At 43.9% G+C, this 72,089-nt stretch overlaps 1 protein-coding gene across 1 annotated transcript; it reads left to right on the forward strand.

Annotated features, from left to right (window-relative positions):
- Positions 1 to 4,113: 4,113 nt before the first annotated feature.
- Positions 4,114 to 35,888, forward strand: LOC126108814 (ankyrin repeat domain-containing protein 65-like). The gene is made up of 3 exons (XM_049914178.1): positions 4,114 to 4,145; positions 29,662 to 29,865; positions 35,426 to 35,888. The coding sequence occupies exons 2-3, from the start codon at positions 29,681 to 29,683 to the stop codon at positions 35,808 to 35,810; spliced, it is 570 nt and encodes a 189-aa protein (XP_049770135.1). The 5' UTR covers positions 4,114 to 4,145; positions 29,662 to 29,680; the 3' UTR covers positions 35,811 to 35,888.
- Positions 35,889 to 72,089: the final 36,201 nt, after the last annotated feature.

Here is a 72,089-nt window from a genome sequence, read left to right on the forward strand (position 1 = left end):
AATTAATGGAGATCCAAAGAAGAGCAGCACGTTCCGTTACGCAAGCATCACGGAGACGCTCAGGCAGGTGTGCTGGCAGACGCTGCAAGAGACGCACTCCACAGCACTGTGTGGTTTACTGTCGAAGTCCCTATAATGTACTAACAGGCATCTCGCAAAAGACTGTGAAGGCAGAATTGGAGAGAGTCGAACACGCATGGAGGCCTACTCACAGCCAGCGGAGTACGTGTGGAGTGCACATGGGGGTTTTTTAGGTTAGAGAATCCCCTCCCTAGGCCCGACAAGACGCCTCCTGAGACGCGGCAAGGTAGGAGTAGGCAAAATGCAACAGGGAATAACAATATTAATGTGCTAATAGTAAACTGCAGGAGCGTCTATAGAAAGGTCCCAGAACTGCTCTCATTAATAAACGGTCACAATGCCCATATAGTACTAGGGACAGAAAGTTGGCTGAAACCAGTCGTAAACAGTAATGAAATCCTAAACTCAGATTGGAATGTATACCGTAGAGACAGGCTGAACAATGAAGGGGGAGGCGTGTTTATAGCGATAAGAAGTGCAATAGTATCGAAGGAAATTGACGGAGATCCGAAATGTGAAATAATTTGGGTGAAGGCTACGGTTAAAGCAGGCTCAGACATGGTAATTGGATGTCTCCATAGGCCCCCTGGCTCAGCAGCTGTTGTGGCTGAGCACCTGAAGGATAATTTGGAAAATATTTTGAGTAGATTTCCCCACCATGTTATAGTTCTGGGTGGAGATTTTAATTTGCCAGATATAGACTGGGAGACTCAAACGTTCATAACGGGTGGCAGGGACAAAGAATCCTGTGAAATTTTTTTAAGTGCTTTATCTGAAAACTACCTTGAGCAGTTAAACAGAGAACCGACTCGTGGGGATAACATATTAGATCTTCTGGTGACAAACAGACCCGAACTATTTGAAAAAGTTAACGCAGAACAGGGAATCAGCGGTCATAAAGCGGTTACGGCATCGATGATTTCAGCCGTAAATAGGAATATTAAAAAGGGTAGGAAGATTTTTCTGTTTAGAAAAAGTGACAAAAAGCAGATTTCAGAGTACCTGTTGGCTCAACACAAAAGTTTTGTCTCAAGTACAGATAGTGTTGAGGATCAGTGGACAAAGTTCAAAACCGTCGTACATTATGCGTTAGATGAGTATGTGCCAAGCAAGATCGTAAGAGATGGAAAAGAGCCACCGTGGTACAACAACCGAGTTAGAAAACTGCTGCGGAAGCAAAGGGAACTTCACAGCAAACATAAACATAGCCAAAGCCTTGCAGACAAACAAAAATTACGCGAAGCGAAATGTAGTGTGAGGAGGGCTATGCGAGAGGCGTTCAATGAATTCGAAAGTAAAGTTCTATGTACTGACTTGGCAGAAAATCCTAAGAAATTTTGGTCTTATGTCAAAGCGGTAGGTGGATCAAAACAAAATGTCCAGACACTCTGTGACCAAAATGGTACTGAAACAGAGGATGACAGACTAAAGGCCGAAATACTAAATGTCTTTTTCCAAAGTTGTTTCACAGAGGAAGACTGCACTGTAGTTCCTTCTCTAGATTGTCGCACAGATGACAAAATGGTAGATATCGAAATAGACGACAGAGGGATAGAGAAACAATTAAAATCGCTCAAAAGAGGAAAGGCCTCTGGACCTGATGGGATACCAGTTCAATTTTACACAGAGTACGCGAAGGAACTTGCCCCCCTTCTTGCAGCGGTGTACCGTAGGTCTCTAGAAGAGCGTAGCGTTCCAAAGGATTGGAAAAGGGCACAGGTCATCCCCGTTTTCAAGAAGGGACGTCGAACAGATGTGCAGAACTATAGACCAATATCTCTAACGTCGATCAGTTGCAGAATTTTGGAACACGTATTGTGTTCGAGTATAATGACTTTTCTGGAGACTAGAAATCTACTCTGTAGGAATCAGCATGGGTTTCGAAAAAGACGGTCATGTGAAACCCAGCTCGCGCTATTCGTCCACGAGACTCAGAGGGCCATAGACACGGATTCACAGGTAGATGCCGTGCTTCTTGACTTCCGCAAGGCGTTCGATACAGTTCCCCACAGTCGTTTAATGAACAAAGTAAGAGCATATGGACTATCAGACCAATTGTGTGATTGGATTGAGGAGTTCCTAGATAACAGGACGCAGCATGTTATTCTCAATGGAGAGAAGTCTTCCGAAGTAAGAGTGATATCAGGTGTGCCGCAGGGGAGTGTCATAGGACCGTTGCTATTCACAATATACATAAATGACCTGGTGGATGACATCGGAAGTTCACTGAGGCTTTTTGCAGATGATGCTGTGGTGTACCGAGACGTTGTAACAATGGAAAATTGTACCGAAATGCAGGAGGATCTGCAGCGAATTGACGCATGGTGCAGGGAACGGCAATTGAATCTCAATGTAGACAAGTGTAATGTGCTGCGAATATACAGAAAGATAGATCCTTTATCATTTAGCTACAAAATAGCAGGTCAGCAACTGGAAGCAGTTAATACCATAAATTATCTGGGAGTACGCATTAGGAGTGATTTAAAATGGAATGATCATATAATGTTGATCGTCGGTAAAGCAGATGCCAGACAGATTCATTGGAAGAATCCTAAGGAAATGCAATCCGAAAACAAAGGAAGTAGGTTACAGTACGCTTGTTCGCCCACTGCTTGAATACTGCTCAGCAGTGTGGGATCCGTACCAGATAGGGTTGATAGCAGAGATAGAGAAGATCCAACGGAGAGCAGCGCGCTTCGTTACAGGATCATTTAGTAATCGCGAAAGCGTTACGGAGATGATAGATAAACTCCAATGGAAGACTCTGCAGGAGAGACGCTCAGTAGCTCGGTACGGGCTTTTATTGAAGTTTCGAGAACATGCCTTCACCGAAGAGTCAAGCAGTATATTGCTCCCTCCTACGTGTATCTCGCGAAGAGGCCATGAGGATAAAATCAGAGAGATTAGAGCCCACACAGAGGCATACCGACAATCCTTCTTTCCACGAACAATACGAGACTGGAATAGAAGGGAGAACCGATAGAGGCACTGAAGGTACCCTCCGCCACACACCGTCAGGTGGCTTGCGGAGTATGGACGTAGACGTAGATGTAGACGTAGATTGCTCCCTTGAAGCATTCTCGAGTGGAACAGGAAGAGGGGTAGGGTCAGTGATTGACAATGTATCGTCCAGCAGGTACCATAAGGTTGCTGTGAGGCTGGGACGCTACCACCTGGCAGCTACTGCGGCGGCGTCTGGCTCACAGCTGAAGCACCGTGGAGGCACGTGCCGCACCTGCCGCCTGAGCTGGGTTCAGCTTGCTGGCCAGCCACAGTAGAGCGACTGCTGACGGCAGAGATGGCAGCTCCGTGAACTGAATGTGGCGCCCTGTACACCCCAAATCACCTACAAACTTTAATCGTGTATCCTCGTTATCACGCAGTAGATCAACAAGAACTGTCCTTAATCAGATTTCTTCCAGCTGTAGAAATTCCATCAGCAGGGAAAGTATTCAATCTTATGTCAAAAAAACTATAATAGATTTCGGGAGTCCGTTTCGTGGCATGATACTCACTGGAATGAGGCAGAACGGACTGACATTCATTTGTGATACAATAGCGGCCATTCTACATCTAGTCTCCGGCCGGAATGGCTGAGCGGTTCTAGACGCTACAGTCAGGAACTGCGCGACTCCTCCGGTCGCAGGTTCGAATCCTGCCTCGGGCATGGATGTGTGTGATGTCTTAGGTTGGTTAGGTTTAAGTAGTCCTAAGTTCTAGTGGACTGATGACCTCAGAAGTTAAGTCCCATACTGCTAAGAGCCATTTGAAACATTTTCTACATCGAGTGCCGAAAGGTTCTGTTTGATGTCGTTCAAACTGAAACAGAAACAAAATTTTCAATCTCGAGGGTGTCGAGTTTAATCCAGTTATCGAGTGTATTGCGACATATCACACCCTGTGGGAATGGAACGTGCATCTGGGAACCGAAGGGCGGATTGCGCAAGCGTGCTCACGCGGCAGATAAGCCGGCCGGCGTGACGTCACGCGGCAGGTGTATAAGAGCGGCTGCCGCCACGGGCGCTGCCTCGCCTCGCGTCGCTCCGCTCCGCTCCGCCTGCAGGGTGAGTAGCGGCGCTGCTGCCGCCTGCCAGCCGGTTGCGCGTCTGCAGAAATGTCCAAATGTGTGTCAGTTCTTACGGGACTTAACGGCTAAGGTCGTCAGTCCATAAGCTTACACTCTACTTCACCTAAATTATCCTAAGGACAAACACACACACACACGCCCGAGGGAGACTTCGAACATCCGCCGGGACCAGCCGCACAGTCCACGACTGCAGCGTCTTAGACCGCTCGGCTAATCCCGCGCGGCGGTGCGCCTGCCAGTGTGCGGACGTTTGCCACGGCGGACATTTGCCACGAGTTTACCTGCTCCGAAGGTTTTGGTCTCTTGTCTCCCTCTCCTCCTCCTCCCCATCGCTTACTGACCCTTTCCACTGGTTTACTTAACATAGAACCAAAATCTATCGGCAATTTCCGCCACATTTCTAGAGAGAGTTTCGTTGTGCAAACTATTAAATGCCTCTCGCATTGAAATGGACACCGAATTTCGAGCCTCAGAAAAACTTCGCCAATCTTGTAGATTTTCCGTTCGTCTAAATTATACTTGCCTTTTTCGGTGCTCCTGGAGCAGCATTCTGTCGTGTTTTGTGTACCATGAGGGATCAATTCCGTATCTTATTAATTTATTTGGTATGAATCTCTCGAGTGTTGTTGATACTATTTTTTTCAACTTCAGCCATATATGGTCTTCACTACATAGTTTGGAAGGACTGGAGACTGTCACTAAGAAGTCAACCGAATGTTTAGTTGCTTTTATAAATAGATATATCTCGCGTTTAGTTTTGGTGAATTTCTTTGTTACGGAATTGAGCCTCGCTACGACTGTGTGTTCACTAATTCCTGTATCCGTCGTGATGCTCAGGATTATTTGTGGCTAAGAGGACAAGTGTGTTTTCGTAACCATTTACAATTTGAATGGCCTCGTGAACTAATTGTTCAAAATAATTTTAAAAAAGCATTTAGAACATTTACGGAAGTTGTTTTATATCTACAATGTGGTCTGGAAATGTATTTTTGTGAACATACGGAAGGTAGATTGAAGTCACTGCCAACTATAATTGTATGAGTAACGTACCTGTTTGTGGTGAGACTCAAGTTTTCTTTCAACTCTTCAGCAACTGTTTCATCTGAGACCGGCGGTCAGTAAAAGGAGCCAGTTATTAATTTATTCCGGTTGTCCAATATAACCTCTGTCCATACTAAGTCACAGGAACTACCTGCTTCAATGTCACTTGTGAGCTGGAACGCACATTACATTATTTTTCCTTAAGTTGTGCTTCTTGTTTCTGTTGTAGTGGAGATCATTACCATTACAGCTTTTCCCGCGAAAACCTAGGATGCTTTCTCTGTGACCCTGTAAATACCAGAGCTAAAGAATGTAGAACAACAATGTACGTTACAAGCATAGCGTTCTGTATTACTTCATTTCCTTCAAAAATGGTTCAAATGGCTCTGAGCACTATGGGACTTAACATCTGAGGTCATCAGTCCCGTAGAACTTAGAACTACTTAAACCTAACCAACCTGAGGACGTCACACACATCCATGCCCGAGGCAGGATTCGAACCTGCGACCGTAGCGGTCTCGTGGTTCCAGACTGACGCGCCTAGAACCGCTCGGCCACACCGGCCGGCTCATTTCCCTATTTCTAACATTTTAAAAATGTACGTCGGCTTTAGATGACATGTCAATCATAGATGTTCTTATCTCTATTTAGTGAACGTATTTTCAGTCATGTTTTGAACTTTGTCCCCCTACACTTTATTATCTAATGTTTCACCGCAAGGGATATCGCGTTTTAGAGAGTAAATTAATATGGAGTATGTCGTTCTTCTTTTCCCACATTCACATACCCATTTCTTCTTTACTTATTGTCTTTTGGGCATGCAGTTGTAGTAATTAAAGTAGGCACAAATGCAGTGATAAAAAAGAAATGATTAGCATAAATTCGCATTCTCTTTACATCGTTCCTTTCTTGTTGCTCCCCTGCCGATGGACTGTTTCCATCGCGATCAGTAAGCGTGAAAGGAAGCTACCGTACAGACAGAGGGATCTATATTTATTCTTGGCAGAACTAATTACATACTGGCATAATCGTCGGTATTGCTTTCGTTTCCCAAAAGTTATAAATATTTCGATTTCGGAAAAGGAGGTCTGTATTTGGCCGAGATGTCGAAGAAGAAGGTCCCTTACGTGCTGGTCGTATCCAGTAAGATGTTGAGGCGGCGGTTTGAAAGCGGACAGAAGAAGTACGAGGAAGGGCGTCCCTTACCTGAGGGATCGCTACCTGGCGAAGGGGCGAGTGTGGCGAATGTCCGGCGTGGCAAATGCCCGGCGTGGCAAATGTCCGTCATTCGCGCCTGCCAGCGCCACGCTGGAGCCCTCTACACGGGAGAGTACGGCCAACCTGCCGGCCGCCGCCATTTTAGGCCTACTGCGCAAGGGCAGCCCTGTGGACGGAACTGTAAAATTCGCCTGAATACGACAGTGCGTCAAGTTAACAAATAACTATCGTTATTAATCGTTACATCCTTGATAACTCGGCGTCTACTGGGAAAATTAGTGAAAATTTGCTGCTCTCTCACTGACAAGGGAACCTCCCCATCGCACCCCCCTCAGATTTAGTTATAAGTTGGCACAGTGTATAGGCCTTGAAAAACTGAACACGCATCAATCGAGAAAACCGGAAGAAGTTTGTGGAACTATGAAAAAATAAGCAAAATATACAAACTGAGTAGTCCATGCGCAAGGTAGGCAACATCAAGGATAGTGTGAGCTCAGGAGCGCAGTGGTCCCGTGGTTAGCGTGAGCAGATGCGGAACGAGAGGTCCTTGGTTCAAGTCTTCCCTCGAGTGAAAACTTTAATTTTTTATTTTCAGACAATTATCAGAGTTCAGGCACTCACACATAATCAACTTCGCTCTCCAAAATTCCAGGACATGTTCATATTTGCTTGGACATATGCAGGATTTGACAGTCTACACACGGAAAAATTTGAAAACGTTAAAAACATATGTTTTGACAGAGCACAGGGAAAACTGTGCGACTGTGAAACTGTTGCATTCATTTGTTGCAGTTTATGTGACAAACTCTTATGTTTTCATCACTTTTTTGGAAGTGATTATCACATCCACATGAAAACCTAAATCGGGCAACGTAGAAGAATCTTTTTACCCATTCGCCAAGTGTGCAAGTTAGGTGGGTCGACAACATATTCCTGTCATGTGACGTACATGCCGTCACCAGTGTCGTATAGAATATATCAGATGTGTTTTCCTGTGGAGGAATCGGTTGACCTATGACCTTGCGATCAAATATTCTCGGTTCCCATTGGAGAGGCACGTCCTTTCGTCTACTGATCGCACGGTTTTGCGGTGCGGTCGCGAAACACAGAAACTAAACTTATTACAGTGAACAGAGACGTCAATGAACGAACGGACAGATCATAACTTTGCGAAAATAAAGAAAGTAAACTTTTCATTCGAGGGAAGACTTGAACTAAGAACCTCTCGTTCCGCTGCTCCTCACGCTAACCACAGGGCCACGGTGCTCCTGGGCTCGCATTATCCTTGATGTTGCCATCCTTGCCCATCAACTACTCAGTTTGTATATTTTGCTTATTTTTTTCATAGTTCCACAAAACTTCTTCCTGTTTTCTCGATTGATCTGTGTTCAGTTTTTCAAGGCCTATCCAATGTGCCAAATTATAACTAAATCTGAGGGGGGTGCGATGGGGAGGTTCCCCTGTCAGATATAAACGCTTATAAATATAGCTAGCAGTAATTTTTTTCTCACGCTGACCTTTGTGAAAAGTATTACATGCTCAAACGATAGAGTCCAGTCAACGTCTCTGAGGTACACACATGACTTACAGTACATATTAAATTACAAATGCATACTTCGATTTGCATATTTTTAATGCTTGTTTGTTACAAATGATGGTAGTTATTTGTAATTAAAAATAAAAAGAAACACAAAATTACAAATTCCCGGTGCATCAATTTAGCTAAAACATGTAAAAGACAATAAATTTCTTCTTCTTAAAATACCTTTGCTACATTTCTCATACCAATACTTCTACTACTGCACTTTTCTGTGGCTTCCTTCTGCATCTGGCAGTTATATTTCCTCAGAAGAACGTAAATTCGAGTCTTCAAAAATTCATGTACAACTCTGTCCACGACACTGTGAGAAGAAGGAATATACTGAATGAGTTCCTCGAATGACTTCTGTGCAACTGCCTCCAGTGCTTGGAGGGACAACTTAGCTTCCAGGAACAGTTTTTCATCCACACGAAAGACTTCATCTGTCATCTCAATAATGCCAAATATTTCTTGGGAAATGCATTCCAAGCTGTCTTGAGCTGTATAATTTTTTAGTTCAGTGAGTCTTCGTACTGCTTCACATCCAGATTTCTCCTTTGCTGAAAGTGATTCTCGGCACGCTTCGCAAAGCAAATACTTTTTCTGCACTTGCTTTGTTGTTCTGCCTGCTAAATAAAGTAGAGACTGTGCTTCCTCAGGTGGCATTTCTTCAACATCGCTTACGTCTGAATTCGCACTTGCAAGCAAGTCTGCATCGTCTGTGCCTTCTGCTTCGTCGTACGTCCGTCTGTGTTCCAAGTAGTCGACAAGAAATTCACCATCTTCTGTCTGATAACTTCCACGGCGACTGGGACGAAAATACTGTGACACAGCAATAAGCCGCAGTATCATCTTGAAACTGAGACAATCTGGAACAGGATTACTGGCTCGAACCATACTGAAAAGGTTTTCCAGAGAATCCTGTGATAGCCTGCACAACAGAACACACTGGAAACCTGCTTCGTTCAGAAGATAATCCTGGACATTAATAGCTGTGCATGTTGCTAGAATAACTCCAGATTGTACAGGTTTCCAGATACCCCTGTTTCCAATTTTCAAATTTTCAAACAGCGAGATGACACTCCTAAGGAACTGTACAACATCATTGTGTATGTCCTCAACGGTTCTACTCATGGCAGTTTTCCTGCTCCTTCAGGTCATTAATTTAAACCAACGGAAAATTGTGGCTATGAAAAACGCTGTTGACGTGGCAGAATCTTCAAGTACATGTTCCTCTATTGCATAATGTAACACTGCTTCAAGGCTGTGATTTAAAAGTGCGTAAGCAGCACCAACCTTAATTTTATCATAATGGCCTGGCCATTATCTTTTAAATCCCAAGCAATATTTAATTTCTTTTCCTTGTCAAATTTGTACAGTTTCTTGATAGGCTCAATCGAGACTACCGGTCCCGTCAAATTATTGTCTGCAATTGCTTGCCGTGGTAGGATAAAGTGGTCGGAATTAGTTAGGTGTTCCTTACATTCTTCAAGATATGAGCTACGTCAGGCATGAAGTACAGATTCCACTCTGGAGTAAATGGATGTTGGCAGAAATTCTTTGTTTCATTATGACGACCAGCAATAACACCACATTCACCCCACAGTGCCTGATTTTGTCTACCCATATCTGATACAATAACTTCTACCATCAGACCAATCGCTTCACACTTCACAATTAATTGCCACAGGAAAGACTTAAGTTCTTTACCTGAAATTGAGATCCTGGTGAAATGGTAACCAATTATTTGTTTCCGTCGCATACTTAGACCACCAAGCATAAATACCAAGGCGTGACAAGCATGTTTTTCATACGAACCATTAGCTGCTGGAAGTGTTGGATAGCCAATTACGAATTTCGGTGAAATGTCGTAATTTAGGCCTGGCGTGAGACTTACCTCATCCATCATTATTGCAACATGTCTTTCAAAAGGATTCGTGGTGCCTACCTTCACTTTCAGAGCGGATACGATATCCTCCAAAATACCTGGGCTGATTGCCAGAGACTCAGGTTTCCTTTATAGAGTTCGTTCGCTTGGTAATGGTTGTCCCAGTTCTCTTACCGGATTGTGTTCAACGCTTCCACAAGCTAATCGAATTTTCAAAGCCTTCTTAATAGTTTCTGGTGAGCACTTTGCCCCTCGCATAGTTTTTTTTCTGCAGTGCCGAGATCTGATCGTCGTTTAAAAAAGGTTTCACACATGCAGCCATTGTACCAATTTTACCATTCGCACTGTGTAGTTGCTTCTGCAATAAGTGGATTTTCCTTTTCAATCTTTCCAGTTCCGTTTCAGTGTCATTCTCAGGAGGCAATCCGACGTCAGAACTGTGAACATCCGGGAAAACTTCTTGAGGAAGTATGCAAACTTGCTCATTACCTGAAAAGAAATAGTATTAATAATAATAACAAAAAAATGTTTTGTCGAACTACAATGCGACAAATTTAAGTTTCATAAAAAGTTAGTAGTGAATAAGATAGATAAGTCTGTCTTTAGTTACATATATATATTTAAACAGTACCTGGCTCTGTCTGTGTAGTGTAAGTGCACTCTGGTTCCCTTTGCACACCCCTGTCCTTTGGTGGCTTTCGTCCCTTAATTTGAGGACGATAGCTAAATATAGTGGGTACTACATTAGATTTCAGTTTTTTAACACCATCCTTACGATTTGCTTCAAACTGATCCGATATGAATTGAAGCTGAAAATGACAATCCAAATTACACTGTTAAATAAAGTTCAAAACTAATACCTGTAAAGAAGTAAAGATGGCACTATGAATAACTAACAAAATAAACCTTTTCAAATTTCATATACATGAAGTACATCCGTATTTGAAGATTTGATTTTCAGGTTCTGCCTCTTATTCAATGGTGATCGTAGGCATTATTGTAAAAATGATGTGGATGTAGCTTTATTAATACTATCAATAACTTTGTTAATGCATTTAGAGCTATTTCTACATAAATATTACTACAAAAATGTATAAAGTGAAAAAATTTTTTTTTGGTTTTCAGGTGAAACTGAACCCAGGACTCACATATCATAAATGAAATGCTATACCGACTTTTTCTTATTAAATCTCTTTTTTCTTTTGTTCGTCTTCGTTCGGTGCATCTGTTCGGGGCGGACGTCCTAAAACACCCGTTTATGTTCGTCGTTGACCCATTAACTCAGTTTTTTCTTATTACAGAGGGGAGCTAACCCTCTGACCGAACACACTGAGTTACCATGCCGGCGGCTGAGGTGTACTTGCACTCTTCCATTGTGCTTTGTAATTCATATAATCATCTGCTGCAAAGATAAGTTTCCTTATCTCACACAATTTAGCTGTTTCTTATGGAAATGTATGTTTTCTTTCAATACGGTGTAGCCACAGTTTGCGTCTTTTCGCATTGCTTTCGCGCCATGTGGAATTCGGAAAAGCTTGCTACCTCGGACTGGTTTCGTATAACAATTTACAGCACAGGATTGCGGCATTTTCACTATAGAACAGTGGAAAATGCCACGTTAAGATCTTAATTTAATACACAAACAATATATATATTTCCAACACCTGTAAATATCGGCTAGTTAATTCAGATTTGCCACTTACGCTCACGTATTGCTTAGGCTCAAAATGGCTGCCTCCCTCCACTCGCCTCAGCCGACCAATAGCAGCCGCCGATTGTCGGCAATCCGCACATAAAAGGTTGGTGGCGCTCTCTCGCATACCCAAGGTGGCTTCCACCGACTCCCCATCCCAGATGAGGCCTTCCTCCCCTCCATCTACGCCTCCTACCAACTTTGAAAATCCCCATCCTCCCCCCACCCCCGCCCGCCGGGGTGGCCGAGCGGTTCTAGGCGCTTCAGTCCGGAACCCCTTACTGTTATGGTCGCAGGTTCGAATCCTACCTCAGGCATGGATGTGTGTGATGTCCTTAGGTTAGTTAGGTTTAAGTAGTTCTAAGTTCTAGGGGCTGATGATCTCAGATGTCCCATAGTGCTCAGAGCCCAACCCCCCCCCCCCACCCTGTGCTTTTTCCCAAAGGGCACACTCTCTCCCTTCCTCCCACCCTCCTCTCCCCCGGGCCTCCCCTCCCCCCTACCTTCTTTCCTCCCCCTCCCATCGCCTCTGCCACTGGCATCTACACCATCCCCTCTCCCTCCTCCCCACCTTTCCACCTTTCTGGCAGCTCCCCAGACCCGTACACGTATAGAGAACTTTCGCTGGCCGGAGATTGTCGCCTAGTGTTTATGTGTGCCGCCGTGTTCGTGTTCCAGTGTTTCATCGTTTGTGCTCCATAGTTTGTGTGTGTCATCTCTGTCTTCTCTGTGTGTGTCCACGTTTCTGAACATTTTTATTTTGGACACTGTGGCCGTGTACGGCTCCATGTGTTTTAATTTTGTATGCCTTCGTTTTTTATATCCACCATGTCTGTTCTGCAATTGTCTCCTTTTGTATCATTAGTCATATATGTGGCCGAAGAGCGGCGTAATATGCCGCTGCTGGCCTACCGTATCAGGTGTCAAAATAACAATAAAGGAAAAAAAAACCACTCTCATACAGGTCTCTACCCAACGCTCACGAGGGCGGCTCACCTGCCCGTCGACACCGACTCCCTCCACATGTATAGTCTGTGCGGGGCTCGGCCGCAAGTGAAAGTGACGTAAATGGGGGCTGCAGAATGGCAAGCGTTTAGCAAATGTTAGGTTTTATGGTGAAGGTCAGACGAGGAGTGAGTCATTTATGTCAGTAAAATTCCCAGAAAGCAATTGGCGCAGCAGAAAGAGGCCAGAGAGATAATCCGAAGGTCCTGTTGTCGAGTCTCTACGTCCAATCTTTTTAGTTTTGTTCATTTTGTATGTTGCTTACACTGCAAATAGACCGGGATAATACTCCAGACATTGTATTTATTAATACATTAATAAAACGCATGAAAACGAATGGGAAAGTAAAATTTGAAATTGCGAATATTAGTGCTAGCGAAAGGTAATGCATCTGAATTTTTATTTATCTGAAAACTATTAAAGCGCTTTAAGTAAATCAAAACTTTATTAACATTCTACATATCTACATACATGTCTACGTATCTGTTGGTCAACACGGCCGCCCTTGTGACGAATACATTTCTCCCAACAAGAGACCAGTTTCTCGATGCCGTCACTGTAGAATGTTTGAGTTTCTTGACGAACCCACAACCTCACCTCTCCACGCACTGCTTCACCACTACCAGAGTCCGCACCTTGTGGTCTAGTGGCTAGCGTTGCTGCCTCTGGATTACGGGGACCCGGGCTCGATTCCCGACCGGGTTGGGAATTTCCTCTGCCTGGGGACTTTGTATTCGTGTTGTCCTCGTCACTTCATAATCAACATCAGTCGTGACAGTGGCTGAGTAAAGGAATTGGACTGTGTGAAATGTTGGGACTTTGCAAGGGCGCTGATGACCGAGCAGTTGAGGGCCCAACACAACCCAACCTCAACACCAAACGCCGTTTCTTTAAATTTCGCCAACAGCTGAAAATCGGATGGCGCCAAGTCGGGACTGTACAGAGTAAACTCGTGGCGTCGGCTGGTCGCAAATGTCGCAGCGCCCGTGTGAGGCCTGGCGTCGCCACCCTGAAGGAGAGCTCGCTCCGCGTGTGGGCAGACTCTTCTGCAGTCAGACACTGAACCACAGCACACCGTCTCTCACGCACTAACATAGCTAGGTAGCACTGCGCCGTGTCACACGCTGCAAGTCAGAGCCCTCTACCGCTAGAGGCCTGTAACATTCAGTGAATATAAAGAATCCGCCTCGATTGCAAACAGAAACCGGATTCTATTTGCCTTCGAGGCGCATTCTTTATAATCATTAAATTATTCACGATTGCTGACGCGCTGCAGTGTTAAAAGTTCGAAAGTTGTCACGTTGCTCAGCGAGGTGGGAAAGTCGACCGAGGGACATCTTTGTCGTGTCATACCTCAGCCGATGTTGAAAACAGATGAAAAAATTCGGAGGTGTTGCTTTTCAGCACGGCCTCAAAAATTTTCTGGAATTGATTGTAAGGCATGCGCGAGAAATTTTTATATAAAATTACATACCTTTATCGTTTTACAGTTGATGATTTATACGGGCTGGGGTGATATTAATCAGTGATAGTCTCAGCGTCTTACAAATGCTGCAAACACAGAACTTTTTCAATTGCATAATTGTTTTAAGGATTCCCGAGAAAAACAAGCTTGATTTAGATACTGTGCCTTACACACATTGTCGAAATAAGTCTGGACTGTAGAATGACTCACACTGTAGAACAGTCGAAAAGTGACACCAAATCGATAAGACAGCTCACAATCACTCTGTCAGTTTACCCACTTGCAAACATTCCAGTGTTCCAGATACATGTGTGGGTTGTCTTGGTGTAATCACAATCCTAGATCGAAGCATTAACTGTGCAAGTGTAGAAAAAAAAGAAAATGTCGAACATAAACAAACCCCTCAGGTAACATGACTTTGACTCTGTGAAGGAAGTCACACGAGATGGACAGCAAAGTTATAAACTGGTACAATACCTGCTAGTCATCTCTCAGAACTACTTTCGTTTGTGTGTAATGTCTATGTGACACAATTATCTTAATTGGAAATTAGTACAACATGGCATTAAACGCCAACGTCCTGTGCTAATAGAGCTAATGGTACCTCCAGTAAACTAAACCACACGTTCTAACGTCCAGTCGATCAACTGGGTCCTTCGTTACAGCAGTAGTGTTGCTGAACAGGCATAGCCCGTCACTGGAAACTATGAGATATTGAGTCAGAAAATTATCATTGGTCGCAAGTTTGCGAGTTCCTTATGAGTGTCTTGAAGAACATGTGATCTGGCACTGAGACAGAAACAGTTTCCTATGTTTATAATTTTTTTGCTGTTATGTTAATTACCCATATGGAGAACAAGAAAGCAGCGTCCATTTAATATATATATATATATATATATATATATATATATATGTGTGTGTGTGTGTGTGTGTAATGTGCAGTCCAGAGATTGTTTGACAGTGGATCTCCAGTCTCCATGTCTCTCTCATTCCAACCGCTGTGTTCCTCTGGTTCTTTCCCCATTGACAGATTCGCCAGTTATGGTTTCCAGGAGCCCTTTATGTCTCAACAGATAAGAGAACTAACATTCCTCCTGAGATTCTGTTTTGTCTGCAGCTATAGGAGGTGGTTACCAGGTCGACGATTTAAACCTAAGGCACAAAGACAAGCAGTTGCGTGGGTAAAATTCACACACTTGTCTTTCCAGTGATCGTGTAGTCAAGTTGGCAGAGCTACCGACGTAAGGTATTTATCGTCATCCCCTGTCAAGTTGACATTTGTTCATCTACCTGAACAAATCAGCAGATTGACAGCCTCATAGCTTCTTGTACCCTGATGATGTGGTGCCTTTGTGAGGCTTCGACGGCAGTCTTCCTGCATTTGTCGCACCTCCTCTGTCTAGTTTTCCGCGTCCGTCGACGTTTAAACAGTCACGGATGAACACTTTCGGCTGTGTTAAGGGCGTGGCCGCTTCTGGCGACCCCTGTTTGCGTACGTGGCGGCTGCTGTTCTCCAGTCTGGAGGTACTCGGCTGTCGCTGGAGCAGTGTGATGGCAGCGTGGTGTGTGTGTGTGTGTGTGTGTGTGTGTGTGTGTGTGTGTGTGTGTCTCTGTGTGTGTGTGTGTGTGTGTGCTCCATGTAACCACCACCAACCCCACACTTTTTTATAAATCCAGACTGAGTTTCTTAAAATGTGGCTTGGCCTTTTTGAGGAAATGAAGTTAATATTTCCGCTGGACAACTACCTTAAATGTTCATTACTTTCTCTCTTTTTAAGTCATTCTTCTATTGATGGAAATTCAAATGTCTGTTTTAAGATTTGTGGACAGTTTCCCTCGTTCACTTGTACAACACATAAGAGTATCGAGCCAAACTTTCACATTCATTGCTCCCACAGAAGATCAGCAAAAACATTGTCGGTACCTGGCTCATGTTAATTCTCGACTTCTACAAAACTATTTCGAATTGCTGTTTTAAAATCGATTCTTCAGCGACTGTTACTAATGAAACAACGTAAATCCAATAAGCAGATAGTGATATCCCATTTTATTCAAATGTCCAGTCTCGGGATCTAATGCACACAGTCTCCACAGTCAGTGTAAGGACAAACTGAGAAATTCTTCAGCGAAAATTAGACCTCGTTGTCCAGAAACTGTATCATCGAGTGGTTATCTACTATTATCAGTACCATCTGCAATGCGGAGGTTCAGTGACTTCTGCTACAAAATGATAGTATACGTGTTAGTTGAAAACAAATGGTTCAAATGGCTCTGAGCACTATGGGATGTAACATCTGAGGTCATCAGTCCCCTAGAACTTAAAACTACTTAAACCTAAAGACATCACACAAATCCATGCCCGAGGCAGGATTCGAACCTGCGACTGTAGCAGTCGCGCGGTTCCGGACTGTAGCGCCTAGAACCGCTCGGCCACCGCGGCCGGCTGTTAGTTGAAGGGAAAGTATATTCTCTGTGGCTGGCTCTGACATATCGTGCTGTGTGTGGTTGTCGGATGTCGTCCTGTTGGACTATTTGAGAAGTGTTGGGAATGAGTTGCAGGCTGAGTAGGCCTGGTTCCCAATGTTTCGCAGAAATACCCTCTAGGTTGTAATAGATGGTGGATTCCCTGTGTGAAACAACTCCTGCAAGGCTACATGCACAACTATGGGTTAAATGACGAATAATATAGATTCCTGCAATAAAATAATGTTGTTTTCTTGAAGAACAGAAGTGAAGAGAATATCTAGTTGAATAATGTACTGCTCACAGTTCTTCACAACCTTCTTGACATCTGGGTAGATGTCCACTTCGAACGATTGCCGGTTCAAGTAAAATCGCCGTGTAGAAATAATTATGGAAATGAAGCCTCCCCCCCTTCTGGAGCTTATCGCGCAAATAAAATGTGCTGAAAGAAAACCGTAACTATTTAAAAAGGTATTATTAAAGATATGCAGGTATTCACCAATGGCATCAGTCTAACACAGCAAAGATGTGACGATACTGCCACTGGCTGGTGATGGACCACTTTTTATGAACCGTCACTCGAGAAGTATCAGTAAGCAACCAATTGTAAGCAACCAATTTGTAGACATTTATCTGTCGAACTACACGTGTAGGAAAAGTTGTTCTTTAGGTTTTGGCATCAAGTGTCAGGAGAATAGGATACATTCACTGTGTGAATGCAGCATCACGCATTCCGCTGTGCACACAAAGCTGTACTGCCCAACCCGGCCTCAAACACAGTGATGTGTGTAGTTTGCAGCCGTCAGCTCTTATGGGTTGCTGTGAGCCTGTTCGCATAGAGCAGCGTTTAGAGTTGTTCAGTGCCTCTGTGGCTGATGCCAATGAGACACCTCTGAATAGTGTCACGCTGCATGAAGACGACGACCAAGTACGTCACTTCTGGCCGACACCTCGAGCAAGGAAGTGTACTGCACAACGGTTCGAGGAGGGCGGCAACATATTTACAGTTTTCGACAGCTGATGTTGATCTGCGGAATTTTCTTCGTGTAGTAAAGGAGAATATCAGAGTAATCGCTGTTCACACCTCAGTACTACAGCTTCGTTCTCTGTCACTTTCTTTCTTCATGCAAGCCATATGCCAGTAACCTCCCCAACATAATTCTTTGTTCTCTCCAAATCCAGGCAGTACATGGAAGATTTTGAATTTCTCTAAAGGAACATTATATGACAGAATAATGGTTCGCTGTCAGGTCTTGTATGGAAGATGATCAGAAAACCTGGTGAAGTAAGCATCGGTGCTCCAGTGTATGGCTGCTCACATCTCTTGCAGCCTGGGACCACCTCACAGGAACACAAACCAGTCCTCGTGGTGGTTCCAGTTCGTTCCATAAAACTGAGACTTCCCACCTCATTTCCTTCTCCTCTCTATTCAGCCGCTATATGAAGCTCACACAGTACTTGGATACATTCCCTTCTGTGCCATGCTTTACTGAGTCTTTGATGAATCGGTACCCCACGCCTCTCTGCCTGTTTCAGTTGCTCTATGGATTTCTGTAGCCACCCAGTGAACACCATAGACTTGCATTCCACTGTGGCACTACCTATGATATTATCTACCCCACCTATTACTGTTGCTATTCCACCTTTCATAGTCTGAACATGAAAGAGTTTCTGAGACCAACAATCCCTTTTTTCTGCACCATCTTACAGTTACATGTGTCCATACAAGTCTAGTAGCCATTAACACTGATAAACCGTCATTTATTTTTCAGATAGATTCTAGTACTTAGGTAATATTTTGTGTGGTATTTGACACACTGGTAACCTTGTGTTTGAGATGACGCTACTTGCATTCCCTCAACCAACTCCAATGAACTTATAGCCTGTACTGTAAACCATTCAGTGTGTTTATCTTTTGTTCAATAGACATCAACATGAAAATTCATGTTTGAAACATCGATCATGTTACAGTCATTAATTACGTTCTTGAAAAAAAAATTTAACACATCGCACCTAAATATATTTTTCTACATTACTCCAAACTGCTCCTGTACACTATGGGAAATGACAGGAGGTCTATAAAGTTTTTATTAACAGTAATCTTTTTAGTAACAGTAATCTTTGTGTACATTGTCTGATGATCGATGTGTCCTGTTAATTAAGTTAAAATGTCCTTCACAACCAGAAGAGTGCCGTGCCTGTCCAGTTGGTTTGTTGCACCACTAGCGAGATATGCTCGTCTCTGAACTAGAAGTTATGCGAGGAAAAGTTCTGTGCTGACTGGGATTCTAACAACGTACTTACTGTCACCGCTGATGACTACACATGAATTGACGTTCACTGTGAAATAGTTTTTCACCAGTAATTAGAAGTGCAATTTATAAACCGCAAATGATATGATAAAATCTTCTGTGCCTGATTGAGAGTCAAAACCGGTACGAATCGTTATTGTTGACAATGAATGTAGAAATGTAAAAAAATTATTATTGCCTTTCACCGATGATTTGCAGTGCAAATGCTACGACTTGAAGTCACCTGATGAAAATTTTTGCACCCACCCACTATTTAAAACCACACCTGCGTCTTTCATGGAAACGCTGAAGAATTTGTATAGCTGGGGAAACAACAAAAGGACGGAACTGTATAGTCCAGAAAGGGTCAAAAACAGCGGAAAGGGATACCTGAGTTGAACTCCCTGCTCATCACCAACACTCTCCAACATCTCAAGCTGAAATACGTACGCTGTGACGTTACATGGCGATTGGTCCACTAGTGAAATGCGTACTTCCGACTTGATTTTGTAATCGCTGAAATGAAATCACATAACAGTCAGCTACACTATTGACATTATGGAATGATGCAGAAATTTCTGCAGGAAGTGTTGGCCCCTAGCTGAGCAGCTGTGATTTTGTACGAGTCTATGGTTACACTAATACTGGATCATACAAAATAAACTCGGCGACAGGTATCAATCAAATTTCCAGAAAGTTCTCCGGATAGTGTTGTCGCATTTATTGCTGCAGTAGTGTGTCATTGTGTCAAGACCAGTTAATTATTTTGTACTGCTTAATTTTTGCGCTAGAGGTTTATATCTTTACTAAAAGAAGAGATGTATTTGGTTTATGAGGATGTCATTCATGTTGTTTGTTGTGGTCTTCAGTCCTGAGACTGGTTTGACGCAGCTCTCCATGCTACTCTATCCTGTGCAAGCTTCATCATCTCCCAGTATCTACTGCAGCCTACATCCTTCTGAATCTGCTTAGTGTATTCATCTCTTGGTCTCCCTCTACAATTTTTACCCTCCACGCTGCCCTCCAATACTAAATTGGTGATCCCTCGATGTCTCAGAACATGTCCTACCAACCGTTCCCTTCTTCTAGTCAAGTTGTGCCTCAAGCTCCTTTTCTCTCCAATTCTATTCAATACCTCCTCATCAGTTACATGATCTACCCATCTAATCTTCAGCATTCTTCTGTAGCACCACATTTCGGAAGCTTCTATTCTCTTCTTGTCTAAACTATTTATCGTCCACGTTTCACTTCCATACATGGCTACACTCCATACAAATACTTTCAGAAACGACTTCCTGACACTTAAATCTATACTCGATGTTAACAAATTTTTCTTCTTCAGAAACGCTTTCCTTGCCATTGCCAGTCTACATTTTATATCCTCTCAACTTCGACCATCATCAGTTATTTTGCTACCCAAATAGCAGAACTCCTTTACTACTTTAAGTGTCTCATTTCCTATTCTAATTCCCTCAGCATCACCCGACTTAACTCGACTACATTCCATTATCCTCGTTTTGCTTTTGTTCGTGTTCATCTCATACCCTCCTTTCAAGACACTGTCCATTCCGTTCAACTGCTCTTCCAAGTCCTTTGCTGTCATTCTTAGACAGTTATTTATAGACAGTCATTATTATGTTCAGACACTGGGCCCATTTTTATGCTGGAAGTATCGTTCTTTTACTGCAATTTCAAAAGTAATGTATTTTTTTACCATGAGGTGATATTAAGCTACAAAGCAGCTTTGTTTATCCAATAAAATAGTTTTTTGAGGAGGTCATTCGTTGTTATCCTGTTATTATTCACACCATTGATCTTGGCAAAGACGACGCATGTCTTCAGTAAATGCAGCACAGGGGATCCCCCTGGATAAATTCCGTGTGGAAAAATTTACCAAAGGCTGTAGGGGAGTGGAAGGAGGCCTAAAAAAAAGTGTCACTCAACTGCGTAAGGAAGTGCATACTTTTTCCTCGTGTTGCAGTCAACATTGATGCATATAGCCTGAAAGGGCATTATTAACTGAAACAAGTAGAGTCATGTATAAGGTCGTAGAGATTTTGTTTGATGTGTGTGATACAGGCTGCTATAAGTACATTTATCAGTCGTCATTCCTTATTTGAATTTATAAACTGTTTTTGCAGTGATGTTTTGAATGTTGTACATTTGAAGGTTACAAGGATGATTGTTTCAACATTCAAAAACGGTGCATTAAACATTTTGTGAGTGTATGTGGTTTTTGCAGTGATGTATTGAATGTTGTACATTTGAAGGTTACAAGGATGATGGTTTCAACATTCAAAAACGGTGCATTAAACATTTTGTGAGTGTATGTGGTAAGTGCAGCGAAGAATTCACATCAGAAAACAGTTTTCTCATTTCGAATAGTATTCCTCTGATGTGACAGTTTACCAGTACGGTCCAATCGATTACTGGCAAATGTATTGAAATACGACCGTTTAACCTTCGTGCAATACTTGAATTCAATAGGAAATGTTGAGGAAGAAAAAAGAGATTAACTTAGGGTCAAACGTCCCATCGACTGCAAGACCATTAGAGTCAAAGCAGAATCTACAGCTCCCAAATGCGGGGAAGGAAATCTACAGTTCCCTTTCAAAGGAAAGGTCTCAGCATTTGCGTTCATCGATTTAAGGAAATAAAGCAGAACGCAAATCAGGATGGTCAGATGGACATTTCAACCACTGGGCTTTAACTTCATAAAAGTAAATTTTGTGGCCCTGAGGAAAAATGTACAATCAAAGGTTAATCTGTGTCCTCAGAATGTAACATCATGCATATGGTGTGACGAAAGTGTTCTGTAGTAAGAAATCCTTCCAAGCAGTATGCCCTTAGTAATTAGCATCTTTCGTAATCGTGGCTGGCTGCAAAGATTTTGATCGAGTTATTTAAACTGCTAGTACGTGCACATCAAACCAAAAGAGAAAAGTAATTGTGATTTTATCGTCTGCGTATGTCTTGTCATCAAAGACGGTTGGTGTTCGTTTCGACTTGATCACTTACCAAAGTTTTCAAGGCATCATTTCAGGTTAAAAATGTTACTCCTAGCAACTGTCGAAACAGAATTCGACAATCAACGTCTCCTTGTTTGCAGTAAGCAACGATGCTGCGAGCAGGCTCACATTCCCGCCCCTCACAGAACTTTTCGTCGCGTTATTTCCAGTTCAGACATGTGCACATGTCGCTACAGGTCAACTGAGGAGATGCTTAACGTGTGTTTGTGGCTAGAAAACAATGATACGTACTTGATTCAAATCCCAGTAAAGGAACAAAATTACTTGCCTCACCGTTTCAGGTTGTCATCTCGCTAACAACGAAAAATTTGGATATATAACGTGTTATTGTGCCTAGTTAACAATCCTATTAAGTGCTGGGTTCAAATTGCCATCCAACCCAAAACTTAGTGAAACTTCAAGATTTCAGCGCTTAGATACGTGCACGCTAGCTTACCTGTGACTGAAACGATATCTAAGACCTTTGGTATTTAGTTAACAGAGACAACGGTTGTTCGATTTGAGTCCTGGATGTCAGTGTGAAGAAACGTTTTCGTCACGTAATTTCAAGGTGAAAGTTAGTTTCTAAAATGTCATTTATTGCAGTAAACTTGAGTTTTGCAGGTGCTAAAGACTGTCATCTAATAATAACACTTTTTCTGGTATTGACATTATTGAGATATTAGTCTGATTGTGGACTGACAGCCTTACAGATCAGTTTTCTCAAGTGGTCTCTTGCAGTAACCATTTTGAACAGTGAAACGCCCATACCAGAAAAGAGAGCAGAGGGACGGCAAGACAGTAACATTAAGTAGGTGCATACAAATCAGGTGGAGTGGAATTCAGGCTGTTTGGATAATTTGGAGGGTGATAGTACATGAGCTGACCTGTCCACTAATTCTGTATGTATCTTAATCCTGCACTTGATTTTGAACTACCTGTTGTATGGTGTTGTCATCAACTGCTGTAGGGAGCTCAGGCGTGCATCTGAATGTCATTAATTCAACGGCAATTCATCTGTATAAACTGGACCGCTATCGCAGCATTCGGCACCTGTCGTCTGCCAGTTGCCAGTGTGTGCACGGCCCCTCAGCAGGGCTGGCTGTAGTGAGCCACCCCCACATCCTCACATGGATACGCCAGCCAGCTCACACTCTGCTCTATGTGCAGCACACCAGCCGTCACCGCCACTACCGCCATTGCCACCACCGCCACTATCGCCACCACGGCCACCGCCACCACCACCACTGCCAACGCACCCCGCCAGACACCTGCTGCAGCTGCACTTCCCACATCTCCTCCACCTGGAGAAGCCACTGTCTCTCGTATGCAGTGAGTTCCCTCACTACACACACACGCACGCACACATTGGCACTACATTGTACAGAAGGTAGAAAAACAGAGAAAGGAAATGGAAAGGATCAGTCTACATTCAGTGAGGGTTAGCAAAATGAAATGGAAAGAAAATCATAACATATGGTCAGATGAATAATGGGCAGTATCCACAGAATGAGGAAGTTGTATTATGAAAGAAAGGTCAAATAAAATGGTTTGGTAGGGAAAGCAGTGATCTATTGTGAACATTTCAGTGATATATTCCCATCAGAACCAGTAAACCAATCCAACAATAACTCTGGCATGTAAGGCGACGTCACACACGGAAAATCCAGTCACAGAGAGGGATTATAAGAGCACTTGATGCATAACACTGTATTTAAAGAGACATAAACATCTAAAAATCATGGTGTATTGGAAACTGTAGCAGGGGACAAGTAAAGACAGATTTATTTATGAGAGAATTTAGGGTCGTTGGTAGAAACAAAGGAGGAGAAAGGATCCTAGACCCCTCTATTAAACTTGTGCTAACAACAAGAATTACTCCGATCAAGAATCAAAACAAAAGCAGTAGTTGGCAGAGGTGGTCTCTTAAGCCTAAGCTCCTCAGGGTTTGGACCAACATGATTGTACCATTTTATTTTGCTATAACAGGTAGTCAAAGTAACAACAGACATGCAAAGCAGAAACTGTCTACTGTAGATCATATTTCTGTCTGTCAACACACTTAGAGTGCTGAGATCCCATCGTTTATTTCTGGGAAGAGGGGGTGCAGGGTCGGACTCTTCACCACAGAGCAGCATTTTCATCCAAAGTCTCCAGTTATTTGTTGGATGTAGTACAATCTTGGTCTTTGTCTACAGTTTTTACTCTCTGCTGCTTCCACCAGTACCATGGCAGTTATTCCCTGATGTCTTCAGATATATCCCACTTTCCACAGTTCCTTTCTTATCAATTCACCTAATTCTCAACATCCTTTAATTGCATCCCAATTTGAATGCTCCAAGTCACTTCTCTTCCTGTTATCTCCCATAATCCATTATTCATTTTCATACAATACTGTGCTCCAAATGTACATTTTCAGATATTCTATCACAAAATTGAGGCCTATCTTTGGCTGCAGTAGCGTTGTTTTGCCTGGAATGATCTGTTTTCCTCTGTTACATTACTTCATATAACAATCTCGCTCTGTCCCTCAGTGTACATTGGCTTCCCAGGTAGCAGAATCACTCAAATTCATTTACTTTGTGGTCCCTAATTTTGATGTTAAGTTTGACACTGATGTTATTTCTGTTACTCCCCAATATTTCCGTCTTTCTTTAGTTTAAATCATAATGCTGTGCTGTTTATTACATTCAACCACTTGGGTACTTCTTTCTCACTTTCAGTGAACATGGTAATAACACCAGTGAATTTTATCAATGAAATACATTCACCCTCAATTTTAATTAAATTCCTGGAAGTTTATTCAATTCCGCAAACGATTCGTTGATGTTCAAACTGAACCCTTGGCGATACTTTTTCGGTCTTTGTTTTGCACCTTTTTAATGACAGTATTCCTTGCTTCAGTGTTTGCTGTTCCGTGTTGATTATTGTACATATAGCAATTTATATAATCTGCTTGTATTCTATATCTCACTCGTATTTTTCGAGATTTCACACATGTCGCATTACTTTACATTGTCAATCTTTTTAAAGGTGGCCTAATGCAATGAAGGCTGCGTGACTTTCTTTAAACTTTGCTTCCGTTTTGAAATGTATGATTAGATCTATCTCTCTGGGGCTTTTACCTTTGTTAAATCCAAACTTACTTTCTTGTACATATTAATCGTGTCAGCAATTAGGATTCATAAGCTATTAAGCTCATTGTGCGAAATCGTTCGTATTTAATGGTCCTTACTCGCATGTGGAGTATGTAGATGATATTTTTCTGTAAATTTGTTGCTATGTCTATAGTCCCATAGATTCTACAGATGAATTTGAATAGTTGAAACTTCCTGGCAGATTAAAACTGTGTGCCCGACCGAGACTCGAACTCGGCACCTTTGCCTTTCGCGGGAAAGTGCTCTACCATCTGAGCCACCGAAGCACGACTCACGCCCTGTACTCACAGCTTCACTTCTGCCAGTATCTCGTCTCCTACCTTCCAAACTTTACAGAAGCTCTCCTGCGAACCTTGCAGAACTAGCACCCCTGAAAGAAAGGATACTGCTGAGACATGGCTTAGCCACAGCCTGGGGGATGTTTCCAGAATGAGATTTCCACTCTGCAGCGGAGTGTGCGCTGATATGAAACTTCCTGGCAGATTAAAACTGTGTGCCCAACCGAGACTCGAACTCGGGACCTTTGCCTTTCGCGGGCAATTGCTCTACCATCTGAGCTACCGAAGGACGACTCACGCCCGGTACTCACAGCTTCACTTCTGCCATTCTGGAATTTGAATAGTTGTTTCATTGCAGCCTCCTGCAAGCATCATATAAACTGCAAGGGAATGTTATTTAACCATTCGCTTTGTTTTTGCACAAATCGTCCAGAGCTTTGTTAAACTCTATGTCTAATGACCAGTCCGCTATGTTTTCCAGCTCGACTTTCAGTTTTCCCTCCATCATGTCATTCAATAGTCCCCCACCTCATGGAGGTGCTCAGTGTACTTTTGTCAGCCATCCCTTTCTCTCCCCCCCCTTCCCCCTCCCCCCCTCTTTCTCTCTTTCTCCCCCCCCCTTGCACTTAGTAGCGGAATTCTTTTCTAACTCTTACACCCAAACCTGCAGATGTCAGACACTCAGATCAGTAACAAAAATTGCAGGTCGATAGCTTATCAACAAAAACTGCGATTTAGTTCGAGCTGTCTGCTGTTGTCCAGCAGAGAGCACATAAACCTTAATTAAAAGTAACACCAGGACTACAGAGCACTTCACAAGCCTAACAGTGAGTATGTAAAGTATGGTGCTTTCATGCGGAAGTTGATAGAGCCTAAGATTCCTGTATCAAAGATCATGGGTTCACAACCCAACGACCCTAAATTTTTACCGTATTATGTGTGAAAGTGCTATATGGGACGACGCGCTTTTTTTTTTTTGGGTCATCAGTCTTCTAACTGGTTTGATGCGGTCCATCACTAATTCCTCTCTTGTGCCAACAACCTCTTCATGACAGAGTAGCACTTGCAATCCATGTCCTCAATTGTTCGCTGTATGTATCCCAATCTCTGTCTTTCTCTGCAGTCCTTAGCCTCTGTAACTCCCTCTGCTACCATGGAAGTCATTCGCCGATTTCTTAGCAGATGTGCTATCATTCTGCCCCTTCACGTTGTCAGTGTTTTCCATATATTCCTTTTCTCTCGGATTCTACACAGAATGACTTCATTCCTTACCTTGTCAGTCCACATAATTTTCAACAATAGCCAGTAGCACCACAGCTCAAATGCTTAGATTCTCTATTCCAGTTTTCCCACAGTCCATGTTTCACTACCAAACAGTACTGTACTCCATATGTACATTCTTAGAAATTTCTTCCGCAAATTAAGGCCTATGTTTTATATCAGTAGAATTCTCTTGGTCAGGGCTAGTCTGCTTTTGATGTCCTCCTTCGTCCATCCGTCTTTGGTTATTTTGCTGCCCAGGTAGCAGAATTCTTTAACTTCATCTGCTTCATGACCATCAAATCTGATGCTAATTCAGTTTCACTCAGGATAGGAATGTCAGCAGCATTTCATATCCTTGGTATCCTTTCATCTTGAATTTTAATTCCACTCCTGATCCTTTCCTTTATTTCATTCCTTCTTCTTTGTACAGATTGAACAGTAGGGTGGAAGACTACATCCCCACCTTACACTCTTTTTAATCCAAGCACTTTGTTCTTGGTCGTTCACTCTTATTATTCCTTCTTGGCTCTTGTACATATTGTATACCACACATCTCCAGCTATAGCTTAGCCCTGTTTTTCTCAGAATTTCGAACACCTTGCACCACTTTACATTGTCAAACACTTTGTCCAAGTCATCAAATCCTATAAACGTGTCTTGATTTTTCTTTAGTCTTGCTTCCATTATCAACCACAATGTCAAAATTGCCTCTCTAGTGCCTCTACCTTTTCTAAAGCCAAACTAATTGTCGTCTAGCACATCCTCAATTTTCTTTTCCATTCTTCTGTATATTATTCTTGTCAGGAACTTGGATGCATGAGCTGCTGAGCTGATTCTGCGGTAATTCTCGCACTTGTCAGCTCTAACAGTCTTTGTATTGGGTTGATGGTATTTTTCCGAAGTCCTAAGACACATACATTCTATGCACCAACGTGAATAGTCGTTTTGTTGCCATTTCTCCCAATGATTTTAGAAATTATGATGGAATTTTATCTATATGATCTGCCTTATTGGATCTTAAGCCTTCCAAAGCTCTCTTATATTCTGATTCTAATACTGGACATGACATGTAAAATAGCTGTTTGGAGTTCACAGCAATGTTCTCTTGGTGGTCCGCTTTTGGTTCATTTCACTGAAAGCAGTAAAGCTGTAGAGTGCTTTAGTAGTTTCACAGCATATACAACCAGAACAGAAAAATAAAGATACAATTGCATTGCACATGTGGAAATAACAGCAATAACAATAATCAATAATACACAACATAACAAGATCAATTATAGGTACATGATGTTCAACTAACGGAGCAAAAGAAGCAGACTGTCAAAAGAACATTGATACAAACTCCGAAAAGTCTTTGTACATGTCAGGAAAATGTTGTCTCATGTAACAGCTTCGCGCCAACACAGTTGTCACCAGTGGTATTTGAACGTTATACCTTCTCATCCACACGATATCTAGGATGCAGTTACTCACTGATACGCTCCTCCCGTGATCAGCAGCTCTCGTGATACTTTTAACTGCCGTTTACACGTGCCCTGTTTTGGTTCATACTCCATCGACATAATGGCTTTTGGCACCGATCTGAGAGTCTGACATCTGGAAGGGTGGGTGTTGGTGTTGTCATCCCTGCATTTAATTTCACAGAAGGATCTTTAGGCTTTTCTATGTGCTGAATGGGTGCATCCTACGATCACTTTTTATTTATTTACCTGAAACTTATTGCAGTCATTCTACTTCATCGTCCGTCGAACTTAGAATTACATTCTTTAGCGACCTGTAATACTTTATTCCTGGCTTTCCCTGACTATTTTAGTACTTCTGTCTTTCATCAATCATTCTATGTATTTTTTCCGTTTGCTAAGATTTCTTCAGAGTTGCCTTCCTTGCTCCAACATTTGTCCGTTCAATTTTCGTGTTTGGCGTTGTCAGAGACATCAGCTGTTGTTCACCTGAAATTCCAGCTGAGACATTCATTATCGCGTTATCTACAGTCTCACAGAACTTGAAAAACCCATTACATTCGTCAGCTCTTCAGAATCCCATTTATCTGCACGTTGATTGCTCCTAACAGTTCTTTTCAGTTTGTTCACCACCATAACTAGGTGACCCTAGGTCTGCTCGTGCGTACCTCTTACAATTAATCGGATTCTCTATCTGGGAATGATATAATACAGTTGGAACCTTCCAATCCTTCCAGCTCTGTCTTATACACCAAATATACACCACCACCTTCCTCCTTAACCTTCTTGATAGCCAGAGACGCTGAGGCGCTGAAGTAATCATACAAATATCACAGAACAGAGAGTGTAGACTTGCAGTAATTCCGCCACACAGAGCAGGGGGTCTCTCACACAGGGAGCGGTGTGGACAGAGCCAGCTGCGAACTGATGAGCAAGTCCCACAGAGGACAGTTCAGTAATGACTGCACATGGTAAGCCAAATGTCTTGAAATTTTTTTCTGGAGCTGCTGTCCTACAGGCCATACATATTTCAAAAGTGGTTGTTAAATAACGAAAGTTAGAAGTAGCTCAAAGTGTTAATCACGATATTTTTCAAAGTTTGGAAGGGCCACTTGTCCTTAACATTTGACTGTCTGTTACCATTATAACAGCTATAAAGACAGACAGACGTACAAATGCCTCTGCCTGAAGCACATACTTTGGTCTGTACTGGTCTCAGATGCCACACTTCAGGACTTTAATGGTATGGTAAAACGACAATATCTAAAAGGGTGCACATGAAATGCGAGGCAGTTAAGTTATGTGGGTCACGTACAAAGAGGCACAATCCAGTTCAGATCATTCGGATACCTTTGAGAACGATAGTACCAGAGCTGGCCTGTACAGAGGCTCTGTAATTAAGTTTCGTGTAAGTGTCAGGCACTGTATGTACGTTTTGTTCATGCTTGATTTTGAACTACCTGTTGTGTGGTATGGTGAGCAACTGCTGTGGGGAACTCAGGTGGTGCAACTGAATGTGATTACCGCACTGGTAATTCATTTGTATTTACTGGACCACTACTCTTGTTGTCGGCGTGTGTTCCGCGTGTGTGTGCGAGTGTGTGTGTGCACTGCAGTGGGCCGTCCCCAGGACACCACGAGGACACGCCTGCTCACACTGTGCCTCTCTCTCTGTGTGTGCAGCCCACCAGCCGCTACACAGATGAGGCCCACCACCACCTCTACCACCACCGCCGCAGTCGCCACCGCCGCCACCACCTCCACCACGACCACCGCCACCGCCACCACCACCACTGCTGGCACAACCTGCCAGACTCCTGCTGCTGCTGCTGCTGCTGCACTGCCCACGACTCCTGCACCCGATGACGCCACTGTCTCTCGCTTGCGGTGAGTTCCCTCACTACACACGCACACACACATACACACACACACACACACACACACACACACACACACACACACACACACACACACACACACGAGTCTTATGTGGTAGATAAGATATAAATACAAAAAAGAAAAGTGTAAATGCTGAGTCTAGATATAATGACGGTCAGCAAAGCGAACTGGAATAAAATCAGAACAATGCAGTCACATGAATAACGGGGCTGTATCGACATGGTAGGAGGTTGTATCGTGAGAGAGGGAGTCATTAAGAATAGGTTGGTAGATAAAATAGTGAGTTACTGTCAACAGTTCAGTGATTTATTCTCATCCAACGAATGTCAGCAATAATTCAGGCACATACGCCAACGTCGTACACAGAAAATCTGGTGGCAGGGAGCGACTGTGACTGCACTGAATGTGTGACTCTCTTTTGTCAAAAGAGATAAACGTCCAGTACTCTTGGCATATTGGAATGGTCTAGCAGGGGTCAGATAAACACGTTCGTGAGACCATCTGGGGTGGTTGGCAGGACTGAGACAGGACAAAAAGAAAAACGATTATTAGCCATAAAATCTTCGCTAATAACAACAAATATGCTTGTCAAGGAGCAAAGAGAAGCAAATGTCGGCAGAGCGTCAGCTCGTCAGGGTGTGGACGACTTTGGTCGACCCGCCGCAGTATGGAGTAACAGCCAGTCCCAGTAACAACACACATGCGAAGCAGAAACTCTGCCTGCTGTTGACCATGTTTCTGTCTGTGTGAACAACAAGTTTAGAGTGCTGTTGGCACCCAGAGTCCACAATTACTTGTGCTGTGCACTCCTATCTCTGTCCTGCCCTACAGGTTTTACCCTCTACAGCTACCTCTAGCACCATGGCACTTGTTCTCTGATGACTTCACATGTAACCTATTACGCTGACCCTTGTACATGTCACGGTTTTCCACATATTGTTATCCTCACCTATTCTGGAGGGACGTTTCAGGGTTCCTCTGGTATGAGTTCACCTAATTTCAACATCCGCCAATAGCACCAATTTAGGATGCTTCGATTTCCTTCTCGTTTTTTCCAGTAATCCACGATTCATTTTCATACAGTACTTTGTACAAACATACATTCACAGGTTTCTTCCCCAGTTAAGGACTATCTTTTGTACCAGTAGCCTTGTTTTCCGAGGAATGTCCTGTTTTCGTGTGCTAGATAACTTTTTGTAACAACCTCGCCTTGTCCCTAAGTGTAAATACGCTTCGCACATAGCAGAATCCCTGCAATTTGTCAGCTTCGTGGTCCTTAATTCTGATGTAAACTTTGCCATCAATGTTATTTCCGCCACTCCCCAATACAAGTTTTACCCATACCACGTGAAACAGCAGCAAGATTTCCGTCAGCTACGAGTTATTTTCTAACTCGTGGTAATATTTTTAAGATAAAGTTTGACACGTTGACCATCTCAGGTGGAAACGGGGGGGATGAAACCTCATCGACTTTGGGAGAAAGTCAGAAACTATATCCGTGTGTTCCACACACGACATGTGGAAGAAGACACACACGACCCTCACGCCGCACTTACCAGACGAAATTACTCCCACTGTCTCGAATCCACCCACAGATGTACGACACGTCGCCAATGGCTTTTATCATTTTGAACAATTCTGATTCGAACTCAGTTATACTCAAACCAGAGTTGGCCGTCGAATATGGTAAAAGTCAAGAACATGTATCTGAAATTAATGAGAAGCAAAAGCGGAAACGTGACTGTACAAAAGTAGCTGCACTACAGCTGGAGGGTCATTTCGACAAACATCGGCACCCCTCACCTACCTACAAGTGTGAAAACTACTCGGTAGAGGGCACTGAACAGGAAAGTAGCAACCAAAGCGAAACTTGAGGCAGTCCACCTGGGTGGTCGGCAGCACGTGAGAGAATCACGACCTGACAGCAGGCGAGGTTCGTACGCGCTCAAGTGAAGGACATCTGGTGAGTTATCACATAATTGTTAGCCGCAATAACACGAACTCTACTCCCAATACCTTACCTTCCAATTTTTTTGAATCGTAGCGACGTGCCGTGTGAATAAAGGAATGCTGTAAACTGGCTAAGAGGACACACAACGTACCACCTGCCAGCAGAGGGAAACCAGACGGTCGGGCGCTGGGTGGGTCGCCGCACGCACGCCGGCCACAAGCGGACCACGGGGCGGCGTGTGCGTCGCTGAGGCGGAAAACTGCGAGAGGAACTTCGCAACATGTTTCAGTACATACAGTTACGTGGTAGAGAGTGCAAAGTGAATAGAAAAAGGCGTAAACGCAAGAACATCATAATGAATCGTCCTTAAGCTCTTTTGTGTTAAATGGTGTTTCTTACTGACTTATTTATTTTTAAGTAAACAGAAATCTAATTTAAAATACGTAGGTCAGAAGCACTTTATTTTGTGTTGAAGGAAACTCGGAGGAAAAGCTGGTCCTCACGACAGAACACATGCTACTTTTTAGTACACTTTATTTTACTTCATTCTGTATATTAAAACTCCTTTTAACCAGAAGCGACTGCACTGATTTCTGCTGTTCTGCGTTACATTCATCGTCACCCGCTGTATCAGGAATCGCAGCACGGAGCTTCCAGCGCGTGCAGTGCTCAGGGATGGCAGAAGACCAACTTTGCAAACGAGCCTCGGGAACCGAAGCATTGGGCGAGTTACAAGATGTTGAGAAATAAGTCGGAAAGCAGACCATCGTGAACACGGAACTTGGAAGGCGTCGCTCTCAGCTGAGTTACTTTGTGTGCAAACATGGTCCTTCAGACGAAGTGCTAAAAATAAAAAAAATTAGAAATAAAAAAATTATGCGCGAAAATAGCGCAGCGACTCTGTGACAGGTATGGGGGAGGCGTCGTGGCCAGACCTCGGGATGGTTAAAAAATTAAATTAAGGAAAAGGGGTTAAGGGCGCGAGTTTCTAGTCTGCATGTAGTGGATTCGAATACCGCAACTCGCATGAATTTTAATTCTTGGTAATAGTTGCTAGTTAAGAAAAAGTTGAAATGATTCTTGCTACATATGCTGACCTTTTCGTTTCACACAGCTGACAAACATAAGCAGCACCTATCCCACCTCTGGTAACCTGTAGCAGAGTCGGTATAGGCTCGGCCGCGACAGAGTGGGAGGTCGTGGCAGGTCGAAACTCTGTCACCAGCTACCTTCCTTACGTGATATATATATCTATCAATGAGCCAATCTCCGTGCAGGGCCACAGGGCACTTGACTCCTACTGTATTCGAGCCTGAGACGTGGAAAATATTGACGCTGGACTGGAATTCGAACTGAGATCTCCCTTTTTCGTCACGTTTGATCACTTTCACATGATGCATTTCCACCGCTTCATTGTCTCTTCTTGTCTGCAAAGTCATAAAGACATTCACAAGAGACACATCTCTGGGTTCGAACCCTGGCATGTCACTTTAAGTTGCAACATGAGCACAGCAAAATACATGTGAGAAATTATTCTGATTTTACCGATTCTCTGGGCTTTGTTAACAATAATGGTGGTACTGGTTTCGAGTCCCAAGTCAGACGGGCAGCTTTTCGTCCTGTCGTGTCAGTTTCAAACATGCACTCCTAGCTACTGGTGAAAGAGAATAGTACAGTCGAGGTATCTTTGTATGTAGTCAACAACGATGTGTCTAGGGTTCCATTCCTAGTTGGCAGAAAATTTTCATTGCTGTATTTAAAATTATGACATGTCCACATTTCGCTGCTCAACGTCTATGCGTGACTAGAAGTCAGTGTCGACAGGTGTTGGTTTCGAATGCCCATAACACAAAACACTTTCCTCTCCTGGTTTCAGTTTGTCATCTCATTGTTGGTTAAAAATGACGATCTCTGACGTTTCATTGTGCTTAGTTAACCACCCGATCAAGTGTTGCGTTCGAATCTCCGGGAAACACTAAACTTTATGGCAGATCATTTCAAGTTTCAACTTGCACTCTCTTTGTTACTTGTGACTGAAACCATACTTGAGATATTTCTTCTTTACTTGTTAGATTGCATTCCCGGATAGTAGTGCAGTAAGAAAACTTTCGTCGTGTCATTTAAAGGAGGATGCTGCTTTCTGAGCTTTCATTTATTACAATAAGTTTGAATATGCAAGCGTAATGGCTGTGTAATGTTCAATAACACGTTTCCTGGTATTTGCATTATCGAAGTGTCAGTTTGCATGTAAACCGATAATCACACAGAGCAGTTTTCTCTTGTGGCCTCATGCAGTGAACATTTTGTATAGGCAAAGACTGTACCGAAAACAGAGCAGAGGAACAATGTTATGAGGACTGATTACAAATCAGGTGAAACACAATTCAGATCGTTCCGTAAAGTTTCTGGCGTGCAGCCGCATAAATTCAGCCTTTTCTCATAATATTTCGGCCGAACACCGTCCTGCCATCTCCAGAGTTAGCCGAGGTGACTGACGCTGCTGCACTTGGTCCGTTCTTTTAAACCCGAGGACCAAACCACTGAATTTATGCGGCTGCACGCCAGAAACTTTGTGGAACAGTCCTTACGCCGCAAAAACATTAAGATGGACGACAACTGAGGTCGTTCAGATGATTTTGAGCACGATAGCACATGTTAAATACATGTGCATATGCTATGAGGCCATAAAATCTGACACACAGACAGGTTTTCATGTAGGTGGAGTTGCCAATTTGGTGTTTGTTATATCTGACATGTTTTGAATAAATTGTCTGTGTGTCAGTTTCGGTATTTGGTGAGACTGTGTCAAGAAAACTGCCGCTAAGTGCAGTGAAATTCTTTTGGCTGTATATTAGAAAAGTGTCTCTTTGAAAACCGGGAGATGGGACTCTTCTTGTGCGTGACGTCTGGCAGTGAAGCTGCAGACAGAGACCAGTATTAGCTGCAAGAAAGGAGTGCTGTGGTCTCGTAGTTAGCGTGAGCGGCTGCGGAACGAGAGGTCCTTGGTTCAAGTCTCCCTCGAGTGAAAAGTTTAGCTGGCCGAAGTGGCCGTGCGGTTAAAGGCGCTGCAGTCTGGAACCGCAAGACCGCTATGGTCACAGGTTCGAATCCTGCCTCGGGCATGGATGTTTGTGATGTCCTTAGGATAGTTAGGTTTAACTAGTTCTAAGTTCTAGGGGACTAATGACCTCAGCAGTGGAGTCCCATAGTGGTCAGAGCCATTTGAACCATTTAGCTGCAAGAAGCCTGTCCTGTAGTGGAGGTGAGCGACTGGTTAGGTGTAGCGTCCCGAGAGCAAAGGAGCTGACTTCCAGGAATGAGTGTGACAAAATGTGATAATGAAATTCCTTCAGAGTTTTTATGATCCTATTTGTAATGGACGATGAATGAAGATTTTCTTATGAGGGGGATAGAACAGATGTACTGTAATATGTACACACAATTGCGCACTGTTTTGTACTGTGGGAGGGGGAATACGGTAGGTTTGTTTCAGGACAGATTCTTATTCACAACAGTTTTTTCCTCGTGTGGCTGTTTTCCTCATTTTGTGTGCTGTGTGTTTGTAGCAGAGAGTGGCAGTTTGTGTGTTTTGTGCAGGAGCCTCTCTGCTAAGGAGAGGGGCAGGAGGCTGGTCCTGGCGGCTGAGCAGGGGGCAGTGGAGGAGCTGAGGGCGCTGATCGCCGCTGGGGCCGACGTGCGGGCGTGGGATGAGTGGGGCTGCACCGCCCTGCACTGGGCAGCGTGGAGAGGAGACGTCGAGGCGGCGAGGCTGCTGGTGGGGGCGGGGGCGGCGGTGGACGCCAGGGACAGTTTCATTGGGTGGACGCCGCTTCATCACGCGGCACACAACGGCCACGCAGAAGTGGCGGATGCGCTGCTTGACGCTGGGGCCGACAGAGTGGTCACAGATGCTCAGGGGCGGACAGCGCTGGACTTCGCCAGGCAGTTCAACCACAGGCGGCTGGTGGAGATGCTGTCATGAGGCAGAAAGTACAATGAACTCTGTGCAAAAAAAGAACTGAAACAATCTGTAGGAGAGCAATATTCATAATTTTTTAAATAAAGATCCAAAAAACTCAATCCTATTGTGACTCACTAACTTCAGCCCTCCTCGAGTAGCCTACACCATAACAAATACTCTAAGCAACGCTGTAGCAAAACTCAGACGACGCCAGATAACAGAAAAATAATTCAGGTAACAACGGACAATCCTTCTCTCACAAAAATGTCTCGAGTAAAACTTCCAGACTAAACATGGCAAAAGTCAACAGTTCATTGTGAACAAACACAACTGCTCCATAAAATCTGATCGCTGAAAAGCGTTTCACACCAGTCTGCAAGGTGCTACATCAGACTATTCTAATTTTAACATACCGAGATTAACGCTATATGAGTTCTATCACCAGAATTTTCGCTCCTGATATCAGACTCAATTTACTTCTCCATATTCAGCAAACATTCTACTCTACCGTACCTGTTGTGTTTAATAACAATGAGATATTAGTAGCAGTATTCACACTACATAATGCGACTATCATCTGGAACCACACTGTCAGTCTACATTTAACTAAACACAATCAGACCACAACATTACACGCATACAAAATGTGACGGAAATCCTCTCTATCTGTTATTGTTGTCACTACTTGACGTAAAAGATTGCAACGAGCAAAGTAATTGTAGTTGTATTCGAGACAGAACACCGAGGCCCGAGTTTCAGCACACGAAAGCAATTTCACAGTGACGCACACGAGTCTCCACACTCATCGGTCACAACGGCACAGCTGAGACGGTAACGCAAGTCGTGGAGCTACAGGTAATAAAATTACACTTACCTTCACTCATACATCGAGTAAATAAGTGTAGTGGAGAGTGCATGCCTATCAACTCAGTTGCTGTCACCCCACTTCATTCCCTGCGGCCGCAGCTGACGCAGCTCGCCGCTCCCTGCCAGTCCGTGACTCCTGCCACAACTGTCAGCGGCCTCTCTGCTTGTGAGGAGCCAGCAGGCAAACGGCAGAACAGTCCGTGAGGCCGTCACTCAAAACTTCACTCACAAAGAGTACTGACAAGGCGCAGAAGAAATGCTCAGACAGAACATTGCCTTCACGAATATTTTCAACAGTGAAATTTCTTCTCCGAGACCGTCGTTATTAACGTCTACACTATAGCAAGCTTCGTCGTTTCCCACAAGCTCTTCGACCGGAGAATCGTGTTCGCTTATGTAGTTCCACAGGAAACGGAATGTGTCCATGTTGTGTGCGGCTGCACACAGTACAGTGAAGTTCCCAACAGCTGTGTAATAACGTGTCAAACATTTAGTAGAAAACTGTTCCTCGAGCTATGGTTTAAATCGTCCCCTGCTGCTTCATGAACAAAGCGTTTTCTTCTGCCTTGCCGTTTCTCTCCGTCATCAATTATTACATTCAGTTCAGGTGATATTCCAATATTTTCTGCTACTTCGCAAGTTCCTGCGTAAATAGTATGCCAACATTTCTCAGCTGATTTAATTCTTCCACGATACTCTTATTAATACTACTTGAAACATACGTTTCTCCGGTTTGAAGTACAACTTTACGTATGTTTATTGCACGTAATAATTTCAAATACTTCCTGTGAGTCCTTGGCCGAGAGGTGGAAGCTTCGGCTAGTAAGCGGGAAGGGCGAGAGGTGCATCCGCCTCTCCGGAGTGCGGGGTGCACTTGCCGAGGAGCGTCGGGTGAAATCGACGATGACGGAGCCACTGATGGGGACCAGTGCGCTGGCAATGGCGTGCTGAACCCTACAGTTCGAAGAGTGCCTTTGGCCTTGGGGCAAGGCCGGTGGGCGAGCTGCCTCATGTCCCCCCCCCCCCCCCCATGCCAGAGGAGCCGGTCCGGGGCAAAAGACGGGCTCCCATCTTTTATCACTCGTTTACTCATCATGGCGGCAACTGAAACGAGTGATTCTTGTGCGTCCTAACGCGCTTCTATTGCGCCTGATCCCGCTCCCCAGGACGAGCTGGGACAGGCAGAAGGCGAATCTGTAACGCAGAGACACGCTAGAATTTCACTGCTCCTAGAGCAGAATGTCAAAAATGGAAAAATAAACCAAGCGGCTTTATCAATCATAAAAAATGAACTCACAGCATGGGCTATCGCCCATGCGAAACTTGAAGGCCAGGTGGAAGAATTAGAAAAAGAAAACAGTAGACTGAGGAACCAACCGGTCAAGACCTGTGCGGCGGTGGCTGCGCAAGCGCCAACCAAGCTGCACACAACTAAAGAAACCATAGATAAAGTTGCCAAAAGAACAGACACTGCGGTCTTTCTCAGGACACTGCCTGGGCAAGATACCAGTGTAAAGAAAATTCAAGAGCTGTTCACAAAAACAGTAAACCCAGCCAAAGATAAAATTAAGATAAAAAGAATTGAACCTAGCAGAAACTCGGTGATTGTGGAAGTAGCTTCAGAGGAAGACAAAGACAAATTATTAAACAACCAAAAACTAAACTCACTTGTTAAGTGTGAACCTCCGAAGAAACGAAATCCTTTAATAATTCTTTATGACGTGCCTACTATAATGACTGATGACGAACTGACAAACACAATAAAAGATCAAAATTTTGATGATCTAAGTGAGGAGGAATTTCGAAATGGTTTCAAATTGAGATTCAAGACGGGGCCTCGGGGGCGTGATGTGGTTCATCACGTTCCTGAGGTCACGGCACCAATGTGGAGGACGATCACAGCAATGGGCAGACTATATGTAGGATTCCATTCAATCAACGTTAAAGACTACATCGTGGTGCCTCGCTGCCACAATTGTGGTGACCTGGACCACATACTAAGGCTTTGTACCAGGGAGTCGGCTTGCACGAAGTGTGGCACAAATGGACACAACCGCAAAGACTGCAAAGCAGCAGCGATCTGCATCCCCTGCAAAAGCCGCGGGAAAAAGTCATGCGGAGCCACGGGACGTAATTGCCCAACATATAGAATGTTAGAACAACGATTTATCTCCAAAATCGATTATGGCTGATCACAGCCCACCAAACAGGATGCCAAAGCGCAAATCCCCGAGCAAGAGGAGGTGGGACGCTATGAGGGCAACCAGGTTTAAGAACTTCTTGATGGCGCTTTCGGGTGCCATTAAGACAGTAACAATAGATAAGGCCATCCAAACAGAGCCTTACATTATTGATATAAGTATACAAACAGATTTCCCCGTACTGAGCACAGATCCCGCCCCTCAACGCTGGGAAACGAAGGCAACAGTCCATCTGAAGTGACAAGAGCATCCTATGACTGCAAAAACCATGACAAAATTCAAAGAAAGCCAACCCATCCAAGACAATGCTATCACAGGCACAAGTCTGAAGTCCACAACGCAGAACACTCCAGTGGTCAGATTGCCACCTGCGGACCTGGTAAGGGTGTACCCCAACATCGAGTACACGATGCAACTGGCCAGGCTGGAAGAGCCGATTACCCTGTGGACAGAATTCAGCTGAAGTCAGTGAATCTCCCCACTGATTTCGGAGCCCTGCGAGACCTACTGAAAAAAGTTTTTGAGAGACGTGGTGAGAAGTTTGACCTTCAAGACATTTATGAACAGGCCGTACTGGCAAACGGACGAATTGCTTTTGACTGGAGTAAGACCTGGCCGGAGGACCGCTTACACACATACTTCCCATGACGACTGAGATAACAATTGGACAATTAAATACGCACAACAGCCGACTTGTTATGCAGGAGCTCCGCAAAGAGGTGGAGGAGAGGAGACTGGACGTGCTCTGCCTACAGGAGCCGTACTCCCAAGCTGGGAAAATAGCTTTTGCTGCCACAACTTGGCAGATTGTCAGCAGAGGTGAGGACCCTAGAGCAGCAATAGTAGTTACAAACAAACTCTTGAGGGTAACCACGCTCTCACAATTTACAACTCGTCACTGCAACGTCGTGGAACTTCAGTCCCCGATGGGAGTAATTATTCTCATAAATATGTATTTCCAATATGGAGACGAGATTGAACAACACCTAGAACATGTGGCAAGAGTTACCACGGCGTTACGGGGACGGAAGATAATCATAACAGCTGACATCAATGCAAAATCCCCTCTGTGGTACAGCGGCACCAGAGACACAAACGGTGATAAAGTGGAAGATTTTCTTATGGCTTCGCAGCTCGCGGTGGCCAACAGGCCGGGCAATCCTCCTACCTAGACAGAAGGAAGAGGACAACGCACGAATATAGATGAAACCTTAACATCACATAATGCACAAAACCTTATAAAAAGTTGGAAAGTCGTAAGCAATGCCACCACGAGTGACCCACTTTAGGTGACAGAGGTGACAGAGAGTGCCACTGGACCATGGGGTGGCAAGTACAATTTAACCACAACAAAGCGAATTGGGAACTACTAGCAAGGGAGTGCGACATTCCTGCCTTACCAGAAGGTGACGTACATCAAGACCTAGACATAGAAGAAAGAGCTGAGGAACTGGTGGGTGCAGTACATAGAGCGGTGAGGGCCGCTGTACCAACCTGGAGGAAGGCCGTGGCGGCCTCGCCGTCACCATGGTCGGCCGAATTAGAGGAATTACGTCAGTCTGTCAGAAGGCTAAGGAGGATCTACCAGCGCAGTGTCGTCTAACTGGAAAAGCAGTTGTGATACAGAGAGGCCAAGCAGAGATTCCAGAAGGAGTTACACGAAGTGAGAATGTGTAGCTGGGAAAGCTACATGCTGAACCAGTTGGCTCTAGATCCGTGGGGTCTCCCTTATAAATTAGTAAGGAAAAAAATCCGCTCTCCGCTGGAGCTATCAACAGTCAGGCGGGAGGATGGGATGACAGAATCTTGGCAGGAAACTGCTGATGTCCTTCTCCAGTCCCTGCTGCCTGACGACAATGCGGATGGAGAAACCGAAAGCCAGAAGCAACTGCGAGACGCATATCTAGTAGATTACAATAACAACACGGCAGTCTACCCATTCTCGGAAGAGGAGGTGGCTGCACATATAAGATCCCTAAAAAGAGGGAAAGCTCCAGGACTAGACGGCATTGTGGCTGAGGTGGTGCTGACCCTCCTATTCAACGAGTGTCTTAGACAAAGGAGGTTTCCCAAGAGGTGGAAAACCGCGAATGTGGTAACAATAAAAAAAGGACCAGAAAAAGATCCGGCTGAAGTTAAATCTTACAGGCCAATCTGCTATTGGACCTGTTTGGGAAGCTTCTGGAGAAACTGCTGGCTGACAGATTGACGGCTCACCGGGTGCTGTGTGGGATGAGCAGCAGACCGGGGCGGTCAGCATTTGATGCTATCGCTCTGGCGGCTGAGGTCTGAGGCTCAACCCCGCATAAGTACGTCGTCGGCATCATGGTGGATATCAGTGGCGCCTTTGACAACATGTGGTGGCCTTCGCTCTTCTCCTGTTTACGGGAGAAGGAGTGTCCAGGGCCGCTTTATGGGTGTCTGAGGAGGACAGGGAGGTTTGGCTATCATCTTCTAGTGGGAGAATTGGAAAAGTAATTACGAAGGGGTGTCCCCAAGGCTCTGTTCTGGGGCCCCTTTTCTGGGATATCCATATGGAACCATTACTAGACGGACTACAACAAAGTGAATAAGTGCTACAGGTGATAGCCTACGCAGATGACCTCGTCCTGCTGGTCGGCGGTCGTAGCCGAGAGGACATCGAGCCAAAAATCGAAAGGGCCATTGAAAAACTACACCAATGGTGCCTTAACATGAAGATGAAAATATCTCCCAGTAAATCCACATACTTACTGCTGAAAGGTCAGCTTATCAGGAATCCCACTGTCAGAATCGATGGTTCACCAGTTCTTCGGCGACGGGAGGCGCGATATCTGGGAGTCATAATTGACGAGAGATGGAACTTTGGAAAATACATAGATACCCCAGAGAGCCCTCCAATTACTGAATAATGTCATTTCCATTGGACATAAACGATTTCATCTCCCCCCTCATCTCATCAAACTCTATCACAATAGCATCTTGACCTCAGTAGTGGGTTACAGCTCGGGAGTCTGGGCGCATAGGCTCACGCGGGTCGTGCCCGCCATGATAGTGAGAAGAGTCCAAAGAAGCATGATTCTAAGATCAGCAGGGGCCTACAGGACATCACCAGGGGGAGCTCTGTTAGTCATAATGGGGCTCTGCACGTTAGATATCAAGATACGTGAGCAAGCAGCTTGGTATCGGGCAAAAAAAGGGAATGGGGAGAAAGTAATAGACATTATGGGTGTGAGAGTAGGGGATAAGAGGGAAATAAGAAACAGAGGTGAAGAACTGTGGCCGAGGGATTGGGAGGAAGATGAAACGGGGAGAAGAACATTCCAGTTCTTACCTGACGTTAAAGAACGTGGGGCCATGAAATATTTTGAACCTACACGAGGACTCATCCACTTTCTCACTGGTCATGGACCCTCCGACATACTTATGTCGGTTTGGGAAAAGGGCAACCCCCGAGTGTGACTGGCACGGCGGAAGGAACTCCTGATCATGTGGTTTTCGAGTGCCCTCTCTTCAACGACGTTGCGACAACACTCCGAGACAGACTTCCAAATAACGAGACATACAATCTCCTAAGACAAGAAGACACTTTCCATACTTTGAATGCTCTGGCAGATGAGGTATCGCGAAAAGTGTTAATAGAATACTTGAGGGACCAAGAATAGACACCAAATTGATAAACCAACCGATTAAGACCTGATCCCATTCCCATACCGCCTGTGCGTGGAATGGCCGACTTCCATCAGTTGGAAACCGCCACGTACGGGATTAGGGGGGGGGGGGGGTGGGGTCTATCACACCGATTGCGACTAACATAGAAGAACTGCAGCGAATACTAACCATGGCCGGCCCAGTGCCAGGGGCATGCTCCCCGGGGTAAGCTCGAGGAGCCTGGCCACCCTAAGTAGGTTTGTATTTTACTGGCACACCTGTGACGCTGCAGTTAGTAGTCATTTCTAGGTTAGAAGTAGATAAAACTAAACTGCCCATTGTTGTTGTAGGAATCTAATCATACTTTAGGAACTTAAACAGTAGCTCACTAACATAATTGTAATATTAAGCTGCAATAACTTAGTTTTATGTAACAATTAATGGCCCACTAATCATGTTAGGAGGTGGGCTAAGTATGTATGATTAATATTGTTGTGTTCATAAAGAATTTTTTAAAAAAGAAATACTTCTGAATGCTCCTTAGTTCAATGTGTTACTCTCGCAGTCCAGGTTATTAGCAAGTTCAACCGCCCATTGTAATCCTGGCAAATCCTCGGCAACTGGATGCATGGCACCTACCCATACAGACCCGCTCGAGCCGATATTTTCTTTTTAAAACTTTCCATAGCTGCCTCTTTCATTTTAAATGAGTTGCTTAGAAACAGCAGTTGTACTGAAAACAGAAACGTCATGGGGAAATATCGAAGTTAACTCGAGTGCTTCTTTTTGCCACGTCTTCCCCACATGTGGCACATGTAAGCTGACGTTTCGTTGCTCTGTGTGCAACTATGACTTCCATATCAGACACACTCTTACACACCGCCATGATATTAAACGCTCTTTAAGGAGGTAACAGAGAGCCATGTTATGCATCTCGCCGAAAGTTCGGGACGCGCCCGATGCCCTTCACCTGGTGTTGCCTGCTACTGCGGCTCACTGGAACGGTACAGCACGCTACAGCAGACAGGAAACAGCCCAGAACTCCGTCCTCTTTCTTCGCATCGTCAAACACGCCGGTATTCACTGCTCATATCGCTCAATAACCGGACGCCAAATAGTCTGAAACGTGTTCCTGTTTAAACTCGTGTATGTAAATGTCTGGTTGGTATCTGAGAAATTGGTAAAATTTTGATATGTAAATAGGTTAATCTCAGAGCAGGGCAGCAGAACTGTTTTAAAATTAAATTTTGAGCGGAAGTATGTGAAGCACACGCTACATGATGCGAAATCCAGGCTGACCAGCACATCAAACAATTCGCCTGCGAGAGAGCATGGTGTTTTTAATGAAACTTACAAGCGCTATGTGATTGCAAAACAAATGACTTGGGTTAAAATGTTGCCACTGAATGTTGTTAATGTTTATCTTTAGCCGTGCAAAAATCAATGAACCAGCAGTTTTATGGTAATTACAGAGCAAATGAACACAAAATTTTACGCATCCAACTTTGTGTTAAAACCATTTCAAAACACACTAGGTAACACCTATCGCAAATCATTTACCGATTTGAAACCTCTGAAGTGATGTACTTCCACAGATATATCCTGACAATTACTCTAGCTGACAGTGGGAATGAACTTTGATGATAATTAAATACACTCCTGGAAATGGAAAAAAGAACACATTGACACCGGTGTGTCAGACCCACCATACTTGCTCCGGACACTGCGAGAGGGCTGTACAAGCAATGATCACACGCACGGCACAGCGGACACACCAGGAACCGCGGTGTTGGCCGTCGAATGGCGCTAGCTGCGCAGCATTTGTGCACCGCCGCCGTCAGTGTCAGCCAGTTTGCCGTGGAATACGGAGCTCCATCGCAGTCTTTAACACTGGTAGCATGCCGCGACAGCGTGGACGTGAACCGTATGTGCAGTTGACGGACTTTGAGCGAGGGCGTATAGCGGGCATGCGGGAGGCCGGGTGGACGTACCGCCGAATTGCTCAACACGTGGGGCGTGAGGTCTCCACAGTACATCGATGTTGTCGCCAGTGGTCGGCGGAAGGTGCACGTGCCCGTCGACCTGGGACCGGACCGCAGCGACGCACGGATGCACGCCAAGACCGTAGGATCCTACGCAGTGCCGTAGGGGACCGCACCGCCACTTCCCAGCAAATTAGGGACACTGTTGCTCCTGGGGTATCGGCGAGGACCATTCGCAACCGTCTCCATGAAGCTGGGCTACGGTCCCGCACACCGTTAGGCCGTCTTCCGCTCACGCCCCAACATCGTGCAGCCAGCCTCCAGTGGTGTCGCGACAGGCGTGAATGGAGGGACGAATGGAGACGTGTCGTCTTCAGCGATGAGAGTCGCTTCTGCCTTGGTGCCAATGATGGTCGTATGCATGTTTGGCGCCGTGCAGGTGAGCGCCACAATCAGGACTGCATACGACCGAGGCACACAGGGCCAACACCCGGCATCATGGTGTGGGGAGCGATCTCCTACACTGGCCGTACACCACTGGTGATCGTCGAGGGGACACTGAATAGTGCACGGTACATCCAAACCGTCATCGAACCCATCGTTCTACCATTCCTAGACCGGCAAGGGAACTTGCTGTTCCAACAGGACAATGCACGTCCGCATGTATCCCGTGCCACCCAACGTGCTCTAGAAGGTGTAAGTCAACTACCCTGGCCAGCAAGATCTCCGGATCTGTCCCCCATTGAGCATGTTTGGGACTGGATGAAGCGTCGTCTCACGCGGTCTGCACGTCCAGCACGAACGCTGGTCCAACTGAGGCGCCAGGTGGAAATGGCATGGCAAGCCGTTCCACAGGACTACATCCAGCATCTCTACGATCGTCTCCATGGGAGAACAGCAGCCTGCATTGCTGCGAAAGGTGGATATACACTGTACTAGTGCCGACATTGTGCATGCTCTGTTGCCTGTGTCTATGTACCTGTGGTTCTGTCAGTGTGATCATGTGATGTATCTGACCCCAGGAATGTGTCAATAAAGTTTCCCCTTCCTGGGACAATGAATTCACGGTGTTCTTATTTCAATTTCCAGGAGTGTATGTTGGCCTACCTCTGCAAACGGAAAGGTCGTTTGTTCTGCAGCCTATTCACTATTAACATAATGACAGTACCGTCAGAAACCAAATTTCACTTGCCCTACCTGTGACCGATATGCAATGCATTCGGTATCATATCACGTTTCATATTTGTGTTTCTGCAGCACACAACTCGTGATGTGCAACGCAAGTAAGCAAACACATTCACAAAGTTAAAGAATGAAAAAAGAGAAACTGAAGTTAACGACTGACAAATGAGAAGAAAGATTCCAAGTATAAGTATGCTTCATTAAGCCACATCAACAATACACCCTTTCATAAATTTCTCACAACCACACATGTTAGCACACTCACTGGTGCGACACGTTTACATAATAAAATACTTAAAACGACTCACCATCTGCCAACCGGAGAATGTGTTTTGATTTTGCATGTTGAGTTGATAACTACAGTGCTGTGCTGTTATCCAAAATACGTGCTCCAGCATGCCATGATGATTGTTTCCATCGTTCCATATTTGAAATGTTTGCTGGTATGTTATTAGTTTTCGGGTAATTTCTGCGTTTCGTATTTTTACTGATACGTCTGTGGTTGACAGCCTCCAGCTGTTCCAGCACAATGTCTCCAGAACTGAGTCTGAATGCAGTGCTGGACAATCCACACCCTACATGAGAAAATCATTACGAAATATTATCAGCCCTGTATAATTTTACTTACAGCTGCTCAGTAAAGGCTGATATTAGGAAAAATATTTTGTTTTTCTCGCATCTCCAGTTATAGAACAGTTCTTACAGGTGGCGACAATCTCTAAAAGACTACAGAACAATCAGGTGAAGAAAGGTTCAACCGTAATTTCGAAAATGTAATTCAAATGACGCAACGGATATCTAATTGTACAAAAAATGTCTTAGAGGTGAAGTGGAAAAATTATTAACATAATCGGTGTTGAGCGAACTGCCATACAAGAAAATGAAAAAATCTACAAAGTAATGGAGCTAAATAACTACAAATATTCCAGAGTTTAGTTTTAGACCTCTTTCCTTTGGCAGATTCTTATAATACAGCGTTGTATGTATGTCTGTTTTCACCTCTGCAACTGAACGTAGCCCAGTCAACTGGTTGTTGTCCCATAACGAAACTGCGGAAGATCTTTTAATTTGGCCTACTAAATAATAATTTCGTTGTTGCTGCCTTGTAGCACACTGGCTTCACAACGAGAGATCCAGCCTCAAAATTTTCACTCTCTTCTCAGATTTTCGTTCGTTTCACGAAGACTATGCGTTTCTCGGAGTTGAAAACCCAGCACAAAATTACAGTAGCCATAGCTCTTCTAAAAAAACGCACCAATCAGGTCTGATTTTCTGACAGCGAGCGGTGACGGCGCTAGAGCGCGCTGAAGAACGGCGACTGCCGAAAATTGGGAACGCTCCTTCAACGGGCTTCGTCTGTTGTTCTCTGCTATTCCGGCACACTGCAACGGTACGGCACGCTTCAGCAGAGGGGAAACAGCCCAGAACTCCGTCTGCGTTCTTCCCATCACCAAACACAACGGCATTCACAGCATATATGTTGTGATAAAAGTAAAGTGATATCTTTTGAAACGTGTTCGTATTTATTTAAACTCGTCTTTTAAAGTGTGTCTGGTATCTGAGTAATTGTTGAAGTTTGATACCGAAATACGTAAATCTCAATACAGTGCAGCAGAACTGTATAAAAATGTATGTGAAGGACACGCTACAGCCCGCATCTCGTGGTCGTGCGGTAGCGTTCTCGCTTCCCACGCCTGGGTTCCCGGGTTCGATCCCCGGCGGGGTCAGGGATTTTCTCTGCCTCGTGATGGCTGGGTGTTGTGTGCTGTCCTTAGGTTAGTTAGGTTTAAGTAGTTCTAAGTTCTAGGGGACTGATGACCATAGCTGTTAAGTCCCGTAAGTCTCAGAGCCATTTTAACCATTTTTTACACGCTACACGATGCGAAATCCCCTGTAGCCAGTTCATCAAACAATTTGCCTACGAGAGAGCAGGCCGTTTTGAATGTAATTTATATACGCAACTTGTCTACAAAACTAATGACTCAGATTAAAATGTTGGCCCTGGATACTGTTAATCCTTATCTTTAGACATGGAAACAATGACTGTACCAGAACTGCTTTTGTATTTGTAGTGCAAATAACCATAGAATTTAACGCATCTGAGTTTGTGTCAAACTGCTTAAAAATTGACAAATAACACCTTTCTGAAACAATTTACCGATCAGAAACGTCTGAAATGATATGATATCTTCACAGATGCATTCTGGTGTGTGGCGGAGGATACTCTGAGTACCACAGGTGTTTCAGCCTTTTCCTGTTGCAGTCGCGAATGTGTTGTAGTCTCATCAAAAAGTTTGAAATCGACTGAAAAACTTTACGCCCACAAGAGTAAACAGCTTTCATAAGTTTCATCTCAAAGTATCAGTTCCACTTACGATTAGCAGAAGTACTGAGCGCATCCTTCACGTACTTCCATTCAAAATTTAATTTTTATACAGTTCTGTTGAACTGTATTGAGATTATGAAACTGCATTGTCCTCCTCCTTCCAAAAAGCTCCTTCACAACTGTAGTGGACAAGGTTCATTCTCACGCTAGGCTTACTGTAACTGAGGAACCAATCGAGAACGGAGCTGAAATTCCGCCGTTTCTGTTGACATGCTTCCCATGTATCAATGATTCGGAACGGAGGACTGTAGAATATTTGGTAAGTGAAATGCTGTGGCAGGTTAGTCCTCAGGGACGGTGCGAGAAATATCTTTGGACTACTCGCCTGTTACGAGCTCTGTCTGGTTTTTCGTCCTTTGGCGACAGACCGACGTTGGGCGGACATTGCTCCCAGAATCCGCTCAACTCGTCACGTGTTTATTACAACCGATCCAGCGCCGTCACGCATGCAGCACGCCATAATCTGGAGAACTTGGCCTTGAATTGTTCTCACTGTCTCAACATGGTATTAGTTAACTGCAGGAGCGTCTACGGAAAGTTCTTAGAACTAATCTCGCTTATAAGCAGTAACAACGTCCACACAGTAGCAGGGACAGAAAGCTGACTGAAACGCGAAGTCAGTAGCAACTAGAATCTAAATTCCGGTCGCAACGTAGGTCGTAAAGAGAGGTCGACCGCTGGTGTTTAAAGCAGTGAGAAGTAGGATTGCATTAGAGAGATCAGTGGAGATCCCAGCAGCAACAATGGTAGAAAAGTTTGAGGGAAACCTGGAGAATGTTTAGCGTGAAATTGCTGGCCATTTTAGGTGGAAACTTTATGCTGCCATCTATACAGGGAGACAGGTGGCTAAAACTGGTGGTAGGGCCAGAAAATTGTAATAAACTGATCCAAGTACTTTACGCAAAAACTACCCCAAGCCATTAATCTGAGAACCCACTGGTGAACATAACATCTCAGACCTGTCGGTAACAAAGAGACTCGAACTTTTCGAATCTCTTGGGGTAGAATTGGGAATCGGCAATGACAAGGCCGTTACAGCATCACTGAAGACGACTGTAAATAGGAATACAAAGAAAGGTGGGAAGGTCGTTCTGCCTAGCAAGAGCGACAAGAAACAGGCTTCAGACTACCTGAGCAGTCAGCACCAAAATTTCCTCTGCAGTACTAATAGCGTGGGTATCAATGGAAGAAGTTGAAGAGTATCGTACAGTACGCTGTAGGATCACAGCGATGAGTTTAAGGCACTGATTTCCATACAAGTGCGCCTCGGCGCACGCCGGAAAACGAGAGAACAGTACAGAAATGACAGAGATCCGAATGTCAACAATGGAACTCGAGGCAAAGAAAGAGTTCTTTGTGGGAAGCGATCCACACCTGTAACATGCTGCGTTACTCTCTACGTGACGAAAACCTGCGTAAACATTCGGTCTGGTGGTTTAGGCAAAAATGCTTACGGCACTTTTATCCACGTACAAGTAGCTTCAGGGGGCGCCATTTACGCCGCGGGGAAAGTCGTAGGTGGGGGCGCGACGCGGAATGTGGGTAGCGAATGCGGCCGAGGGCCGCGCATGCGCAGAAGCAGCGGGCAGGGCGGGAACTGGCGGTAGGGGCGATGCGAGCAGAGAGAGAGAGAGAGAGAGAGAGAAGACCGACCACACCGACAGGGAGGCCGAAACTAAATCGGGATTATCACTTAGCATATAAAATCTGCAACACTGTTTGGCGATTCGAGCTCCAGTTCTACTCAACAGTTTAAAATTGAGCCGTGATTGCAGACACCAGCGTCCGGCTGGCAGTTAATGTCACGATATTACAAAGATATTTTCTCCCGATCTACCAGTAATTTCGCCGTCGTATCTCAGCAGGTTACATCTACGTAATGGCCGTATACGGTGAACTAACACTAAACACCATTTCGATAACAGTTGTGTCACTTATGAGACAAAACGTTACGTCGCATTATAAAATTTCTGCTGCAAACTTCAGCCATACGCAGTGTCATAACAATAACAAACTACACAGTTACAAGTATGTGAAATACGGACATGTTTCCATTACTCGAAGTATGTCGGTACAAAGTCCCCCTGAGCTAACGCTGTGTCCAGCACACGGCAGGCCGAGTACACAGCCAGACCGCCCGACACACACACTGCCTGCTGCTGCCGTGAAAGGAAGCAACACCTGTGTTCTCGGCAACAGACCTACAACGAATATGGTTGTACCGATACTACAGAAGTTGAGTGCAATTGTCAAATTCACAACTTCATTCAGATTTGTGGCGCAGACTTCTAGAAAATTGACACAGAAAATAGGACACCCAGTTTCCATTTCTCATTTAAGTGCCAACACGAGATATTTCTGCATTATGGGCATTTTCCAAAAAGTGTGTGCCTCCAGTTTAGCGTCAGTATCAACTCCTGAATCCAATCGAGGGTGGAACGGAGTGGAGTACAGTAGAGACAGACCAACACTTCACCACCACTTACACACGTTACTTCACTGCCGCATCCTGCACAGTGCAGGGCGGCCATCCTTGCATAAAATATTGCACGGTTTCGGCAGACAGCTGTGAATTCTGTATGTCTGGAGAGACGCCCACACGGCCGTACCTCTTGAATACACCGATTCTCGTCCGCCGACCCAAGTTAAGCTACTCTGGATGGCGAGCGCATGTTCCACTGAGTCTAACTTTTGAAGCTTTTGTTCCATTGTGTCTAACTGTTGCTGTGTTTATCTCTGGTGTTGTTCCATTGTTTGAAGATTTTGTTCCATTGTGCGTAACTTTTGAAGCTTTTGCTATGTTTGTCTCTGATTTTGTTCCATTTGTTGCATTAACTGTAATAACAATGCATTAGTGCCTGGAATCTGTTCCTCTACGCTTTTCGGCAGTGCATTTGCACCAGCAACATTCACATTTTGACAAGCAGAAAATGTGTCTTGACTTATTTGAGAAAACGGTGAGGACGCAAAACCTGAATCTACAGTATTTGCAAGATTGTGTCCTGTCATTTCGGATTCCTGACGCGAGCTGTTGCCGACCGATCGATCGATAATGCTTCCCTGTTCACTAATTGTTTCACTGCCTACACCATTATTTCCAGCCCGCTCCATTTCCCTATGCACAGTTACCAAATTACTACTTTGAATGTTAGTTAATTCATTACTCGGTGGCGCTAACACACTGCTTTCGTCTTCACTGTCATTTCTCAGTTTACTTTGGAGCCTAGTGTAACGTTTTTCACACGCCATTATTGTCACAATATTTCACACGACAACACAGAAAAGCACAATTTGAAGAGCAAAATAAGAAAACACATTGACATAGCATTGAAAATAATATTTCGTTAATTGCAAGTGCAGCTGCGAAATACTTGGTGCAAATCTACATGCATGCCACAACTGTTTTACTGTACAAGAATGAAAAACTACAATTACAAAGGAAATTCTCTCTACAATTACGCGCTAGCAATAAACAAAGGCTGCACTAATTGCACAAACTACAAGAAAAAATCAGAAGATTCCAGTGAGGTATCCTCGGCTAAGGGTCGACATATGAAACATCCCCATAGAAAAATTATACATGACTGTGCTTAAACTGACACACAATATTTTTTTAGCGCAACGCAATCTGACTTTCAATAATCCCTATAAAGAATGGCCCTGACTTACATTAACCTATACCTTTCACAAATCACTTACCTCACAAAATCTTCGTTACTCGAACTACTGCAATACAGCGAGCGCCACTACTGCCAGCTAAATGAAAGATTCAAACTACTGAAGGCACTAACTACTAATAGGCATAGTTAGCAAATGAAAGATTTTGATAAGGAACAAACATGTATTTACCTTAATAGTCATAATATATATAGCAGTTCATGACCTCCATTCTTACAAATGTACTGTTTCTCTCACTTCATCACATCCACCACTGCTGGCGGCTCACCTCCAACTGCGCAACGCTACGCGCTGTTCACATCCAGCTGCCCAACACTACAATAGCGAATATTACAACAATGCCAACCAGCCACAGACTGCACACAGCACAGCCAGTGATTTTCATACAGAGTGCTACGTGACGGCGGCGTTACCAATATAAGAACCTAAACAGCCTACTGACAAGCTAGATTCACTGTTGAATGAGACATCCACATCAGGGAACTTTAGATTTTTCATGAGAGATTGTGTAATTTTTACTGTGAGCTGTTTTTGATGTTTATTAATTATTTATCTAACGTTCGTGAGAGTAAGAGTTTGTTATCGGTGTCGTCCATTGTCACTGTTAATAAATGTTGTAATATGAACTCTGGTTTGGAGCCGTGTGGAGGGTCTAAACCAGAGGCTCAGACGACTCTGCGACTATAATGGTTGCAAATTCATCGACCTCCGTTATTGGGTGGAGAACTGTAGGGCCCCCCTAGACAGGTCAGGCGTGCACTACACACCGGAAGCAGCTACTAGGGTAGCAGAGTACGTGTGGCGTGCACACGGGGGTTTTTTAGGTTAGAGGGACCCCCCCCCTTGGGCGAAACGATAAAATACCTGACGGCTTACCAGAGAGGACATTATCATCGTTGATAAAGAACGTCCGCCCTCAGAGACCAAAAACAGGAAAAGTTAACGTAATATTGGTAAACTGCAGGAGTATCCAGGGCAAGGTTCCTGAATTAGTATCTCTTATTGAAGGAAATAGTGCGCATATAGTATTAGGAACGGAAAGTTGGTTAAAACCGGAAGTGAACAGTAACGAAATCCTAGACACAGAATGGAATATATACCGCAAGGATAGGATAAACGCCAATGGTGGAGGAGTATTTATAGCAGTAAAGAATTCAATAATATCCAGTGAAGTTATTAGCGAATGCTAATGTGAAATAATCTGGGTTAAGCTAAGTATCAAAGGTGGGTCAGATATGATAGTCGGATGCTTCTATAGACCACCTGCATCAGCAACCGTAGTAGTTGAGCGCCTCAGAGAGAACCTGCAGAACGTCGTGAAGAAGTTTCGTGATCATACTATTGTAATAGGGGGAGACTTCAATCTACCAGGTATAGAATGGGATAGTCACACAATCAGAACTGGAGCCAGGGACAGAGACTCTTGTGACATTATCCTGACTGCCTTGTCCGAGAATTACTTCGAGCAGATAGTTAGAGAACCAACTCGTGAAGCTAACGTTTTAGACCTCATAGCAACAAATAGACCGGAACTTTTCGACTCCGTGAATGTAGAAGAGGGTATCAGTGATCATAAGTCAGTGGTTGCATCAATGACTACAAGTGTAATAAGAAATGCCAAGAAAGGAAGGAAAATATATTTGCTTAACAAGAGTGATAGGGCACAAATCGCAGAATATCTGAGTGACCACCATCAAACGTTCATTTCTGAGGAAGAGGATGTGGAACAAAAATGGAAAAAATTCAGAAACATCGTCCAGTACGCCTTAGATAAGTTCGTACCGACTAAGGTCCAAAGCGAGGGGAAAGATCCACCGTGGTATAACAATCATGTACGAAAGGTACTACGGAAACAAAGAAAGCTTCATCATAGGTTTAAGAGTAGTCGAATCATAGCTGATAAGGAAAAGCTGAACGAAGCGAAAAAGAGCGTAAAGAGAGCAATGAGAGAAGCATTCAACGAATTCGAACATAAAACATTGGCAAACAATCTAAACAAGAACCCTAAAAAGTTTTGGTCATATGTAAAATCGGTAAGCGGATCTAAATCCCCTATTCAGTCACTCGTTGACCACGATGGCACCGAAACAGAGGACGACCGAAGAAAGGCAGAAATACTGAATTCAGTGTTCCGAAACTGTTTCACTGCGGAAAATCGTAACACGGTCCCTGACTTCAGCCGTCGCACGGACGCCAAAATGGAAAATATTGAAATAAACGATATCGGAATTGAAAAACAACTGCTATCACTTAGTAGCGGAAAAGCATCCGGACCAGACGAGATACCCTTAAGATTCTACAGTGATTATGCTAAAGAACTTGCCCCCTTTCTATCAGCAATTTATCGTAGATCGCTGGAAGAACGTAAAGTACCTAGCGACTGGAAGAAAGCGCAGGTCGTTCCCATTTTCAAGAAGGGTCATAAATCAGATGCGAATAATTATAGGCCTATTTCGCTTACGTCAATCTGTTGTAGAATAATGGAACATGTTTTGTGTTCTCGTATTATGACCTTCTTAGATAATACAAATCTCCTTCATCATAACCAACATGGATTCCGTAAACAGAGATCATGTGAAACTCAGCTCGCCCTATTTGCCCAAGAAATTCACAGTGCCGTAGACACTGGCGAGCAGATTGATGCCGTATTCCTGGACTTCAGGAAGGCATTTGATACGGTTCCGCACTTACGTTTAGTGAAAAAAATACGAGCTTACGGAATATCGGACCAGGTTTGTGATTGGATTCAGGATTTCCTAGAAGAAAGAACACAACATGTCATTCTTAACGGTTCAAAATCTGCAGATGTAGAGGTAATTTCGGGAGTACCGCAAGGAAGCGTGATAGGACCTTTATTGTTTACAATATACATAAATGACTTAGTTGACAACATCGGTAGCTCCGTGAGGCTATTTGCAGATGACACGGTTGTCTACAAGAAAGTAGCAACATCAGAAGACTCGTACGTACTCCAGGAAGACCTGCAGAGGATTAATGCATGGTGCGACAGCTGGCAGCTTTCCCTAAACGTAGATAAATGTAATATAATGCGCATACATAGGGGCAGAAATCCATTCCAGTACGATTATGCCATAGGTGGTAAATCATTGGAAGCGGTAACGACCGTAAAATACTTAGGAGTTACTATCCGGAGCGATATGAAGTGGAATGATCACATAAAACAAATAGTGGGAAAAGCAGGCGCCAGGTTGAGATTCATAGGAAGAATTCTAAGAAAATGTGACTCATCGACGAAAGAAGTAGCTTACAAAACGCTTGTTCGTCCGATTCTTGAGTATTGCTCATCAGTATGGGACCCTTACCAGGTTGGATTAATAGAAGAGATAGACATGATCCAGCGAAAAGCAGCGCGATTCGTCATGGGGACATTTAGTCAGCGCGAGAGCGTTACGGAGATGCTGAACAAGCTCCAGTGGCGGACACTTCAAGAAAGGCGTTACGCAATACGGAGAGGTTTATTATCGAAATTACGAGAGAGCACATTCCGGGAAGAGATGGGCAACATATTACTACCGCCCACATATATCTCGCGTAATGATCACAACGAAAAGATCCGAGAAATTAGAGCAAATACGGAGACTTACAAGCAGTCGTTCTTCCCACGCACAATTCGTGAATGGAACAGGGAAGGGGGGATCAGATAGTGGTACAATAAGTACCCTCCGCCACACACCGTAAGGTGGCTCGCGGAGTATAGATGTAGATGTAGATACAAGTAATAATATATCAGATAATTCTTAAAAAATGTCGTTAAAGGCATATTTCACCTAAGAGCATTGTGCACATGCTCCGTCCAAGTCATTTTTATTTAAAGGAGTGTTTCACTCAGTCATGTGTATAAAATGGTTTACTTGCTGTCTGAAGCCCTGGCAGTAAGCTCTCAGCAAGTGTACGGAAACGTGAGGTACTTTGTCTCAGTGGTATCTACTCTGAATACAGTATAAAGACGCACACTGCGTGGAACAGAAATTGCAACGTAATATCGAGTACGCATCTAACACACAGCTTTCCAAACGTTTCCCCTGACGGAACACTTCGAGAATCTTGGTAATTTTACGGAACGCCTGGTTTGTTTTGAACGTTAATGAAACTTTAAAAAAAGAGAAGGATTTGTTTTATTCGGTGATTACTTCAATGTAGCTCATGATTAATAACACAGGAACCATAATAAAATGAAATAAAAATTAATATCGTCAAGATGTTGACGAAAAAAACTCCATGTTATAAACATTTTTTCATGGAGCACATATTCTGTCCTCGCGGAGCACCAATGTTCCACAGGACACAGATTGGGCAACCCTACTCTAAGAAAATGCTCTGTGTTGAGTGCAGGGTGAAAGAGCACCGGTTAGTTTGAGACACACTGCGAATCTGTATGTCATCCTCAGCAAACTAACAAAACACAGTTGCACAGGTGCGTCTAATTTTGGCTTCCAGAATGAGATTTTCACTCTGCCGCGGAGTCAGCGCTGATATGGAACTTCCTGGCAGACTGAAACTGTGTGCCGGACCGAGATCGAATCTCGGCACACAGTTTTAATCTCCCAGGAAGTTTAATTTTGGCTTACTGAAAAAGACGCACCGTCCAAAATACAGGGGCGAAAAATTCATTAACTGGATAGAATTGGTGTAACATTTTTCCCAATACGTATACTGGGTAACATGGGACTAGTACCATCGCCGTAGTTGTTTTCAAATCGACAGTTCACTTAACTTTTTTATTATGACTGACAGTAAACACTGAATGTTCGCTACGAGACTGTTTCTCCCATCCCGGGCTACTTATCGTTACAACGCAGGAGCACTGTAACAGTGTGTGTCTGGGTGGGGGGAGGGAGGGAGGGAGGAAAGTTTTGGTGCTCGGTTCCTGTCTGAGCTGGCTGCATAGGGTTAACTGCCTTTGGTTTACTTCGAACCGGCGGCCATTTGTGTAGCCATTCGACATCTGTCTTACTGCAGCTACGTTACAGTATACTGTATTAAGCGAGGTTCGAACGACGACCCAGAGCTGGCGCCCAGGCAAGTTGTGCAATGCGATTAATTAGTTTTGCAAAAGATTTTAATTGGAATGAAACTAATGCACTGCTAATGGCGCCATTTGTAGTTGCACCGATAGCATTTTGTGTGCAATAACATGCAGAAAACACGTTTATCTGGGAATTTTTTGAAACGTGCAGCTTCTGTACTTTTAACTTGCATAAATGGGTTCAAATTTTGTACGAAGGTAGGTGAATGGATAAAGTCAAATCGAGGCAAGGTACTAGCTACACACGGTTTCAGTTTTCAGTTGCTACGACATGCCATTTTGGGCTTCCAAATGCGCATCTTTACATGTGTAAGTCAACAGGCGCGACCGATACGTGCCCGTGTAAAACCCGCTTAATGTACCAACTGCATCCTAGAGTCTGAAATGCCTCCGCCAGTTTGCTGTTTCGGTTGTATCTTTGAGCTACGACATACCTGACAGACGCAAATGCACAGGGTGACTCAGGAGGAACGTTCGATATTCAGGGATATTCCAGCGACAATCATTCGAAGCAATAAACGCCTTAGCAAACGTATACTCTAAAGCACATACCTTAAGAGCTGTGACCTCCTCTTCATCTTCGATACTGTGAAGCAAATCGCTTCTACTGCCAGCTCTTTGCTTTCCATATTTTGAGAGGAGATGTAAATAGAGATCAAAAAGTTTCAGTATGAGGGTATTGCTGCAATGTATATGAAAGCCAGCATGATTCCGATGCTTGTATAAAATCACCGACGTGTAATCAAGGGTGTAGTGTGATGATAGAAACTAATGTGTTATAGTCATCAGTGAATGTTTTGTTATGTTTTCTTTCTGTTACCCAATAATTGTATTGTGTTACGCCTCAGTCGGGCAGGTAGTTTAGAAAATTTTAACAGGGAAGTGGATAGGTTAAAGTTAGATATAGTGGGAATTAGTGAAGTTCGGTGGCAGGAGGAACAAGATTTCTGGTCAGGTGAATACACGGTTATAAATACAAAATCAAATAGGGGTACTGCAGGACCAGGTTTAATAATGAATAAAATAATAGGAGTGCGGGTAAGCTACTACAAACAGCATAGTGAGCGCATTATTGTGGCAAAGTTAGACACGAAGCCCATGCCTACCACAGTACTACAAGTTTATATGCCAATACGCTCCGCAGACGACGAAGATATTGATGAAATGTAAGATGAGATAAAAGAAATTATTCAGATAGTGAAGGGAGACGAAAATTTAATAGTCATCGGTGACTGGAATTCGATAGTAGGAAAAGGAAGAGAAGGATAAGTAGTAGGTGAATATGGAATGGGGGTAAGGAATGAAAGAGGAAGCCGCCTGGCAGAATTTTGCATCTGAATCATATCTATCACTTGGTTCAAGAATCATGAAAGTAGGTTGCATACATGGAAGAGGCCTGGAGATACAGCAAGGTTTCAGATAGATTATATAATGGCAAGACAGAGATTTAGGAACCAGGTTTTAAATTGTAAGACATTTCCAGGGGCAGATGAAAACTCTGACCACAATCTATTGGTTATGAACTGTAGATTAAAACTAAAGAAACAGCAAAAAGGTGGTCCTTTAAGGAGATGGGACCTGGATAAACCGAAAGAACCAGAGGTTTTAGAGAGTTTCAGAGAGAGCATTAGGTAACGATTGACAAGAACAGGGGGAAAGAAACACAGTAGAAGAGGAATGGGTAGCTTTGAGAGATGAAATAGTGAAGGCAGCAGAGGATCAAGTAGGTAAAAAGACAAGGGCTAGTAGAAATTTTTGGATAACAGAAGCAATATTGAATTTAATTGATGAAAATATAAAAATGCAGTAAATGAAACAGGCAAAAAGGAATACAAACATATCAAATCTGAGACCAACAGCAACTGCAAAATGGCTAAGCAGAGATGGCTAGAGGACAAATGTAAGGATGTAGAGGCTTATCTCACTAGGGGTAAGATAGATACTGCCTACAGGAAAATTAAGAGACTTTTGGAGAAAAGAGAACCACTTGTATGAATATCAAGAGCTCAGATGGGAACCCAGTTCTAAGCATTCCACTAGAACTATTGACAGCCTTGGGAGAGCCAGCCCTCACAAAACTCTCCAACTGGTGAGCCAGATGTATGAACAGGCGAAATACCGTCAGACTTCAAGAATAATATAATAATTCCAATCCCAAAGAAAGCAGGGGTTGACATATGTGAAAAATACCGAACTTTTAATTTAATAAGCCACGTCTGCAAAATACTAACGTGAATTCTTTACAGACGAATGGAAAAACTGGTAGAAGCTGACCTCAGGGAAGATCAGTTTGGATTCCATAGAAATGTTGAAGTACGTGAAGCAATATTGACCCGATGACTTATCTTAAAAGACAGATTAAGGAAAGGTAAACCTACGTTTCTAGCATTTGTAGACTTGGAGAAAGCTTTTGACAGTGTTGACTGGAACACTCTCTTTCAAATTCTGAAGGTGGCCGGGGTAAAATACAGGGAGCGAAAGGCTATTTACAATTTGTACAGAAAGCAGATGGCAGTTATAAGAGTTAAGGGGTATGAAAGGGAAGCAGTGGGTGGAAAGGGAGTGAGACAGGGTTGTAGCCTCTCCCCGATGTTATTCAATCTGTATATTGAGCAAGCAGTAAAGGAAACAAAAGAAACATTCGGAGCAGGAATTAAAATCCATGAAGAAGAAATAAAAACTTTGAGGTTTTTCGATCACATAGTAATTCTGTCAGAGTCAGCAAGTTGTAAGTAGGCTGTTTAGGTTTTTATATTGGTAACGCCACGTAGCGCTCTGTATGAAAATCACTGGCTGTGCTGTGTGCAGTCTGTGGCTAGTTTGCATTGTTGTCGGCCATCGTAGTGTTGGGCTGTTGGCTGTTAACAGCGCATAGCGTTGCGCAGTTGGAGGTGAGCCGCCAGCAGTGGTGGATGTGGGGAGAGAAATGGCGGAGTTTTGAAATTTGTAAGACTGGATGTCATGAACTGCTACATATATTATGACTTTTGATGACTATTAAGGTAAATACATTGTTTGTTCTCTATTAAAATCTTTCATTTGCTAACTATGCCTATCAGTAGTTAGTGCCTTCCTTAGTTTGAATCTTTTATTTAGCTGGCAGTAGTCACTCTCGCTGTATTGCTGTAGCTTGAGTAACGAAGATTTTTGTGAGGTAAGTGATTTGTGAAAGGTATAGGTTAATGTTAGTCAGGGCCATCCTTTTGTAGGGATTTTTGAAAGTCAGATTGCGTTGCGCTAAAAAAAATATTGTGTGTCACTTTAGTGAATCTTTGAGTACGTCCAGTTTTGCTCAGCTGTTTGAAAAGCACAGTAATTTAGAAATTGTTCTAAGGGGACGTTTCAAAGTTAACTGGAAGGGCAGCTGAGCGGTACGGACGGTGTCTTGAGAAGAGGATATAAGATAAACATCAACAAAAGCAAAACGAGGATAATGGAATATAGTCGAATTAAATCGGGTGATGCTGAGGGAGTTAGGTTAGGAAATGGACACTTAAAGTAGTAAATGAGTTTTGCTATTTGGGTTGCAGTAGGTACTGGGAGATGAAGAAGCTTGCACAGAAAATAGAGTAGCATGGATAGCTGCATCAAAGAAGTCTCTGGACTGAAGACCACAACAACAAAGTATAATTCAATTCCTCAAGTAAAAGTGAGTGAATTCAAAAGCTGGACACAAACCGTAAGTTTTCGGCCGTGGGTTTTTGTCCAAAATATTATGTACCCACTCCCATCTACATGTATTAGAAGTTTGGAACAGGAATTTCAGAACACCCTGTAGCTCAATGCAATTGCTAATCCACGATCGCATTCGTTCCGATAGTTCCAGATTTTTAGTATGTTGAGCTGTAAAGTCTAAGGTCTCGACATTAGAGTGGACGTGAAGATGTGCACATTCGAAAAACCACCCGAAATCACGACAAAATCTTTTTCCTTTATGTCTACTTTCCAGAGGAAATTTCGGTAAACGCATCGTCAATAAAATTTGTAGAGCATTTTTCTGCACACTTGCATCTACGATTATTTCTCTCCATTATGGGTTCCTAGATATTATGCTTTAAAAATATGTATGAGTTAGGAGAGTAGTTCTTTCCAGGGAAATTTGGAGAAAAATTAACTGACAACAATGTAGTACAGCATAAAATACCCATAACACGTATAAGCTGCAATGGGTTAATCCTGAGCCCTAGTTAGAAATGCCGAGATAAGGGAAAAGGAAGAAGAGCAGTAGTGTAAGTCTGCACACCATTTTAGTTGACATGTTACAGTTTCCAGTCTGTAACATCCCAAAAGAACGTTAATGCATTTAAACTCTTGTTTTTCTGCGGGTATTAATCGACATGCGAGATTTTGGTCATCACTCCAGGTAATTTTCGATAGCAGGTGTGCCAGACTTAGTGGCGTTCGAATTACTGATTAAAATTGCTATATAAATCGCTGGTGTGTTTTGTGGCCAATTACTAGCAAGAACTGCTGGTGACATTGCAAGCGAGATATTGCTCACGTGTAGGCTGCTAGATGAACTCGTCGTAGGCGAACCTATCAGATAACAGGATGCACAAGTGTGTAAGAGGTCACAGGTAAGTGATGCTCACTGCTGTACTTTACATATCACCGAAATGAAACACAGCATTAATCAATGGCGATCACAGCTCTTCAATGATATTTCCGCCTTCTGTGCAAACTTCCTTGTTCTATATTTTGTCATTATTAGGTTCATTCGTTATAATTAGACATTGTTAAGTGATGTCATCGTCAAGATCTATTCAAATGGATGTGCAGCATGCAGAAAATCCAAAATCTTCTACATATATGACAAACAGGTACCAAATATGTTTTCCAGTCATTAAAAAATCGAGCCACAGAATGAACATTAGTACAGTAGTTACATGTTTAGGGAATTTGGTCTGAAAATATACTATGGAAGATACTGATTGACTGATGGCCAAAGATGAATAGCATAGATTGTATGTCCCTGTACGATAACACATGTTCACAGGAAGATCATAGGTACATAAAATCATACATCTTTGGAAGAACTATGTTTTCTGTGAATACACTTACAAATACATCTTTGGAAGATCAGTGTTTTCTGTGTCTACAAGGTGTAAACAGCATGTTCATAGCATGAAAATGTGACACCATGCCGAAAGGAATACCCACATCATACACAGGTTTAAATGAGAAACATGTCCATGTGTCATACATACCATACTGCGGAAAATTACGAGAATTTGCCTTTGCCAAAGTCGACAGCAAAATGAATCCAAGTATCAGCAGCTCGAATTCGTGCAGTCTCTACTATTTCAGTTCTAGGGAGATGAGAAGCCAACATAACGTGATAGCATTGAACTAGTGTTAAGGATACGAATTTCATTGGCGCAAGGACGATAAAGACGCCTCATTTAATGATACACAAACGGTAAAAAAGCAGTGAATAAATTCTAGTGTCCCGTTTCACCCTCGGCTTTGACCACAGAGTGAGCATTCGGATGCACGGATTTGATTTTCTGTTGTCGACACACACTGCCACAGTGGGCACGTGACCTCGGGGCGCCGTATGTCTGTCCGTAAAACGTCCCACAAAGTTGGAATGCCGCCATATCCTTAGTACCGACAGAGACCCTTCGTATGCGCTGTGTATTTGGGACAGGTGTTTTGTAGACGCCATAACAATTTGCATTCGATACCTGGAATAAATTTTTCTCTCAGCTTAGATGAGTAAAATGAGCGGGCGTCGTCTTACTGCACCGTCACGTCAGCGTGTGTTCACACTGTCTGTCACGTCATGTCACGTCAGTTCGCTTAGTCTGTGTGAGAGTATAGTATCGCAACTGAGGAAACAAGTTTGTTAATGGCCAAAGAAAACCTCATAAGGTATGTTCCTGATCAGTTTTGTTTGTGCTAAGACGTGAAACAACATTTCAAAACGTCGACATTTCTGTGCTGTGGGAAAGTGAGCATCTGTTCTGTTACTGTCAAACCTAAATAGTTTTGTCGCTTTCGGATATCTCACACTGCTTGTGTAAAAACATCCAATGCAAAAAACCTCCAAGTCGGCATGAAACATTTACAATTTGATACGAAAATAAAGCACAATAATAAAATAAAGATTAAGAAGATACAAAGCACAATATCCACTACAATAGCACGCGTGAGTGTGGCAAAATAGGTTAACTTACGATGTTAGCAGACAATGATACTGTCGACATTTTCTTCCCGAAAATCGTTGACCTGCCGTGACGTGACGAGATGTGACGGTCTGTTGACGACTTGACTGAATGCCACCATTTGAAATGCATTGTGGAACATTTTGACGGGACTCAATGGCCAAGATGAACTGTTCTTAAAAAGAGTCATGCCGAGATCACGTGATAATTTCTGCTTAATGTTGACAACGTGAGCATCACGCAGTGCACACTCCAGAGATTTTTCTACTCTATGCCTTTGACCGACGTCGTATCTAAGTCACAGACGCTACATCTGAAGGCAATGAGGTTTATTCCTAAAGCAAAGAATGTATCGCAGAAAAGAAAGATAATACACATACATACAATAAAATTTCATAGCAACTCACGCGAATTAAATAGCCACAAGTTATATCGCAAAGAAATTGAGGTAAGAGAAAAAGAAAGCAACAACATTAAAAACAAACAGGCATAAAATAATTCCAGAATGAGATTTTCACTCTGCAACGGAGTGTGCCCTGTTGTGAAACTTCCTGGCAGATTAAAACTGTGTGCCGGACCGAGACTCGATCTTTTTTTTTTTTGAACGTATATAGACTTTTATTTACAGAATAACAATTTTCGTTTTACAATTACAGTTTGCGTTTTACTTCTAAAGACGAGACAATCCATTCTTTGCTTTTATTTTTCTGTTACTGTACTGTCCAGGTAATTATTTCATTTGGTGCTTTTTTTATATATATATTTTTCGAGAGTCTGTCAGTCACATTTCGTTAGTTGTTTCTTGCACTGTTTACTGTTGTAGTTTAGCTTTTTCTGAGTCTTTGTACACTACATGTGTACGTGTGGCAGAATGGATTGGGAATAAGCATTGATTGTACGATCTAGTCATTTACAGAGAAAAATTAGCAAAAAAAAGTTATTTTATGGAAAATTTACTCATTACTAGTTATGGTATTATTATTATTGTTATTATTTTTGTAGATATTTTGAGTTGTGGATGTGCTCTATTCATTTTACAATAATGTTGAGTTATTACTATCTTCTTAGTAAATCTTGTGTTAAAAAACAAGGGGGAGGCATTTCACGTTGGGTCTTGAAAACGAGACCTTAGTGGGACATGCACTAGGCATGAAATCAGTTTGACAGAAATATTAACGAGTGTATCAATTGTCCGCTGTTGATGAGTGAACTCAGGACCTTTGCCTTTCGCGGGCAAGTGCTCTACCGACTGAGATACCCAAGCACGACTCACGCCCTGTCCTCACAGCTGTACTTCTGGCAGTACCTCGTCTCCTACCTTCCAAACTTCCTGTGTTTGCAGGAGAGCTTCTGTTAAGTTTGGAAGGTAGGAGACGAGGTACTGGCAGAAGTACAGCTGTGTGGACGGGGCATGAGTCGTGCTTGGGTATCTCAGTTGGAGGAGCACTTGCCCGCGAAAGGCAAAGGTCCCGAGTTCGAGTCTCGGTCCGGCACACAGTTTTAATGTGCAAGGAAGTTTCATGCATTAAATTAATTATTATCACAGTTTATGCAAGCAAGTGAAAGAACCATAGACGGCCTTTGAAGTCCGTAATATCACTCGTAGTAAATCCTTAATCTATATTTATACCTACAGGGATACTTCGCAAATTACATTTACGTGCCTGGCAAAGGGTTTATCGAACCACCTTCACGATAATCCTCTATTATTCCAGTCTCAAACAGCGTGCGGAAAGAACGAACACCTATATCCTTCTGAGCGAGCTCTGTTTTCCTTATTTTATGATGATGATTGTTTCTTCCCGTGTAGGTCGGCGTCAAAAAATATTTTCGCATTCTGAGGCGAAAGCTGGTGATCGAAATTTCGTGATAAGTTTCTGCCGCAACGAAAAACACCTATGTTTTAATGATGTCCGTCCCAAATCCTGTATCGTGTCAGTGACACTGTCTCCCCTATTTCTCGATAATGCAAAATGTGCTGCTCTTCTTTGAATATTCTCGATATAGTCCGTTTATTCTGTCTGGAAGGGATCCCACACCGTACAGCAGCGCTCCAGAAGAGGACGGACAAGCGTGGTGTAGGCAGTCTCTCTAGTAGATCTGTGGCATCTTCAGCCAATAAAACGCAGTCTTTGGTTCACCTACCCACAACATTTCCTATGTATGGTTTGCAATTAATGTCGTTCTTAATTGTGATTCTTAGGTGTTTAGTTGAATTTACAGCCTTTACATTTGACTGATTTATCGTCTAACCGAAGTTTCACCGATTCCGTTTAGCACTCATGTGGAGAACCTCACACTTTTCGTTATTTACGGTCAACTGCCAATTTTCGCAACATACAGATATCTTTTCTAATCGTTTTGCAAATTGGTTTTGATATTCTGATGACTTTACTAGATGGTAAATGACAGCATCATCTACAAACAAGCCGGCCGGAGTGGCAGAGCGGTTGTAGGCGCTTCAGACTGGAAGCGGACGAGCGCTACGGTCGCAGGTTCGAATCCTGCCTCCGGCATGGATGTGTGTGATGTCCTTAGGTTAGTTAGGTTTAAGTAGTTCTAAGTTCTAGGGGACTGATGACCTCTGAAGTTAAGTCCCATAGTGCTCAGAGCCCGTCTACAAACAACCTCAGACGATTCATCAATTGTCTCCGAAATCGTTTATATAGATAAGGAACAGCATTACCTTGGTATCATTAAGTGCATAAGAATAACGTTGGGGAATTTATAACGGAATGCAGAGTTCAGTAAACAGTTCATTCCCATATCGCCTCACGGCAGCTGAGCAGAACTCGGAGGTCGCTTCCGGGCACAACAGGTCGAATCGCCAGACTGACGTACAACTTAATAGTCAGGGTGCACGGAGGAACCACGAGAGTGATCCAGCCTTCATACGAAGCCACACTGCAGACCGTAACCCCGCGTGTCTGGCAGGCAGGCAGGTCGGCTGCAGGCACTCAAGCCGCCTCCTCCTAGTCGACTCCCGGCTATCACTGGCACCGAGGTGGAACCAGCCTCCACCAGGAAACACAAGACACCTCCACCCTGCTGCGCTCCACTGAGTTCTCGCTTGACACCACTCAACTCTCCAATGTCGCTGGTCTGCGGGCAGTGGAATGCACGCTACAAGGCATCCACCTCGGACCTGTTCCTGAAGTAACCGCTTTGTAACAGCTCGTTGTGTCGTTGTGGTGCCAACTTCCACCTAAGCTGCCGCTGCAGATGCAGTACGGTGCGCCAGAGCCATGCGCCAAACACAATTGTTTTCCCTCTCTGTAGCTCCACGTGGCCGTTTGGAGTCCAATCTCATTGGCTCCGCAGTACATTGTCGTGTCCGCCTGTGGCAACAATGATGTACAGTGGCAACATTCGGGCCAAGTTTTCCTGTAACGTTGCAGAAGGAACGCGGACCTTCTTGTAGCCCTAATACACAACCTCTTTCAGCCCCAGTGACAAACATCAATTGGCAAAGTCCAATTTCAAAGATAAATGAAATGTCATGTGACTAGGGCCTCCCGTCGGGTAGACTGTTCGCCAGGTGCAAGTCTTCCGATTTGACGCCACTTCCGCGACTTGCGCGTCGATGCGGATGAAATGATGATAATTAGGAGAACACAGCACCCAGTCCCTGAGCGGAGAAAATGTCCGACCCAGCCGGGAATCGAACCCGGGCCCGTAGGATTGACATTCTGTCGCACTGACCACTCAGCTACCGGGGGCGGACAGTTTCAAAGGTAATTAACGCTCACGAACGTTGCATAACGTATTTGAAGGAAACTTGATTTGCATCCTCATAGTGGCGCTGCTAGCCACACTCTTGTGCGACTGGCACTGCTCTTAAATCTGGATAGACATCATTATTCTGAAGCAGAAAGACGCCTCCCAACTTACGTTTCAGTTGCAGAACAGCTCCTTGGTGTTGCGATTTTCAGATCCGACTATAGGGGTGCAGCTTTCTCCATTTCGAAGGAATCCCTCCTAGGCGTACCCCCCCTCTCCACCCCTCCCCTCACAACCGCCACCTACTCTCCCCCCCCCCCCCAGCTGATGTGGTGGCTTTGTCTTTTCAACTAATATCCTAGTAGCGCAGTTTTCTTGCCAATAGTAGCCATCTCGACACCTCACACTTACTACGATATATACACACACATGATCAACAATCATTTTGATCAACAAAATTTTTTTTTTTACAAACGCAGTTATCGACCGGTTTATATAACGATACGATATTGTAGTGCCTGTGTTATTCCGAATTACGACGTGAAGCTCGTTTCGACGTGCCTGCATTGTAATTCGGAGTAACACAGGCTCTGCAATGTCGTATTCATCCTGTAGGCAGGCGACTTCCTAGAGAAATGTCTCCCCTGTGTTGGAATACACATAATGGGGGTAAGAGTACAGTTTGCAGACACATGGTTGACAACAAAAAAGGCGTTTTGCGGCTGGCCGCGGGTCTCGCTCGGACAGCCTAATGGTAAGGCGGCCACTCGCGACGAGTGGGACGTCCGGGTTCGAGTCCCGGTCCGGCAAAAATTTTCACAGTCGTGATTCCACTCCACAGCTTATGGCTGTCCATATTCGCAATTTCGAATACATTTAATGCACAAAGGGCGTTCAAAAAGTTTTGCACAGTCGTCTCTATTTTTTTTATTTTTTGAAGGAGGAGAATGAAATTTTTTGTGAACGTACTTGGAACATTTAGCTCTACATTGAGCCTACACTATGTAGCCTCCATCAGCTGTGACGCATCTGGCCCAACGTTCTTTCCATGATGTAAATGCACTTTGGTAAAATTCTGGGAATTGACTTTTAACCATCGCGTGACACAGGAAATAAGTCTCACTATCAAACGTTTTACCGCACAGGTGGGATTTCTGACGATCAAAGAGGTAAAAATCAGATGGAGCCAAGTCTGCACTGTACGGAGGCTGAGGAACAATTTTCCAACCCATTGTCCTGATTTTCTTCTGAGGCATAAGAACTGTATGGGGTTTGGCATTGTCACGGTGTAGTCTGATGAACTGACGCTGAAGCTGTGCTCTGTGGGTCTTGACGGCACGTCGCAGCTTGTCCATTGACGAACAGTAATGGTCCCGATTAACTGTGGAGCTAGGTTCCAAAAAGTCAATGAAAACGACACCACACTGATCCCAGAAGAACGAGGTCATCACCTTTCACTCTGCTGTTCGTGAACGTCTTTGTTTCTAGAATGAGATTTTCACTCTGCAGCGGAGTGTGCGCTGATATGAAACTTCCTGGCAGATTAAAACTGTGTGCCCGACCGAGACTCGAACTCGGGACCTTTGCCTTTCGCGGGCAAGTGCTCTACCAACTGAGCTACCGAAGCACGACTCACGCCCGGTACTCACAGCTTCACTTCTTCTACTTGTTTCTACTTCCGAGGGGAACCCGGATGGCGCCGCTCCATGGATTGGACTTTGCTCTCAGGTTCGGACAAAAACAGCCATGTTTCATCCTGTGTAATGACGCCGTCCAGACACTGTTTCCACTCTTCAGTGAAGCTCTTCATGAGACCCTAGCACACATTCTTCCTCATCGTTTTCATTTCGCTTGTCAGTAATCTAGGCACCCAACGTGCAGAGACTTTCCTGTACCCTAGTGACTGTACCAGTGATACCACACTACCCAATGACAAACGAGTCATTTCAGCAATCTGTCGTGTCGTCAAACATCTGTCATTTTGGATGATTTGATCAATGGTCTCCTTATTCACGTCACTCACTGCCGTCGATGGTCTACGCATCGTCGATTGTCCAGTAGAGAGAAATCAACTTCTTTAAACCTCTGCAACCACCGCTGGATACTGCTGCGATTCACAGTGTCCTGCCCATTAACAGGGAGCAACTTCCTGTGAATCAATGTGGCGGAGTCATCGCCTGTTTTGAAAGGGGAACTTCATCATCGACCGTAGTCGCCACCTGACATCTACTTCACGGTCCATTATGGCTCACCTGTAAATGAAAGGAAATACTTTTATACACCAACTTATAGCTGAAAGTTTGGACAAGAAGAGAATAGAAGCTTTTGAAATGTGGTGCTACAGAAGAATGCTGAAGATTAGATGGATAGATCACATAACTAATGAGGAAGTATTGAATAGGATTGGGGAGAAGAGGAGTCTGTGGCACAAGTTGACCAGAAGAAGGGATCGGTTGGTAGGACATGTTCTGAGGCATCATGGGATCACCAATTTAGTATTGGAGGGCAGCGTGGAGGGTAAAAATCATAGGGGGAGACCAAGAGATGAATACACTAAGCAGATTCAGAAGGATGTAGGTTGCAGAAGGTACTGGGAGATGAAGAAGCTTGCACAGGATAGAGTAGCATGGAGAGCTGCATCAAACCAGTCTCAGGACTGAAGACCACAACAACAACAACATAGCTGAAAGTTCCAAGTATGTTCACAAAAAATTTAACTCTCCTCCTGCAAAAAATAAAAAAATTAGCGACCACTGTGCAAAACTTTTTGAACGCCCTTTGCAGATCTACAATGAAGCGCGAAAGAAACTGGTATAGGCATGCATATTGAAATACAGAGATATGTAAATAAGCAGAACACGGCGCTGCGGTCGGCAGCTCCTATGTAAGACAACAAGAGTCTGTCGCAATCATTAAATTGGTTATTGCAGCTACAGTAGCCGGTTATCAACATTTAAGTGAGTTTGTACGTGGTGCTATAGTCGGCGCACGAGCGATGGGACACAGCATCTCCGAGGTAGATTATGAAGTGGGGAGTTTTCCCCGTACGATCATATCGCGAGTGTGCCGTGAATATCAGGAATCGGGTAAAAGATCAAATCTCTGACATCGCTGCGGCTGGAAAAACATCCTGCAAGAACGGTACCAACGACGGCTGAAGAGAATAGTTTAACGTGACAGAAGTACAGCACTAATCCAAATTGCTGAAGATTTCAGTGCTGCACCATCAACAAGTATCGGCGTGCGAACCATTCAACAAAACATGATCGATATGGTCTTTTGGAACCAAAGGCCTACTCGTCTACCCGTGATGACAGCACAACAAAAAGCTTTACGCCTCGTCAGGGCACGTCAACACCGACGTTGGACTGTTGATGTCTGGAAACATGTTACCTGGTCGGACGAGTGTCGTTTCAAGTTCTAGCGACGGATCGATGTGTACAGGTATGGAGACAACCTCATGAATCCCTCCATGTCAGTAGGGAGGGTTCAAGCTGGTGGAGGCTCTGTAAGGATGTGGGGCATGTGTACTTGGAGTGATATGGGACCTCTGATACGTCTATATACGACTCTGACGGGTGACACGTACGTAAGCACCTTGCCTGATGACCTGCATCCATTCATGTACACTTTGCATTCGGACGGACTCGGGAAATTCCAGCAGGACGATGCGACGTCCCAAACGTCGAGAATTAGTACAGAGTGGCTTCGGAAACACATTTATGGGTTTAAACACCTCCGCTGGCCACCAAACTCTCCAGACATGAACATCACTGAGCACATCTGGTATGTGTTGCAACGTGCTATCCAGAAGATATCTCCACTCCTCTTGCGGATTTATGGTCTTCATTCCTTCCAGCACTGCTTCAGACATTAGTCGAGTGCATGCCACGTCGTGTTGCGGCACTTCTGCGTGTTCGCTGGTGCTTTATATGGTGTTAGGCAGGTGTACCAGTTTCTTTGGCATTTGAATGTGCATCAGTTCCCAATTCATTATTAAAGACTGGCACGTCATGAGATTTTTGTGTCGAAATAGTAAACCAGTACGCCTAGACATCTGCTACAAGTCTCTTAGTGTAACTCGATGTCGTCCTAAGTCCACGTTGCAGGCGTATTTGTGAAACAAATACTCTTTTGTGACGAATGCGTGTCCGCAGTTGATGACTGGTAAAGTAAAGGGAAAAATGAGCGAGTCACGGGTGGGGGACGTCACGCTTCCTGCGGTTTAACCTTCCTGCGGAAACACTTCCGCTGCACGTAGCGCACACTCAGTCAGTGCTCCCTGCGGTACGCAGCGCGTGTGTTCGTTCCCACCTCTGCGTGAGTAGCTGACAATGGACCCAGCGGGCGTAGCTACGTCGCTGCTGGTTTTGCTGGCAGCAAATAACACCTCGGTGCTCGACTGTGTCTGTAACCACGTCGCCAGCGTCACCGACGAACTGAGTTACGGCGATGGACTGATGTGGGAGACGTACTGCCAAGACCTCGGTGAGTACATCTTCGTACAGTGTCGATTCACTCGACGTTACGCAGTACACAGTTATTATCTGCAAACAGGCTGTTTGACTTACACATAGTGCTGTCAAACGTTCGCAGCCCACCAGCGAAGGAGTACATCTACATCTACATCTGTATGATCACTCTACAATTCATATTTAAGCAGTTCATCGAACTACATTGTGCCTTCAAGTTACGTGGCTAGTGTTCCACTCTCTAACAGCTTCCGGGAGAAATGAACATTTAAATCTTTCCATGAGAACCCTGATTTCTCCTCATCTTCTCTGTGTAGGTGAGCGCCAAAAAAAGATATTCCCACACTCTGAGGAGAAAGCTGGTGATTGTAGTTTCATGAGAACAACCTGCCTTAACGTGTCTTTTTTTTTTCATGACAGCCACCCCAATTCCTGTATTATATACGTTCAAATGATTCAAATGGCTGTGAAGAGTATGGGACTTAACTTCTGAGGTCATCAGTCCCCTAGAACTTAGAACTACTTAAACCTAACTAACTTAAGGACATTACACACTCCCATGCCCGAGGCAGGATTCGAACCTGCAACCGTAGCGGTCGCGGGGTTCCAGACTGTAGCGCCTAGAACCGCTCGGCCACCAAGGTCGGCTACTATATCCGTCGCACGCTCTCCCCTATTTCGTGGTAATACAGAACAAGTGCCCTTCTTTGGACATTTACAATGTCCGTCAATCCTACCTGGTAAGAATCCCACTCAATACAGCAATATTCCGGAACAGGGTGGACAAGTGTAGTGTAGCCAGTTTCTTTAGTAGACCTGTTGTAGTTTTATAAACTTCGGCCAATAAATCGACGTCTTTTGTTAGCCTTCCCACAAACATCACCTATGTGACATTTCCAATTTAATTTACTCGTAATCCTAATCTGTAATTGTTTAACTCAGTTAGATTTTCGTAATTTATCGTGTTA

Source organism: Schistocerca cancellata, chromosome 11 (genome assembly GCF_023864275.1).
Source record: "Schistocerca cancellata isolate TAMUIC-IGC-003103 chromosome 11, iqSchCanc2.1, whole genome shotgun sequence".
Classification (NCBI taxonomy): Eukaryota; Metazoa; Arthropoda; class Insecta; order Orthoptera; family Acrididae; genus Schistocerca; species Schistocerca cancellata.

Excerpts from the sequence above, each read along its gene's own strand:
- LOC126108814 (XM_049914178.1), top strand. The coding sequence starts at position 29,681 with ATGAGGCCCACCACCACCTCTACCACCACCGCCGCAGTCGCCACCGCC. Across the intron at positions 29,866-35,425 it reads GCCACTGTCTCTCGCTTGCG|GAGCCTCTCTGCTAAGGAGA; the intron begins GTGAGTTCCCTC and ends TGTTTTGTGCAG.